At 35.2% G+C, this 69,590-nt stretch overlaps 7 protein-coding genes across 12 annotated transcripts; 5 read left to right on the forward strand and 2 right to left on the reverse strand.

The window, feature by feature from the left end:
• The first annotated feature begins 3,648 nt into the window (after positions 1 to 3,648).
• On the forward strand, positions 3,649 to 8,824 carry LOC122610067 (glutamate--cysteine ligase, chloroplastic). 2 transcript variants are annotated; one of them, XM_043783047.1, is made up of 17 exons: positions 3,649 to 3,751; positions 4,111 to 4,453; positions 4,560 to 4,710; positions 5,328 to 5,435; positions 5,511 to 5,603; positions 5,927 to 6,010; positions 6,122 to 6,190; positions 6,592 to 6,662; positions 6,742 to 6,810; positions 6,932 to 7,025; positions 7,104 to 7,193; positions 7,278 to 7,358; positions 7,525 to 7,617; positions 7,718 to 7,798; positions 7,874 to 7,943; positions 8,343 to 8,458; positions 8,540 to 8,824. In XM_043783047.1, the coding sequence occupies exons 2-16, from the start codon at positions 4,143 to 4,145 to the stop codon at positions 8,429 to 8,431; spliced, it is 1,554 nt and encodes a 517-aa protein (XP_043638982.1). In that variant the 5' UTR covers positions 3,649 to 3,751; positions 4,111 to 4,142; the 3' UTR covers positions 8,432 to 8,458; positions 8,540 to 8,824. The 2 variants fall into 2 exon arrangements, with proteins under 2 accessions (XP_043638982.1, XP_043638983.1); XM_043783048.1 differs by having other exon boundaries at positions 3,662 to 3,751; positions 4,132 to 4,453.
• Positions 8,825 to 11,620: 2,796 nt separating this feature from the next.
• On the forward strand, positions 11,621 to 13,377 carry LOC122579873 (tubulin beta chain-like). Its single transcript, XM_043752135.1, has 3 exons — positions 11,621 to 12,093; positions 12,174 to 12,443; positions 12,542 to 13,377. The coding sequence occupies exons 1-3, from the start codon at positions 11,700 to 11,702 to the stop codon at positions 13,216 to 13,218; spliced, it is 1,341 nt and encodes a 446-aa protein (XP_043608070.1). The 5' UTR covers positions 11,621 to 11,699; the 3' UTR covers positions 13,219 to 13,377.
• Positions 13,378 to 13,487: 110 nt separating this feature from the next.
• Positions 13,488 to 19,136, reverse strand: LOC122579872 (serine/threonine-protein kinase BSK7-like). Its single transcript, XM_043752133.1, has 12 exons — positions 18,865 to 19,136; positions 18,636 to 18,780; positions 17,840 to 17,950; positions 17,543 to 17,754; positions 16,309 to 16,444; positions 16,084 to 16,217; positions 15,905 to 16,010; positions 15,698 to 15,783; positions 15,401 to 15,589; positions 15,057 to 15,209; positions 14,866 to 14,979; positions 13,488 to 14,120 (listed from the first exon to the last, which is right to left on the reverse strand). Exons 3-12 carry the CDS (start codon positions 17,937 to 17,939, stop codon positions 13,878 to 13,880), a joined length of 1,473 nt encoding a protein of 490 aa, XP_043608068.1. The 5' UTR covers positions 17,940 to 17,950; positions 18,636 to 18,780; positions 18,865 to 19,136; the 3' UTR covers positions 13,488 to 13,877.
• Positions 19,137 to 28,212: 9,076 nt separating this feature from the next.
• On the forward strand, positions 28,213 to 43,469 carry LOC122611289 (lysine-specific demethylase 5A). Of its 3 annotated transcripts, XM_043784292.1 has the most exons (35): positions 28,214 to 28,340; positions 28,482 to 29,853; positions 29,975 to 30,032; positions 31,624 to 31,746; positions 32,452 to 32,509; positions 32,584 to 32,720; positions 32,912 to 33,070; positions 33,176 to 33,262; positions 33,450 to 33,629; positions 34,408 to 34,560; positions 34,641 to 34,832; positions 34,910 to 34,975; positions 35,076 to 35,171; positions 35,256 to 35,342; positions 35,437 to 35,553; positions 35,661 to 35,868; positions 35,980 to 36,044; positions 36,507 to 36,565; positions 36,654 to 36,785; positions 37,169 to 37,325; positions 37,427 to 37,456; positions 37,616 to 37,759; positions 37,844 to 38,023; positions 38,192 to 38,253; positions 39,373 to 39,451; positions 39,797 to 39,946; positions 40,046 to 40,179; positions 40,300 to 40,405; positions 40,485 to 40,558; positions 41,090 to 41,234; positions 41,368 to 41,517; positions 41,667 to 41,762; positions 41,863 to 41,958; positions 42,048 to 42,253; positions 42,965 to 43,469. In XM_043784292.1, the coding sequence occupies exons 2-35, from the start codon at positions 28,526 to 28,528 to the stop codon at positions 43,200 to 43,202; spliced, it is 5,352 nt and encodes a 1,783-aa protein (XP_043640227.1). In that variant the 5' UTR covers positions 28,214 to 28,340; positions 28,482 to 28,525; the 3' UTR covers positions 43,203 to 43,469. The 3 variants fall into 3 exon arrangements, with proteins under 3 accessions (XP_043640225.1, XP_043640226.1, XP_043640227.1); XM_043784290.1 differs by having other exon boundaries at positions 28,213 to 28,340; positions 37,427 to 37,759; XM_043784291.1 differs by having other exon boundaries at positions 28,213 to 28,340; positions 28,510 to 29,853; positions 37,427 to 37,759.
• Positions 43,470 to 44,994: 1,525 nt separating this feature from the next.
• On the forward strand, positions 44,995 to 47,233 carry LOC122579416 (putative pre-16S rRNA nuclease). Its single transcript, XM_043751589.1, has 7 exons — positions 44,995 to 45,147; positions 45,368 to 45,516; positions 45,815 to 45,872; positions 46,083 to 46,151; positions 46,235 to 46,330; positions 46,601 to 46,693; positions 46,919 to 47,233. Exons 1-7 carry the CDS (start codon positions 45,145 to 45,147, stop codon positions 46,967 to 46,969), a joined length of 519 nt encoding a protein of 172 aa, XP_043607524.1. The 5' UTR covers positions 44,995 to 45,144; the 3' UTR covers positions 46,970 to 47,233.
• A 3,207-nt stretch (positions 47,234 to 50,440) lies between these two features.
• On the forward strand, positions 50,441 to 54,033 carry LOC122579916 (putative pre-16S rRNA nuclease). Of its 3 annotated transcripts, none has more exons than XM_043752177.1 (7): positions 50,441 to 50,523; positions 52,138 to 52,286; positions 52,594 to 52,651; positions 52,874 to 52,942; positions 53,021 to 53,116; positions 53,408 to 53,497; positions 53,712 to 54,033. In XM_043752177.1, the coding sequence occupies exons 2-7, from the start codon at positions 52,138 to 52,140 to the stop codon at positions 53,760 to 53,762; spliced, it is 513 nt and encodes a 170-aa protein (XP_043608112.1). In that variant the 5' UTR covers positions 50,441 to 50,523; the 3' UTR covers positions 53,763 to 54,033. The 3 variants fall into 3 exon arrangements, with proteins under 3 accessions (XP_043608112.1, XP_043608111.1, XP_043608110.1); XM_043752176.1 differs by lacking the exon at positions 50,441 to 50,523 and adding an exon at positions 51,775 to 52,000; XM_043752175.1 differs by lacking the exon at positions 50,441 to 50,523 and having other exon boundaries at positions 51,775 to 52,286.
• Positions 54,034 to 60,104: 6,071 nt separating this feature from the next.
• On the reverse strand, positions 60,105 to 68,233 carry LOC122578489 (DExH-box ATP-dependent RNA helicase DExH12-like). The gene is made up of 6 exons (XM_043750463.1): positions 68,059 to 68,233; positions 64,541 to 67,522; positions 63,909 to 64,298; positions 60,577 to 63,793; positions 60,421 to 60,478; positions 60,105 to 60,333 (listed from the first exon to the last, which is right to left on the reverse strand). Exons 2-4 carry the CDS (start codon positions 67,508 to 67,510, stop codon positions 60,581 to 60,583), a joined length of 6,573 nt encoding a protein of 2,190 aa, XP_043606398.1. The 5' UTR covers positions 67,511 to 67,522; positions 68,059 to 68,233; the 3' UTR covers positions 60,105 to 60,333; positions 60,421 to 60,478; positions 60,577 to 60,580.
• Between the last annotated feature and the right edge of the window lie 1,357 nt (positions 68,234 to 69,590).

Raw genomic sequence — 69,590 nt, forward strand, 5'->3', positions numbered from 1 at the left:
ATTCCTAAGACCACGTCGGCACCTTTGATTGGAATCACATAAAATGGAATGAAGAATTGTTGCTTGTTAAGCCATATTGGCACTTGTGGAATGAAACCAGAGCACACCAGAGGTTCTCCATTACCGACCATAATTGAAAACGGCTTGATTGTTGTTGGTGACATAGGTAACAATGCTGCCACCCGTGGTTGTAATATGTTATGTGTGCTACCCGAATCAACTAGTACATTAACCGGTATTCCCTGCAGGTACCCTGTGATGCGTAGTGTTCGAGGGCTTGAAAGGCCGACGCATGCTGCATCTGACAGAGCGAAATATTCTGGTCCATGTTGGCTATAACCTTTATCTTCCTCAACATTCGTGTTTTCAGGTAATGGATCATATGTTGCTGTCTCGTTATCCATTAAGATTAAAAACTGTGGTGGGTTACATTTATGTCTAGGAAAATAACGTTTCGGACAACGGAAGCACAAGCCTTCTGCTTTTCGCTTCTGTATGGCCTCCTGTGACAAACAAGTTAGAGGTAGTGGTTTATTAGTTGTCGTAACAGGCTGTTTTGCGAACGGGATAGCACCAGTAGTTGGTTTGGGTGGTAAGGGTAGTAATGGTGGTAATGTAGAAGTGGATGTGGAGGTGGTTTTTGTGGGTTGTAAAAAAATTGCGAGGGAAGTAAAGCGGTTTATTATGTTGTGATGTGGCATTGATTTTTTCTTCTACAAGTCTTGCTAAACCCATTGTCTGATGTAAGGAACTTGGTTTGTGCAGTGCTACCTCTGCTTGGATTTCCGGTTTTAAAGCCGAGATGAAACAGTTTTGTAAAGCCTCGTTGGGAAGCCCGACCACACGGTTGCTTAGCCGTTCGAAATCTGCTTGGAGGGTTTGCACATTGGATGTCTACTTCAGTTTGAACAAGGTGGGCTTGGTGATTCTCATACTCGGAAGGCCCGAAACGAATTTCCAGTCTAGTAAAAGTCTGCCATGTGCCGAGTAAGCGGTTATTTGCCAAGTGTTTGTACCAGCTTAGCACTTCGCCGGTGAGATAGAATCCTGCCTGGATGATCCTTTGGTCCATAGGTACCGAGTAATATGTAAAGTAATTATCGGCTTGAAAAATCCAATCTAGTGGGTTGGAACCATCAAAAATTGGTAAGTGTATTTTTGGGGTTCGAGCATGAGTTTCTGGAGGTGACGGGTTTTTGTTACCTGGTGGTGGTGGTGTACCAGATCCAGATCCTGGTGGTGGTGGTAGGGAGCCAAAAATGGGTTGGGGTTTGGGTGTTGTATTAATCGATTCGGCCTGTTTAGTTAGTGTAGAAACGAGGTTGGTGATTGATGTTTGTAACGTGTTAACTTGAGTAGATGACTGTTCATAATTGTTCAACAACTTGTCCATTTTTTCTAGCATTGCTTGCATTGGATCTTCTGGGTTGGTTTGATCTTTGCGGGGTGGCATGGCTTGAGAATGTGAATGAAAGCACCAAATGTTGGGACTCGTAAGTGGGTTAGACTCAAGAAGAAAGTTTAAGGAGAATTGAATTTGCTAAATGTTCACTCCCATCATTTTCATTCACACTTGCATTAAATAGAAACTACAAAAGGAAGTTATCACCCACTGACCTCTACGTGTGGTCAGTTACCAGGAATAAAGATAAACATGGTTAATTGAAGTACTAAAATAAAGGGAAACACAAATGGCAGTTGTAGACTTCGTCAAGGTTGACTCATTCATATCTGATGGGCTTCTTGATTTGTCTATTGGGCTTCACATACTCCATAACTTCATTTGAAGAATTAGCCTGTTTGTCTTTATAGTCCATACTTTGACCCGTATTCACATCAGTATATGTGCAGGTAATTCTGGGCACCCTACAAATATATAAAATATGTATAATATACTCATGTCATCAACAATGACCTTAATTAATTGAACATGTATAATTTGTTCTATAGGAACGTACCGTACATACCTCGGTATTATTCGATCTGCTTGATGAAACGTATATATATTCCCTTGATGCATAGCTAGGAGGACTGAAATTAACACTTTGCATTACATATATAATGTTACATATATAGCCTGGATGGATGTCTCTATATTCGCATAATTAACACATGTTACTGATACTCATACGTACATTCTTTGATATATTTCATCAAATAATTTATATGCACACAAAAGAATGAATAAATTATACAACTCTATGGTTAGAAAATGTTACTCCTTATCTCTAAACATCCTATAATAAATTATAACGTTAATTCGTGTGTAAAAACTAAATTGTATGCAAGTCGATCACATGTAATCATAACAATATTCGTGCACATGTGATCAAGAATCCAAATCTTCACATAATTGTATAACGGATGATAATCTATGCCTCCACACAATTATAAACTTCAAAATCACACATAAGTTATTCAGAAACAATCAAAAAATAATTTTCATGTAAAGAATAATCATCAGTTAGGCTTAATTTGAAAAGTTCTCAAAAGTTTTCGCAAAAAAAATCTCAAAATAACTTTTGACTTTATATATATATATGCATGCATATCTGACTATTTATTACTTGGCACTTATGGCTAGTTGAAAAAATATAGAAACAACTCACATCACGCGTTTGGTTGAAGATGGTCATGTTTTGGGTTATAATCAAATGGAATTGAATGAACACTGACGCAACTTTGTTTTTCCATTACAAAGACATGTATTTTACTAACATATTAATCAAACATATATCGTCTCTAACCAAATTAAGCTGAGCCAAACCATTATAAATGACGAATCTAAAAATTAATGAAAATTTATGTGTGTACGATTTAATTGAGGCAAAAAAAATTTCACGTAATCTACTTAAGTTTGAGTTTTACTTCTCATTTTTATAATCCTAGAAGGAGGTGTTTAGTACGATGGAATGGAAAGAGAATTGACAATTTAAATATTCTATTTTTATTCTCTATTACATTTGTATATGTTATGATTTTCTCACCTACCAAACATCCTCTTGCTAGATTGATGATTTAAATACTCTATTAGCAATTTAAAAGGAAAAAGTTGAATCAAAATGGATAGCATCTTTTGAGTGCTGGTAGAAGGAGCGTGTGGTTAACAAATACAAGAGTTCTTACAATACAAGAATGAAAAGAATAAAGATGACATAGACACATGCGTCTCCAATTTACTATTATTTAGGTTTTTTTTTAATATTAATTAACTGAATATATAAACATTAGAAATATGTGGTTGACGATTATTTTTATTTATTTATGAGCTTTTATAAAACAAACTGACCTTCGTATTTTAGAAAATTTAGTTCCCAAAATACCCTAAATAATATATCTCATGTTGTTTACATGTACCCTCTCTTTCTCTCTCTCACACACCTAAAGAGCTTGTATTTTAGTAAAAAAAAAAAAAGAAATATAAAATTTGACTGAATATATTAAAGTTATTAATAATTATCAAGTGTATTAAGTAAAAGAAAAAAATTATTAAGAATTTTTTATTATATACATTTGATTTGGTGTTTAAAAAAAGTACTATCCTATGGATTAATTATAAATTTCAATATTAATTTGGGGTACAATAAACAACCCTAAATTAACTAATTAATTTCTTCTGTCCCTCCCTCCCACTAACACACGCTGTCCGCACTCGGCACTCAGCCTGGAAAAAAAAAATCTTTTTATCTTATTTATAGAGTGAAAGAAAAAAGAATCCACACCGCCGGCTGTCGCCGCCGCCTCTGCCACCGTAAGTCACCGCCTTCTGCTCTTATTTATTTCCTCTTTTCTTACTCTCTTATATTATTTCCTATACAATTTATTTATTCAGCTGTGTTTATAGTATCAGTATTGATATTTCGTCTATTTTCTTGGGAGAATTGTTTTGAAAAGTGAACTTTTTTTAGGAAATTTTGTTATGGATATACATATATAATAATCAAATCATAGTTCTAGGTCTTCTTTAGAGTAATATTAGTGTATCTTAGATAGAAAAACGTTTTTGTAGATTGTAATCTTGATGCATGCTAAAAGATGCAACTTTGTTTATATGCAGTGACTTTTTTTTTTGTTTATCAAATTAAAAGATACAACTTTGTTTATATGCAGTGACTTTTTTTTATCAAGTAGGGATAAAAAAAATGGCATTAATGTCCCAGACAAGTCCGTCACAAAGCATTCGTAACGAGCTTTTACAGTGTAAATCTGGACTATTTACTGGAGCAAATAACGCCAATGCGTTTAGACATAGGACATCAATGGTTGCCTTCCCGTCTAAGAATGTCCAAAGTATACATGTAGATGCCATTGCTGTAAAATCCAAAAGGGGCACTCAAGTCATTGTTGCCGCAAGTCCTCCCACAGAGGACGCGGTGGTTTCTACAGAACCACTTACGAGGGAAGACCTTATTAGTTACCTTGCGTCGGGGTGCAAGCCTAAGGAAAACTGGAGGTTCACTTTTTAACATTCATGGTGTCTTTGCTCTTACCCTCATATATGCCTGCAGTCTGATTAATCTTTATCATCAATGATTGGTCCTGCTGTATTAATTTAACAGGATAGGGACTGAACATGAAAAGTTTGGTTTTGATCTTAAAACATTGCGTCCTATGACGTATGAGCAAATTGCCCATCTTCTCAATGCCATTTCTGAGAGGTTCGACTGGGAGAAAGTCATGGAAGGTGACAACATAATTGGTCTCAAACAGGTGATTTGCATATGTTAATCTAGTTTATTTCAAATGGAATACTTCTTGATTTTGGAAGTCTACGCTTAGTCTGACACAAAATGATTTGATGTTTTCATGGTTTACAAAAAAGTATATCGTAAATGTTTATGTTGATTTTCGTTTAATGTTTTCTGAATAAGGAAACCGTATTGTCACACAGTCACCAACAAATTCATTTTCACAGTCAAAATGCTAAAGTTACAATGCTATTCACATCGCATAAAATGTAAAAAAAGTAAGTAAGTAACTGCTCAGTGCCGCCTTCCGCGGGTTTTGAGCCCCAATACCTCGACGGTGTATGGGGGAGGTTAAGATGTAGGCAGACCTTACCTCTACCTAAGTAGAGAGGCTGCTTCCAGTTTCTACCTAAATGGTAGAAAAGGCCCTCCAACCTTTGCTTATTTTTTAAAATGTAAGCAGACATTAAAACCGTAAGTGCTTATTTTTTATAAGTTGTTTGGTTTTTTGATGTACCGCTAGTACTGTATTTCGAACTAACAAGAGAGGAACTACGAGCAGTATAAAGCTGTGCACCTTTTGTATTTTTTCTTACTTTTTCCCTTCATGTTTTTAAAATTTGTTGTACTTCTTTATAGGGAAAACAAAGTATATCTCTGGAACCTGGGGGCCAGTTTGAGCTTAGCGGTGCTCCTCTTGAAACTCTTCATCAAACCTGTGCAGAAGTTAATTCACACCTTTACCAGGTCCGTATCATTATATGTAATGGAAGATATACTTGCACTTGATACACAGTCATTGTATATCTTGAAACTTTGTAGGTTAAAGCTGTTGCTGAAGAGATGGGTATTGGGTTCATAGGAATTGGATTCCAGCCAAAGTGGGAACGTAAAGAGATACCAATAATGCCTAAGGTAAACACATTTGTTCTGATTCTAAGTTATGGTGATTGGTTGCTCTGATCAGGGGTGATATGCAATATCGTAGTGTATAATTGGATATTAAGGAAAGTGTTGAGGTAGACCACCCCTGCTTATCCTATGTCTATAATTCAGCCGGATGTTATGATGGAATGGAAGTTGAAGTCTACCTTGACGTTTTAGCCTCTTATTATGGTTCTGTAGCCTGTAGGTGTAGTTGACTGTTGGTTCATCCAAAATGTATCATAAATTTAGTTATAATGTATAATATCTCACTTAGTAAAGGTGAAATATGCTAACATTATATGTTGGCTCAGGGAAGATATGAGATTATGAGGAATTACATGCCTAAAGTTGGTTCTCTTGGACTTGACATGATGTTCCGGACTTGTACTGTTCAGGTGAGCTCATTTAAACCGCATGCAACTTTTTCTGGTCAAAAGCTGCTTTATATGGAAGTAATTTGTATTTTCATGTTTAATATTAAAGGTATTTATGTATATGATTGACAGGTTAATCTGGATTTCTCTTCTGAAGCTGACATGATAAGAAAGTTCCGTGCTGGTCTTGCTTTGCAACCTGTGAGTATGCTTAATCATGTTTTACGTGTCACTGTGAGTTTAATGGAGGTGGCAGTTTTGACCCATTTACTTATGAATTGGTCAGTTCAGTCTATCTTTTTTTATAACAAACGGATCAAATGGTTAATATTTGAATATTAACTTATAAGGAAATGAGTCAAGAGTAGCTGAAAGTGTACTTATAATGAAGAAAGTTTCATCATTTTGTGTAATAAGTTATGTTATTTTTCTGAACCATTTTCGGCATACTAATTGTTTATAGAATATGGGAAAAATGGGTTTCATGTCAAAAAAACTCATACATATATATCCGTTTTATACAATTACCTGATTCACTGACCCACCCGTTTGTCACCTCTACTATAGTGATGTGTTGATCTCACCAGCTTAACATGAATCAGATTGCTACCGCACTGTTCGCTAATTCACCATTTACAGAAGGAAAGCCAAATGGTTATCTCAGCATGAGGAGGTTGTTTTCTGCCGCCTGCTAGTAGGTGTATATTGCATATGAGAAGTTATAGTGACAGTTTATTTTTTTGCTGTATCAGCCAAATTTGGACGGACACTGATAATAATCGTTCTGGGATGCTTCCGTTTGTCTTTGATGATTCTTTTGGGTAAGTTTGCTCTGATTATCTTTAATTATTCAAAAGACATGATTTATTTCAGTTATATTCCAAGACTTTTTTTCATCTGTATTTACTTTATAATGATATCCTCTTGATTTCATGAGCTCAGATTCGAGCAATATGTTGAATATGCTCTTGATGTCCCGATGTATTTTGTTTATCGGAACAAGAACTACGTTGACTGTTCTGGGTTGTCCTTCAGGGTTTGACTCTTTCCCTAAAAGTTAATTTTAAAGATGTAGTTGAATTGTCTGTGAGAATAACTTTGTCATAATTCACAGGACTTCCTCGCAGGAAAACTTTCTCCAATTCCAGGAGAATATCCCACTCTGAATGATTGGGAGAATCACCTCACAACAATATTTCCTGAGGTATGTTTCTTGCAAACATTGTAAAAAGATGGCTTCTTTTCATTTGTTTAAAACCTAATGATAACGCTTTTCTTACTGATTCAGGTGAGACTCAAAAGATACTTGGAAATGAGGGGTGCTGATGGAGGGCCATGGAGGAGGTTATGTGCATTGCCCGCATTTTGGGTATGTCCTTTTCATTATCATCGAATCAAAGTTAATGTGACCGATATGTATTTTAGTGGATAAGATGCGTTCAAGCTTTTAATGTGTCTTTTCTTGAAATAACATCATTAATTTGTCATTTTAGCTTTTCCTTGGTTGATCTAACTGTAGTGCAACTGAACTACAGGTAGGCATATTATATGATGATATAGCTCTGCAAAATGTTCTGGATATGACAGCCGATTGGACTCAAGCAGAAAGAGAAATGTTGAGAAACAAGGTAGTATGACAGACCGTATAGGAAGTCATTTCCTTGTAGGTTCAGGTTTTAAAATATACTATAAAATCTTTTCTTAATTCTGTATGAATTGATATTTTAGGTGCCTGTAAGTGGTCTGAAAACTCCGTTTCGTGATGGATTGTTGAAACATGTTGCTGAAGAAATTCTGACATTCGCAAAGGTTATATGAAACTCTAATGCATAGCTGTATTAATACATCCATTCTCAGTACCCTTAACAGTCTCCTTTTGATCAGGACGGACTGGAGAGAAGAGGATATAAGGAAACTGGTTTCTTAAATGAAGTAGCAGAGGTTGTTAGAACAGGTAATAGAAGGATAGTATTTTATAGTTTGGCACCAAGCGTAGTAAACAGTGTAATCTATTTTTCAATATTGACCCGTTTACTTATTAACGCCAACAGGATCATTTGGATTATGTATTCTCTAACAGGTCAAAGGGGTAAAAAAATAAAAATGGAATGGGTCAAAACAGTTGAACCAGTTGAAAGTATCCCAAAGTTTATTCTTAATGTATTAGACCTCCTAAATCAATTTATTATAAAAAGCTAGAATGTTATCAAGACTATATACTGTAGTTTTTTTAGAAGAAATTTATGATGTTGGACTTGGACATGAAATTTCTTAGACCAACCTGATGTCTCTGTAACAGTTGGTTACCACATCCAGAAAATCTTACAGGCATGTGTATATATCTATGGTGCAGGTTTAACACCAGCAGAGAAGCTCCTTGACTTGTATCATGGTAAATGGGGACAAAATGTGGATCCTGTATTTGAGGAGCTACTTTACTAAGCTGCCCGACTTCTTGTCCATATTTCTGTATGTATCTCTTCTCGATATCTGTAGGTCTGCTTTCATTTCCCTTTTACACTTTATGAGTTGTGCACGTTATTTATGTAGGAATAAGCTGTATGTCATATATGCATGAAGCGATCATGGAATGCGTCCCTGGTGTGACCATAAATACAGCAAGTAGTAGAGTTATACCATTTAAGATCTCTGAGGTTTACTTTGTTCCAACCATCATAGGCTCCTATGTACACCTGTAGAATAAATTAAAATGATCTGTGTATTTTTATTGCTTTCTTTCAAGACAATCATTCTTCTGTTTAATCATCAACCCGAATCAGACTGATCACTTGTATTCAAAGCAATAATATAGAGTTAGATCAAGGTTCCTCTTAATAACTAGATCAATCTTTTATCTATGTAATTGTTTATGGGAGGCATTCTGCATCTATTTCATATCCATGTGTAAACTGACATACCCATGTGCCCTTCCTGTTATCTAGCGACCTACCATGTTATTAGTTCATCAATTTACTCTGTTTTGTCACATTTATCCTTGGATGTGTTTGTTTGTAATTATGTGCACCCAATAGCTCCCTGGTAAGACTGGTAGTGCAGAATATTACAGTATCTTTTATCCACCCGACAGTGAATGGTCATGAGTGACTTTTATTTGGAAGTTACTTCTGTTATAACCCCCAACTAACCAGATCAAACTTGTAGTTTTAGAATAACTAATAAATACCAAACGGTTCAGCCATAAGCACTTGGATTATACTTTCTATCACCCTCGACCCATTTGAATCATTTTCTGTTAATGATTTTAGGTTACTGTCTTCGTATGTAAAAACCAAATTTAGGTCAGATTTCAATGTTGAGATCTTACTTTTAACCATGTTGTCTTTGCAATATGGATTGGGATCATAACATCATATCTAATGTACCGATTCCGTTTATATGTGATGCAGTTCATATCGAAGGCTAAATTTGAGAAAATAATGATATATATATACACATAGGGTAAGGTTTATGTAATAACCATTCACATATGAATATAGGTAACATTAAGTATAACTTGTTATGTTCATATGTGAACGAATATGTGCACATGTACCATTCACATATTAACATCAAATTATAACTTAAAGGTTCTCATGGTTCTTCCAGTTTAAATGGTTCTCACAAGAACCTTTTTTCATATATATATATAATATATATATATCTTTAATATTTTAAGTATGCTATACTACAATATTCAGGGCATTTGTTATTCTGGATATAAAGTTAAGATGTTTGAATGACTAAAGTCTTGAATTGTGAGATAGGATTGAATCGATATCTTACAATATATGGTTGACATCGGGATTTTATGCAGACCTTTGAACGCAAAGATTGCATGATCTACTTAAGTTAAAGTTTAAGATTAACATTTGTACAAAAACAAACCTTTTTTGTTTAAATTGTGATGGCTTCTAATTTTACATTATGCCATACAATGTACGGTTATATGCAAGTATTTGGAATTCTTGTTTATGATGTAGAAAGTTTTAATGCTAACTATTTGTGGTTTCTAGCTTGTTTTAGATGTTTTAAGAACTTAGTGGAAAATTTGTTAGGAGTTGACATGTTGGAATTACAAGGTTGATTTGTTTGATATGGACTTCAAAACATATTAATTAAAGTGGTGGTATGAAATGAAGGATGACCTAAGAGATATTAACGGTATAATAGCCCGGAGGAAGACTACTTACCCTCTTAATTACTTTGCTTTAGATGTCGATAACCCAAATTAATCACTAGACAATGCCAACAGCACCAATTTGGAGATGCATAGTTATCAAATTATTGTACTTCAACATAGGATGGTAGTTGTTCATGATGTGACCCAATATGAGTTAAATTTCCTATGTATTGGGTTTATATTCTTAGTTAGGCTGCAAAAGTCCAAGAAACATTTATGCTTGCTAGAGATTTTTATTATAATCCATTGTCGGTTCATTGCAACAATGAAAGCTGCCTTACGATTGAAGGGTTTGTGGGACATCATTTCTTTTAGACTCGTAGTTTGCATTTAAAATATTGTAAACAGCCACTGTAACGTGAACAGATATATTAGATGGATCATTAAGTTGCTGAGTCTTTGATTAGTTCTTGTTTGTAGGTTGTTATCAACTTTGATCATCGTTTTGGTTGATACAGAAGTGATTGGCCCTTTTGTTCTTTTTTGGTGTTAGAAATGACATAAGAAAATGCAAACATAGTAAGCTGACAAAGACATCAGACATTTTAGTGATAGAATTGAGTGAGATGACACAGACTGCAAAATATAAGTGAGAATATTATTATTTTGTTAGCTATATATAGGACACTAACTTATGATCAAGAAGAAAGGCTGTTGCAATGGACTGACTACAGTGTGATTCTGTGTCAAGTAGTTTGTACGCTAATATGTAGGTTATATGCCAACTAGTCAATAGTATTCTGTTCTTAGCCTCACAAAACGTTCTAGTCATCTTGATTGATAAATAATAATCAAACACATTTACCATGATTTTTGAAAAATCAAAAAATACTATACTTAGTTACTTACTAGGTTGTGTAGTAAACAAGTGATCCAGACTCAGAAGTATTGGGTGACCCAACTCGAATAATTTGTCAATAAGATCATTATTAAATCACCGAAAAACTCAATATGTTGTTTATTTGTGGCTTGCAATTTACAGCATTGGATACCAAGAACGGTATGGAAGTGACAGTCGAACTATATAGCAATTGCATTGATCTCAATTATTTCTTCTTTGCTCCATAATGTTAGTATATATATATATTATATATACTCTACATAAGCACCACCTATCGTCTTCAAATGTCATTTATGCCCTTGTGTTTTAATCTTTTTTTCAACTAAACACATCAAGATATTTATCCGTTGTATTTCTAAATGTATTATTTAAATGAATAATAGAAGGGTAGATTTGGGAATTCAAAATGATTAAGGCCACTCACCTTGCTGTCTCCTCTCATGTACAGCTCAACAAAAACACACCCACATGGAAATTATTATTTTTCATTTTCTTTCTTGTAATTATTTTCCATTATATATTAATTATAAAAATTAAAAAACTAAGGAAAACTCAAAAATATCAGAGTCTCGATCACAACCCAGTGTCACTCTTTTACTACAAAAGCCTACATTTCCTTCACAGTTCACACACTCATTTTCTCCAAGTTTAGTCGCTAGAATCATTTTCTAAGTTAAATTCTCTACGAAATGAGAGAAATTCTTCATGTTCAAGCTGGACAATGCGGTAACCAAATCGGTGGGAAATTTTGGGAGGTTGTTTGCGACGAGCATGGCATCGATGCCACGGGGAAATACGTTGGTGACAGTCATGTACAACTAGAAAGAGTCAATGTGTACTATAACGAGGCTAGTGGCGGTAGATATGTACCGAGGGCCGTGTTAGTGGACCTAGAGCCCGGTACTATGGACAGTCTACGTACAGGGCCTTGTGGTAACATTTTTAGGCCTGATAATTTTATTTTTGGCCAAAATGGTGCCGGAAACAATTGGGCTAAAGGTCATTACACCGAAGGTGCCGAGCTAATTGACTCGGTTCTTGATGTTGTTCGTAAAGAGGCTGAGAATTGTGATTGTTTGCAAGGTACACTTGTAGTAACTTACTTGAAAATATGATGATAAATATATTAACATACTAATATGTTGATGTTAAATATGTGTCAGGTTTTCAAATATGTCACTCGCTTGGAGGTGGAACCGGATCCGGTATGGGTACCTTGTTGATATCCAAGATCCGTGAAGAATATCCGGATCGAATGATGTTAACCTTTTCGGTTTTTCCTTCACCTAAAGTGTCGGATACGGTTGTTGAGCCTTACAATGCCACTCTTTCCGTCCACCAACTTGTGGAAAACGCTGATGAGTGCATGGTTCTTGATAACGAAGCATTGTACGATATATGCTTCCGTACACTGAAGCTCACAAACCCCAGTTGTAAGTCAACTAAGCCTGCCCAAGTATATATATCTATCTATATATATATAGTTAATAAAAGTAGTAGTTTAATGATGTTCTCAATTATGTCATTGAAGTTGGAGACTTGAACCACTTGATTTCAACAACTATGAGTGGTGTCACCTGCTGTCTCCGGTTTCCGGGGCAACTTAACTCTGACCTCCGAAAACTAGCCGTGAATCTCATCCCATTCCCCCGCCTGCATTTCTTCATGGTTGGGTTTGCGCCGTTAACCTCTAGAGGATCACAGCAATATCGTGCCTTAACAATCCCGGAACTTACTCAACAAATGTGGGATGCAAAAAACATGATGTGTGCTGCCGACCCTCGCCACGGGCGTTACCTCACCGCCTCGGCCATGTTCCGTGGCAAAATGTCAACCAAAGAAGTTGATGAACAAATGATTAATGTACAAAACAAGAACTCTTCTTACTTTGTTGAGTGGATCCCCAACAACGTGAAATCCAGTGTGTGTGATATCCCACCAACGGGGCTCTCAATGTCATCGACATTTATGGGTAATTCTACATCGATTCAAGAAATGTTTAGACGGGTTTCTGAGCAGTTTACAGTTATGTTTAGGAGGAAGGCTTTCTTGCATTGGTATACAGGGGAAGGAATGGATGAAATGGAGTTCACCGAGGCCGAAAGTAACATGAATGATTTGGTGTCTGAATATCAACAGTATCAAGATGCTGTGGCTGATGATGATGTTGAAGAAGATGAATATGATGAAGACGTTGAAGAAAACTAAAGTCAACCAAATGAAAGTCAAAAGTAAAAGTCAAAGGTGTTTAGTATTCTAAAGAGGGTTAATTTGTGAGTGTATTTTGGGTATTTCCAATGTTATTGTTGTATGATTCCATTGTTTATTGCCAAGAAAGTATTCCACTTTCATACCTTTTACCTTGAACAAGTTTCCAATTCTGGGAGATAAATTTCCTCAATAATTATATATCTTGCTTATGTTAAACCGTATACTTCAGTTTATAGTATATTATTTTGAGGCGGAAAGAACAGAAATTTACATTAAGATAGAATAACCTAGTAAGGATGTAATTGACATGAAGTTGAATGCCTAAACCATCCATTCCCAATAATTCTGAATGAACTTCAAAGATCACTCCAATGGTAAAAAAACGTCATTTGCCACCTTTGCAACGGTGGCGTCGCCATGAACCCGGCCAAGATCAATCAAATTTACTTCAAATAATGCTTCAAGAAAACAAACAAGAAGGAATACAACCAAATCAAAACTGAAACTCAAGCATTGAATTACACACTTTCTGTCATTAAGCTTGTACTGTTCATGTAGGATGGCACCTTTATCTGTTGAAAGCTGATTCGTCAATCAAGTGATGTTTTCTTGGATGTTGTACAAGAGAGATTTTGAATCTTGTTTCCTTTAAACTTTTAAGAGACGTTTTTTTTTTCTTCAAGAACCGAACCTTCTTTGAGTGCAACTTGTGCTTCTTTTTCCCTCCCCAACGTGAAAAGTGCAGCAGCTTGTAAGTAGGGAGCAATATGCCAAACCGGGGATATGACTTGCGTTTGTACAGCATCATCAAGTGCCTCTTGTGGCATATCTTTCATAAGATGTAACAGACTTCGACGTGCATAGACTGTTGGTGAGACCATGGTTCCTACATTGATAAACTGAAGAAGAAAACACCCTATGGATTAGCTTTGATATTTAAAGGTATCGATTTCAAACCATTGTTCTTTGAATACACACATTTTCTAACAATGAGGCTTCAGCTGCAAACTATACTGTTCAATTTTGTTTTTGTTTTTCACAGTATAGCAGAGTCATAGAAAGCAAAGAGCTCATCTGATTTATCATTTGTAACATATGTTGCAAGCTAACTAGCTAGTAGAGGTAGTAAGATAAGTAGGTCGGTCAGGTGAGTAATGGGTCAAGCGAGTCATTTTTGGTACTTGTTGAAACACTTGTGTATGGGTAGGCCTGAAAAATCTTCTTTCCCATTATAATACACTTGGGAAGACTTTGAACCCGTTCGACCCATTTGACCTTACCCTTATTTTAGTTATTCTTTTTATCTTGACTCGGTTGACATAATAATCCAAATCAACTCATTCATATGTATATGGGAAAAAAATGTCACATAACACTGCTATACTTCACAGAAATAAATGATTTTGGACATTTTTAAAAAAATATAATTATGCCAAAGGAAATTAATAGACTCGGTTCTCTGTTGACAACCATATACCATACTTAATGGGTATTTAAGACATTTATCCATGATCATTTTTGGAAAGTCTATTCTTTTTCGTTTATGCTTATTCAAGAACGATTATTTGATTTCTACATAGAGCTTAGCAGTAACATGGCTTTTATTTCGCATTGTTGAAAAGAAATGTAGACATTAGCATTAACCTGTGTATAGTAGTCTATGGCAGCTTTGAATTCTTTATGGCGAAATGCTACATCCCCTTTCTTCTTGGAGTTTAACGTTTCCTGCATCTGACTTGTCCACACATGGAAAGACAGCTACAAGACATGATCAAAGACCACGTAAATCCTAAGCCTGTTGACTTTGGTAATTAAATGTCAGAGGAGACACAAACCTCAGTAGCTGATCCGTCGTCATCTTTGTAGGCTAAATTCTCCAAAATTTCATGTATGGCTGTCAAATCCATTCTTAAGCAGGCATCACCAAGTGGAGTTAAAGGCATAGCAGAGCCAACTTTTGCTATACCCATTAATATATGTGAAGGCTCCTGCAATATTGACATGCACAAATACATATCAATGATGAATCGAAATTGCCACCTCTCATCATGAGCTCAGAAGGCAATCTTTATGGGATTTTGGAAAATGTGTCGAGTGTCTCCATTATAAGTTTGTATCCAATAATAAAATAGGTGACAATGAGATAACAAAGAAAACTAGAGTTCAATTAGAACATTACGTTTGTTTCCTTTTGTAAAGGAGTCAAAGCAGCAACCAGTGATCTTGGATTTGGGCGCTCACGTGGCTCATATTGTAAACATCTTGAAGCTAATCGTAACAATTCAGTTCCATCATCATTTGAAAATTGTCCTTCCAAGCAAGAATCTGTAAGCATCTGAAGGTTCCTGTCCCTTATCAGCTCAAGAGCCTGATAATTCAAGATGACATTGATTGTTAGATACTAACATCTTTAATATAGTGGACATACAATATTAAAAATTCCAATTGGCATATAGTTGATGGTAAGAACACGTACATGGCTAGGTGGAATGTGTTTTCCACTTAAAAGGTTGAGCAAGAGAGTGCCGAAACTATACATGACACTTTCCGGAGTTACCCTTCCTACAAGTTCAAGATAAGCAAGTGATCAAGATAACTATATAAATAAAGTCAACATTAAAACATACTATTTCTTGCTCTTAGATTGGATTGTGTATGTCTCAAAAAGTAAGAAAAACGATACCAGTCCTCAGATACTCAGGAGGAGTGAATGCCAAATTTGTACTGTAACTTTTTCCATCTCTACTATTCTTCATCAATCCGAAGCACGAGAGTCTAGGATTAGCATCCTACAACATATCACATTAGATTATGACCAATCGAAGGCTGATTAAAGATAACAAATAAACAGTGGATACGTACATCATCAAACACTATTCTATAGGCATTGAGATCATGGTAAAGAGCACGCCCTCTACTCGTACAATATTCTAGTGCTTCTGCAAGATATAGTGCCACCCTTAATCGCATTGCCCATTTCATAGGCTGTTTTTCCCCTAATTAAACATGCAAATATTTTTAAGTTTTAATCTAAAACCTGAAACATATAGATACATAAGTTCACTAATAGTATATAGGAGTACTTACAATGAAACAAGTGCCTTGCAAGTGTTTCATGTGGCATAAACTCAGCAACAAGTAGTCTTTCATCACCTTCACAGCAACATCCAATTAGATTGGCCAATCTAGGGTTTCGGAGCTGACCGACTGCCCTTGCTTCTTCCTGTGATAGCGATATCAATATATAGTCTCTCTTTTTTTTGTGACAAAAATACACATTTTGAACATGAGATCGATCATAAAACATTTGTGCAGAAGTGACAAAATGGGAGGGATGGATGGGATGGGTGACAACTAACAACTCAGTACTGGTGACTTTCAACCTGATTCCTTAAATACTATTTTCTTTTACATTTACCCTTTCAACACATCAGAGATAAAACATAACCTGAATCGATCTAATAAGAAGCAAATGGGTCCAAGTTACCACCTTCCCACCTCTTGGCTTGTAATTGCAAACAAATCATCTTTCTTGTGAAAATAAAAGGGGAAATAATGAAAGATATAGTAAATCACAAGAGCGGGTATCTGGACATCCATGCCAAGATGGGTTATTTAGTATTTATGTTTCCAGAAGTTTCACATTCTTGCATATGAAGTCTTCTTCTTAGCATTTTTGCAACAAAGATTGTTGCTTTGCACTAACAAATAAAATGAGTCCAAAATTCTAATGCAATGCTTTCCAAGAATCAATCAGTGTAGAGACAACTTTTTTTTACATTTATATTTCCACAACTTGTTCATGATCTCTTAGCTTTCAAACTGTCATGCTTTGCTTTTGCATCTCCTTCAAGAAGAATGGTTTATTAGTACCAGAAACAAAATGTATAGCATGGGAAGTTAAACACATTCAAGATAGTAGAGGTGGCAATTTCGACCGAGTGGTTTAGGATCGTGTTTTCTCATATGGGTTATAAAATCCTTAGGAGTTCCAGCAGGTGTCAGACCGGGAAAGAGGGACAGATTGATGTTGCATGCTAAAACTCATTAAAAGCATAACAGACTCTTTTATTCATCAAGATAATTGCATTTTGATTGAGTCAAGTATATATAGATAAAAGGGAAACATGTTGGTCATATGGGTCAAATCGTCAAAGGGTTAAAACTTAAAAGAACAACTAGCTTATTGTGGCAATAATATTATGTTTTCATAAAATTGATTATTGTGGTAATTATTAATAAAATAAATAAATGGTCAACATAATGCCTTGTTCCAAACCAGACCTATATTAAGTCTTGTGTGGAACAGAGATGTACATACCAAGAATTGCCTCGAATCAGGCCATGCAGATCTATCGAATCGTTTAACAGCGACCTGTCTCTGATTTTGCAACTTCCCTTTATATACCACATTAGGGGCTTTCTCCCCATGTTCAGAGACGATATTCTCCACAGCAAACCCAGATGTAGTCGTCTTAAGTTGGTCAAAAGAGAATTCACAAAACGAAGGCAAATCACTTGTCTCACCTTTGTCTTCGTTGTATGTAAAACGATCAAGATTTGATTAGAAAAAGTATCTCTGGCAACAAAAGGAGAAATGATAGACGGATTCACATACCAACATCATGGGCTTCAGCAGTCACCGCATTCTGTTCAATAACACAGCAACAAGAGCAAAACGAACAAAAAGAGCAGAGTCTAGAAAACTCACATCCCATTACCAAATAAGCTACAAAAGCACAATACAAGAAGTTAATAAATATATTTTTTTTTGGTAAATGGTCAATTCGAGAAGTTACTAAATATTTGGACCATCATACTAGTTTTTTCATTGCAAACTAGTTGCAAATTTAAATTCGCTAGTCTTTACAATTTTCAAATGTTCTATACCTTCATCTATGTGCTACAGGAAATAAAAACAAGTGTGGTGCTTAACACATATTTATGTGCACCAAATCTTAAACCTATATATCTATACTCCTTTATAAAAGAAACTCACCCTCCTTAATTTTAAGAACCTAAAATGATACATTTACCCTTCATCTTATTACATCCTTATTTCCATTTTTATAGACTGTGACTAAAATGCCCTTAAAATCTTTCCCTCACGCGGAAACACATAGCAAAAACCCTAACTCAAAATTCATCCCCCTCCTCCCCCCTTTCATATCCCACCGCAACAATTCATCACATCTCCGAACGCAATGAAATTACTTTTACGTTAATAACCACACCATCACCGCCGCTGCATTGCGCGAGCACCAATCTAGTTATCAATAACACATACAAGACTACAGGTTGATCTTAATTTTCATAAATCAAAGCATTTCAAGAAACACCACTAATATTTATCACAAAGTATCAAGCACCTTTAACAGCAATCAAGAAACAAAATGCCAAAAAAGTAGAAATACCTTGATGAGTATACAGAGGAAATTATCCCTGTTTAATTTATCCAAAAAAGCAAGTTTCTGACTCAAATGTACTTGATTTTCTGTGTGGAATGAAAAATCTTCTTTGGGCTTAAAAGTCCAAAACCTAAATCAAGAAAGCTTCATCCTGAATTAAACAGTCAAAAAGGAATTTCTTTTAGCTGAATCACAATCAAACTCACGTTCAATAAAATGAAAATTAAATACAAACCTTTCCGAATATAGTTGCTAGCTTGAACTTAAAAGACCACATGCAGTTCAAAGTTGGTGTCTTCTTTGAAAAGTATATATGTGTTGAATACTTGATGAATCAGAGTTGATGATTAGGAATTTTGGACTTTTTTTTCTACAGAATAATAATTTGATACAGTATAAATTTGATCGACATGCAAACAAGTATAATTAGATATGCAAGATCTTTTGCCACTTTATTTGAAAGTGAGAAAATGCAATCAAATACTATCTCTAATTGTCCCTCATTTTCCACCCATAATTATATATCTTCTCATCTTTACTTTTGTTATCTTTTCAGTTGTATGGGCATTAGCTTTATGAAAACAACCACCATGATCATGAAGTAGCTTGTCGAAAGTCAAAACTTTTAATAAAAAATATGGAAGTAAAATTTTAATATTTGTTTGTTAGTTTGAAACTTTCTGCTTATGTATGCATGTAAAACACTCCAAAATAATAGTCGTCTAATTTTATCTAATAAAGTAATACAAATAAAAGTCCCTTTACCTAATAGTCTAAGACTAGTAACGTTTGAAAATTTTCTATACGAATACGTGGTTGTTAAACACCTTAAATTCCCTACATATTAATTTTTTATTATTTATTTATTATACAATATATATAATTGACCCTCCATATTTTTTATAAATTAAAAAATTAATATGTGAGAAGTTTTACGTCCAAACTTAATGTCTAACATCGGTATATGTATATAGTTACTAAACAAAATCAAGTTGAGAACCGACCATAAAAGTACAAAACGAAAATATTCCAAATCTAACATACACTAATACGACACTAGCACAAACAACAACATGCTGGATAATGTGGGATTGTGGGAACATTATCACATTTAGAGAAACTTGTTATATGTTGTGATTTAGAAATAAACATTTATAAATCTTTTATTATATTAAAACATAAATGATCTAATAATTAATCGACCAATAACAACTTTCGATTTTCTAAAGTTGACTTTTGTTTTCAATTTTGACTTTAATTTACACCTTTTATTTTTCATCACAAATTTATACTTTTAACCCAATAATTTTAATATAATAAATAAAAAATAATAGCTAATATACATCTGATAGAATAATAGCTGATATTTGTCCAATAGAATAATAATTGATATATATCCAATAAAATCTTAATATATATTTTAAGACAGTTGAACTAATTATCTATTAACCAATTAAATCGCTTAATTTTATCAAATTGACACCAGCTTATGTCATCACTGGTAGAAAAAGTCTCATTAATTTATAACTTTTTATTTTTCATCAATAATTTATACTTTTTAGCCATGAATACTTAATTTATATTTATTTAACCATCAACTTGAAAAAAAAATTTAAAAATTCTTAATCATGTAATTAATTATAAAAATTTTAACATATGAAATATTGTCTACAAAAAATTATTTTAAAAGATAAAAACAATTGCCCTTTTTATATATTAGTTTTGTGTATTAATGTTTAAAGTTACAATTGTCATTCAAATCAAGAGTCTCAATTGTTATCAAAGTATGAAAATAATCCTAATTTTTATCTTATTATCATATGACATGTGATTGAAAATAAACCTATTCGTGTTATGAGCCCAGATTATGATCAAAGACATATACTTGAATGTCAAGTACAGAATCACAAGTATGTTTATATTTTAATTCCTAATTTCTTTCATAATAATATCACATTATGAGTACAACGGGTTTTAAAAAAATCTACAATAGAGGAATTATTGTAGCATGTGTTTTGTGAAACGGATACGACAAACAATTCCATTAATATGTCTCAGCTAATAATGACAGTAACACATCTGTGATTATTGTACTACAACTTGCAAAGTATAACACTTCGAACCGTATATCTTTAAAATTATAAATTTTTATGACTTAAATGTATGAAGATCTAATATTGATAATATCGTAAGCCTCGTGTCCAGTGTTGGACACGGGTCTATAATCTAGTAACGACTATATTATGCATATATGCAATTTTCAATAACCCATTACAATTTAATTATGACAAGGCATGCTAGATTATTAAAGTAAACATGTAAGCATTTAGAATAAGGACTTATAAGTTTACTAATAATGTTGCAAAAAACTTTAAAATATCTCAATCCATATTATATTATTTACGGTGACCATGAAATTAATGGAAAAGAGGTTATGATTGGGCAATGATTAACTTGAATTTTAATTATCAAACTCAAATTTTATTTTTAATTATATTGTTATAGTTTTGGAGATCCTGTGCCATTATACACCTTTATTAACGACAAAAAACTAACTGGTTTGATCACCTATTTATCTATACTTCCTTATAAAGAGTATTGAATTTCTTAAATTCAACATTTTTTTCTTCCCAAAATACCCTACTTAAACATAATACCCTTATATATCATCCTTTCCCCATTCTCTCTAATCATTACACACTCTCATCGACTTTCTATCACTCTCTTCCGCCGCTGCTCTCCTTCTCAACCGCCTACCTCGCTCTCCACCACCGCCTCCCTTTTATATTGTCATCACTTTCTAGCCGCTGTAATTCGCGGGCACTATGCTCGTTTTTGAAAAAATACGTCAGTTAAATCTACAGCTAAAATTACTCACAATATATATTCACAATATATCCATGATATACAAAATGATATAATATGGCCATCCTTGTATCGTATTTGTTTGAAACTATAGTTCATTATGTTAAACTAAAAATGTATCCATGCAATTTGTGAAAACTCAATATGTTTCAAGTTGTGTAACAAAAACATAAAACTAAAAGGTTGTGATGACGGATCGACATATAAGATATTTGTTTAAAGAGAAGCTACAATAATGTTATATTAAAAAATTGTTTTATTACAATAATATTATATTTTAAAACTCAATATGTTTCAAGTCGATACACCTATTTAATAGTTAAAAATTTAAGGAGAACAAACAAATAATTTATATTTGTTTTATGGGTTAATTACTTGAAAAGTTCCTCAACTTGTCACTGTAACTTTTTCTGGCTTCAACCAAAAAAATTCTATTTGCGAGTATAAAAACGGCTAAAATTACTATAGTAGGACCGTGACCACTTTTTGTTGACGTTTACAGTGGCTAGCCGGTTTTATCCTTATCTTTAAGGGCTAATTACTTGAAAAGTTCCTCAACTTGTCAATGAAACCTTTTATCAAGAAAAAAAAGGTTCAATTTAACCACTTCTTTATATTCCCTTGTACCATATCAGCATATAACCACTTCCATTTCAAAAACACCGTTGCCGACGTCGGAAACTTCATTGGATACAAAGTTACCAAAATTTGAACAATGGTTTCATTCCAAATCACTGGATCTGCAAAATCCATTTACCAATTTCACAAACAAACACAACTATCAATAACTACCACCACACACCTTCAAAATATCTGCCATCCCAATTGTCCCTTGTTCCGCCTCTCCAACAGCCACCACCGGTAGCTTCGCTACCCTTTGATTCCAAATCTAATTTTGGCTTCCCCACAACCGATTAGGTCTCCCGTGAAGAACTTTTTTGGGTGAAAAACAAATAAGATTGGCTAATTTAAAAGTGTCAGATTTGGGTATGAAGATTCATTGTCGGAATAGTAGCGGTGTTTAGGTGGCGGCTATGGAGACTTCACGGTGGTGTTAAGCAAAAACTTCACGTTTTTAACTTGGGTTGTTTAATAAGAGTTGAACATGAGAATGGTTAGATGGGGACAAAGATACATGTAATCCATAAATTATATATGGTGTTTTGTACAGAAATATGACTTGCAATTTCCATGTAATCCATAAATGAAATAAAATAAAAGAGAAATTACATTCAAAAATTTTTTTGACCGGCTACTTACACGAGACTCAAAAAAAGTAGTTTTAACCGTTTTCATACCCTCAAATAGAACTTTTTTTTGTTGGAGCCCGAGAAAAGGTTTGAGTAAGATGTTGAGGGATTTTTCAAGTAATTAACCATTGTTTTATCGTATAGATAAACGAGGTCTTAAATCGCACGGGCGGGATGAAATCTATTTGTTTTCTTGGAGTAGTTGTATTTTTAAATTATTATTTTGATTGTTTGCGGGTTGTTTGAAAATGATTTATTCTAAGTATGTGATTTTTCATTGGTATGTTTGTCTCAACAATGGTGATACTTGGGTTGTTGTTTGCCATGGTTAGTTAACTGGTAACTAAAAAATCAATTCACCCCATTAGTCCATTAATAATACATAAAATAAATGATAAATAACATCATAAGAATACAAAGATATTTTAAAAATCATTTCTATATAAGGATATATGACTTCCAAAATAATATGTAGATCCAACAAATAAGTAAGTAACTTTGATGTATCACATATATATAATGGAAAACATTTCACTAGCCACTTCATGTTACAATCATTAGAACTATAATAAGCGAAAAGGACAGTTGATGTTAACTCACAAACATTTTTTTATACATAATAATATCATTGTGTTAGACTTAAGGATATAATTTCAACTCATAAATGTCTTAAATATGAATTTTAATATGGAGAATTCGAAGGGTATGAGATTGATTAGTTACCGAAAGGTTATTTTAATGTGTCTTAAATATGAATTGTAATATGGGGAATTTGAAGGGTAGGAGATGGATTTGTTACCGAAAAGGTTCTTTTAATTAATTTAAATGGTGTGCATGCACCTTGGTCTTCTATATCAGTAGATACAATTATTTGGATCGTTTATGTCAACGTAAAGTATTAAAGGTATAAGTAACGATCACGTCAGTGATGGCTGAGTTGTCGTCATGGGATTTCATTTACCTTCGGCAGTGCTATGTGTTCAATATGAGTGATAGGAGCAGAGCGGTTGTGACGACACTGGCTGGAGTTTTAGAACTGGACGAAGCTATTTTGAGAGAGGTTTTAAGGGTTGGTGTTCCAGTTGGGAATGCATGTCGCGAAACGAACAGATTGATCACGATTTTGAAGGGCAGGTTTCAGGATGCGGATGACGGTATTGTTGACTATAACGATATGGATGAGGTTTTGGAGGATCCGAGCAATGTTATGATTGGGTGGATATTGATTGAGGTCTTGTGTTTGATTGAAGTAATTCAGGGTGATGGGTTGTCTTCTTATCATGCCATTGTTGATATCTTGAATTCCCAGGATACTGGTTGGCTTCGTAAGTTTTTACTTGTAAGGCCTACCTATCCAATCTCAAGTCCGTTGGTTACCCGATTTCAGCAGGATGTTAGGGGTCGTGTGGAAATGTTAAGGTATTGGTCTGATGTTGCTGATCGTGGTTTTGCTGAATTGGAGGATGAAGGAGGTGTCGTGATAAATGGTGTGTTGGTGACGGGAATGATGAATGATATAAATTGATAAACTTATGGGTTCCATTTATTTTTGTTTCTATCAGGCAAACTAAAACTTTGCATGGATGATTTTAGATGAAGTGAATGAATCTATCTTAATGATCAATGAAGTGTTATAATGTGGTATTGAATTTGGTTTTATTTATAATTGTTTTTAAGGTTGGAAATGGTTTTTTGATTTAATTTTTGCCGTGATTATAACAAACCATCCATGTTTGACACTTTTGAGAAGTAGATTGCCATAGATATAGATATTTATGTTAAGGGTATTAATTGGGATTGGATTATAATCTTGTTGTTTAAAAATGCTTCTCGTAATGTGAATGTGGACATTGGTTACTAATGACGTTATACTATATATGATGTATAAAGCATACATGGTTCACATGAGTTCATGTATAGTGCAGAACATAAATTGCATTGAGAGGTGTAATCTTACCTTGCTCTGAAGAATCTGAAGTGTGAGTTTCCACTGTTTCATCTTCTGAGGAATTGATCTGTGGTGCTTCATCGTTGTTCGGTTCATTTCCCTCATGAGTTGGTTGTTGGTTGTCATTGATATTGACATTCATGTGTTCGTCTATTTGATTTTCTGTTGTTTCTTTCATGTCAGTTTCTGATTCAAGCCATGTATGTTGGTTAATGTGATTGGAAATTATAAGCATAGTTGTAAGTTATAAGCACGTATGTGTCATAATATATTTCCCAATTCCATATATCAATTTATCCTTCTAAAATTAATTCGATATTTACATATAGCTTAGGTTGTTTTGCAACAATAGCCTTACCCTTCCCCATTTTTTAGCTTTAGATACACTTATGAATACTAACTTTTTATGAGAGAAGAATGCAAAGTTGTAATTGAAGAATGAATTCCACACATATATATAGACCCTCATTAGAAACCAATGAAATTATATAACCCCCAACCCAATAAACTCTCATTAACCACCTACATATTTATAACAAAAACTTTTCATAATTTTTTGGGCTTTTCATTCTCTCATAAACTCTCTTTGTTGTATGATCAGGTTTTATGCATACTGGAATATGTAGGGTGATTGCGTATGATCAGATTTTATGCATACTGGTATATGTAGGGTGATTGCGTATGATATGCATTATAATATTTTCATCCTTTGAATATAGGTTACTTATGATACATTCTAGTATAATATAAGTTACTTATGATATGTATATATATAGGTTAAATAAAGAACTAATTGCATTTTTGGTCCCTAAGTTATCACACTTTTTGCATGTTTGGTCCAAACTTTTCAAAACTCGCATTTTTGGTCCAATAAGTGTGCTTTCTTCGCAGAAATGGTCCAAATAGATGGTTCCGTTTATTTTCCTCTGTTAAGGACATCAGGTAAGGGGCACATGAAGGGCAATATCGTCTATTTATTCATACAAGGACCATTTTGGCACTTTATTTCTAAGATTTAATTTTTCTTTAATTTTTTCTTATCTTTTTCTCCTCTTCTTCTTCTATACTACCATGCACATATTCATTACAAAGAAAAACCCCAAATCAATAAATTTCTCCCACCTCAATCTCTCTTTCGTTTCAAACATTTTATCAAAATCTAACACTAAACCAATTTCAAATCTACTACAAAAAAAAAATAAAAATTGATCTATAACAAAACCACCTATTTTCTCAACTCTTCACATACAAAACAAAATCAAAAACTCTCCGAAGTTTAGTTTTATTTTTCTGTATATATCCAAAGTTTTTAACTATATCGATATATATCGTTTACACATACATATATGCATAAAGGGATCTGTGGTGATGATACGACGGTGTTGTCGATGACGGGAGTTGTGGGTGAACAGTAAGCGATTGTGTCTTGGATGTTCATTTTTTGTGGGGTCATTTCTTCTTCTTGTTGGTCATGAACAAACTTGTTCTATTATATACACTCGTTACACACAGTAATGTGTATGTGTGTGTGAGAACATAAAAGTAAGGAAAGAAAACAAGAGAGTTTTGGATCTTTGTTAATGTGATTGGAGATCAAAATATGAACACCTTTTTTGTTTCTCTCACTTGATTGCTACTGCTACTTTCTTTCTTTCCATTGCTACTTTTACTTACAATTCTATGTGTATATTTGTATGAGTTTAGGTGGTTGAAAATACCAAGTTTTGGTGTTTGTTATTTTTCCATATAAGAATAAGAAGTATATATATATATATATAATCTTTGCTATTTAGGGTTTGATGTTGCTTTTCTTTACCTAGTTGTTATCTTTGCTTCTTTTTTTTACGGCAATAATTTTTTTTTAACGGCAATATTTTTGGGTTTTATAGCTCCGTAAAAAGTATATACTAAAACTCTGTTTGTAATATGGTTAAGAGAACAAAGGTAGAGGATAATGGTAAATATAGATGTATTGCTATTTGGATATACAAAATGGTGTTTGATTTTGTATATAGAGTATAGAGATATGGTTATAGATGGAGTATATGGAGATTTTGTGTGTAGATCCGGAAAATAAAAGCAAGAAAAAGAAGAAGTGAATGGGTGTACTTTAAATGACAAATCTACCCCTCACGTGACATGCACATGAGTGCCCTAACGGAATAAAATAGATGGAACCATCTATTTGGACCATTTCTGCAAAGAAAGCACACTTATTGGACCAAAAATGCGAGTTTTGAAAAGTTTGGACCAAACCTGCAAAAAGTGTGATGTCACAGGGACCAAAAATGCAATCAGTTCTTAAATAAACATGGTCGTATGATATATAAATGTGTTACTTATGATACAAACTAACCACCAATAAGGTTACTTCAACTTCCCAATGTCATTAATACGATAAATTATCTATTTTTCATCTTCCTAATGCTCATTACTACTCTTCTTTGCACATAATCCTACTAACAAGTAATAAAACTCACATAATAACTATCAACAATTAAATACTCATGCTTCATACAATTGTAAAGTATGCTTTTAGACTTATACCAATAATTATGAGGAGAGATTATTTAAGGTTTAAAGTTGTTTCAAAACTCAATTGTTATATTATATAAGGATTAGAAAATCTATATCTACATATACACTAGCTTATCAACCCGGGTGTTACCCGGGCATTGTTATGATATTTTTTTTAATTAATTTTAAAGCATATAATTGTTATTAATGTTAATTAACATAAAAATGATAAACTTGATGTAAAAACTCGTAAAAGTTACAACTTATTTTATAAATAATAAAATATAAGAGTCTAGTGAACCATTCATGAAAATAAGTTTGAGACAATAGCTTGGATTTGAAATATACAATAGAAACATTAAGATAAAAATTTAAAAATTTGCAAAGATAACAAATTTAAAAACTTGTTTGCTAATTTTAAACAACTTGCAATTACCCATTAGAAATGATAATATTTATCTAAAAAATAAAATTTGATAATGTAAATATGACATCACAAAATAGTTTTTTTTAAGATTGATTTTAAAAATTGATTGTGATAATCTATATAATTTTTTCTTATATAAAAAATAGATAATATGATTGAAGTATTTTTCTTATTTAGCAAAAAGATAAAGATTAGAATTGTTAAACTTAAAATAGAGCCTTTTTTTAACCATCATGTTATGACATTATTTATGAAAATTTAAAACACTTATTTTAAATAGTTATAAAATATTAAACATTAAAAGAAAATAAATAAGTGATGTCATAATATTATTCTTGTATGGAAAATATGAATTATAGAAAGCCTTTGTGGTGTCACATATGTAAAAAAATTTAAATGATTATCTCATAACAATCTTATTTTATTTATATATTGGAAAGATTCATTAACTTTTAGAAAGTATTGGGTATATGATGTACTTTTATTAATATTTTTAATTTTAATTTTATGAAAGAAAACAAAACAAAAGCAAAGTACGGATACACTAGATATGATAGCCCCCCGTATGCAACAGAAAACCAATGGCTGTTCCGTAAATATTTGTCAAAGTCCTTGTAAAGTCAAAATCTCGTGTTTTACCGCAAAACCTAAAACCACCATAACCGCCCATACTCAACTCTGAATCTCACACACACACGCACTAGGTAAGTACTCATTATTTATTCATCGCAATAATTATCATTACTTACTGTTATGTTATTACTTTATATATATTCCAATTAAAATTTTGTTATAATTGTCATTATAATCTATATAAATTTCGCATATGTATGTTGTTGATTTAGGGTTTTAAGTATTGATGTATCTATTTAGATAAAAGAAAAAAAAAATGGGGAAAAGTAGACCTAGGGCTGCCGAAAAGAGAGTGTTAGGGCAAGGATCAATAGCATTAGCATCCTCTTCCGTGTCCACTATACCGTCTGCACCCGTTTATTACCCTACCGAAGACGAATTCAAGGATCCCTTAGCCTACATTTATAAGATCCGTCCCGAGGCTGAACAGTTTGGCATTTGTAAAATCGTACCGCCGGGGAATTGGAAGCCCCCCTTTGCCCTAGATTTGGACAAGTTCACGTTTCCCACTAAAACGCAGGCGATACACCAGTTGCAGGCCCGGCCGCCTGCGTGTAACTCGAAAACGTTTGAGTTGGAGTATAATAGGTTTCTGGAGGAACATTGTGGGAAAAAAGCTGTCAAGAAGAAGGTGGTTTTTGAAGGGAAGGAGTTGGATTTGTGTCGGTTGTTTAATGGGGTGAAACGGTATGGAGGGTATGATAATGTCGAGAAGGAGAAGAAGTGGGAAGAGGTTTTTCGGTTTGTGAGGTCGGGTGGGAAGGTTACTAAGTGTTCTAAGTATGTGTTGAGTCAGCTGTATAAAGAGCATTTGTATGATTACGAAGTTTACTATAGTAAGTTGGATAGGATTAAGGAGAAGAGTTGCAAGAGAGGTATGGATGTTGAGAAGAAAGGTGGGCAGAAAAGCTGTAAGAGAAGTCGGGTTAGTGAAGCGGGTCAGAAAGTTGAAACAAGTAAAGTGCTAGAGGAACAAGTGTATGATCAGATATGCGAACAATGTAGAAGTGGGTTGCATGCCGAAGTAATGCTGTTGTGTGATAGGTGTAATAAGGGATGGCATATATATTGTTTGTCGCCACCGTTGAAACGGGTTCCACCTGGTAATTGGTATTGTTCGGAGTGCTTTAACTCCGAGAAGGATAGCTTTGGTTTCGTGCCTGGTAAACAGTTGTCGTTAGAAGCTTTTAGGCGTGTGGCTGATCGGGCTAAGAAGAAATGGTTGGGTTCAACATCTGTCTCAAGGGCACAATTGGAGAAGAAGTTTTGGGAAATAGTTGAAGGATCGGTTGGTGAAGTTGAAGTTATTTATGGCAGTGATCTGGATACGTCTGTCTATGGTAGTGGCTTCCCCCGTGTAGGTGATCAAAGACCATCGTCTATAGAGATCGATGGATGGGATGAATACTGTGCTAGCCCATGGAATCTTAACAATTTGCCCAAGTTACAAGGGTCGATGCTTCGTGCTGTTCATCATAATATTGCTGGTGTTATGGTTCCTTGGCTTTACATTGGGATGCTATTTTCATCTTTTTGCTGGCACTTTGAAGACCATTGTTTCTACTCCATGAATTATCACCACTGGTATGTTATTTAAAATCTATGTGAATTTAATATAGCTTGCTTTTCTATTTTCCCAATTTCAATTAAAATTTTCCCATTTTGTATTATCTTGAAATATAATTTTTTTTGTTCATACTTCCAGGGGAGAGCCTAAATGTTGGTACAGCGTCCCTGGCAACGAAGCTAGTGCTTTTGAGAAGGTAGGTCATTATTGTTAAATGTGATCTGCCTTTTCATTTCTTCGATAGACCTATTATATTTGATACTGACATTTAAAGCTTGCTTTTTGACCTCGAGACGCACTCCCCCCCCCCCCCCCCCCCCCCCCTCTTTAATGCTGTAGAATCTATATGGAGTTATATACAATTGTCTATGACTGCTTTTAGGTTTAGACCACCCAAATAATTGAATGGGCTGCAATTTAGGTGGATTAGTATATGCAATCGTCTATGACTGCTTTAGGTTTAAACCACTTGAATATTTGAATGAGCTGCAAATTAGGTGGATTAGTATATGAAATCTAGCTGCTATATAAGTATTTCTGTTGTATGAATGCTACAAGGCAGTAGTCAGATCTCTGGTCTATAGGATTATTGAACAGATAAGTTTCTTAGTGTATGTATTTTGAGCATCAGGTTTGGCATACGTGATATACATTGCCTATAGGTCACTGCCAACAACTTGGCAGTTTTGGGCTCTTGGCATATACTTTTGGAGCATCAGGTTCGGCGTACTTAAAATACATTGCTGTTACCGAACTAAAATTGTCTTTTTAATATGGTGAAACTAATTAAAATACAAATAATAGATAGTAGTATTGCTCTATAAACTAAGACTTGGTTCAGAAAGGCGATAGGAGCTCCGAGGCGTTTAGGGTCAAAAAGCCTAGGTGCTAGGTGAGCGCCTCTTATTAAGAGACTCGATATCCCGCTAAATACTTGTAACAATAATACATTCCATTTTCTACAAAACAAATGCTTTAAACATGCTCAAGACACTTTTACATAACAAAAATACACAAGATACTTTACTTCTTCATTTTCATATCAAAAGTTTTCACTATAATGTAGTGACTAGAGCACCAATGTCAGGATAGTTTTATATATATAGGGTGGCAATCAAATGAGAACCAAATTAAAATGAGAACACTTAAAAACTACATTTTGATGCATTAAAAGTCCATAAAACTGACATAGTGCACAACTAATTATCATTATTTAAGTCTTTAACAACACATTGATCTGTCAAAATTGAAAAAATCACGTTTTTTGTTGGATGCATCATTTTGATGAATATGCATCCAAGATGGATGCACAAAACAAAAAACGTGATTTTTTCGATTTTGACAGATCAATGTGTTGTTAAACACTTAAATAATGATAATTAGTTAAGCACTATGTTAGTTTTATGGACTTTTAATGCATTAAAATGATGTTTTTAAGTGTTCTCACCGTTCTTATTTTAAAAGTGTTCTCACTGGAGTGTTACCCTATATATATATATATATCGTCTAGTCACATCCTAGCAGCGCCTCAAGTAACACCGGTGCCCGAGTAGCGCCTTTTAAGCCATATCAAATGACATTTTTGACTATATTGTGTCCCTTTTTAGTGCTATATGCCTATATCGTCAATGTAAGTAGTCTATATACTATTGCTGTGAAAGTTGTTATCTTCTGTTTATTACTATATTATATTTAATTGTAGCTTGACCAGGAATCTCTACTTGTCATGAAAGTTTTAATCAAGTCAAAGGACATTTTTGACTTTGAGGTCCATTGCGATTCTGCAGGTCATGCGGAGCAGCCTTCCTGATTTGTTTGACGCACAACCTGACCTGCTTTTTCAGCTGGTCACTATGCTGAATCCATCAGTCCTGCAAGAAAATAATGTTCCAGTTTACAGTGTGTTACAGGTTTGATTACGAAATCAATAGCTTATTTTTCCATTCTGGCGATTCATTATTAATGGCTCTTTTACATATTATTTTGATATACTTTGCAACTGCATGTTCTAAACTGCCTAGTTTCTCCCCTATTTTTGGTTTTCTATTTCCACAATGATTGAAATTTCTAGTATGATTGTTAGGATCCTATCTATTTGGTTAACTTAAGTTGAGTTAGTGGCTTGAACAAATAATATAAATGACACAAATGATGTTGATATTGAGTCCAGTTATATAACATTCCTGGTTGACTAACATATTCTGCAAATATTCGATAATTCAATTTAATGTGTTTGTGGAAGGTAGTTGACTTTTAGTACATCACTACTTTACAATAGGTTAACTTGAGAGGATGAGCTAAAATTTATTTTGTGTTTTTTTTTTTTTGGTCTACCCAACATAACAAGTAAGAAATTGCTTAGGATGAGTAGTGTAGTTCTTCAAGTGGGTATCTTTCTTTGCATTTTTTTTGTTTGTCTGATGTACACTGTCTGGTGATGGTGATTTTATCTATAGTATTGATTTACATGTCCACCGACTGAAAGTTGATGTCGAAATTTGGGCTCTTCATTGCGAATGCGCTTATTTATTTCGGGGCGCTTGTTTGACAAGTCATAAATCCCAGTGGTCTGTATTATCCTGATGATTCTAACTTCTCCTCCATGCTTCTTCTAGGAACCTGGAAATTTTGTCATTACCTTCCCTAGATCTTATCATGGAGGTTTCAACTTTGGTGAGCCTAATTTTTTGTCATATGCAGAGCTTTTTTTATTTCTTGCTTGCTCAATTACCTTTTGGTTTTGGCAGGCTTAAATTGTGCTGAAGCCGTGAATTTTGCACCAGCTGATTGGCTACCTTATGGTGGTTTTGGAGCAGAGCTTTATCAGCATTATCGTAAACCTGCTGTCTTGTCTCATGAAGAACTGCTTTGTGTAGTAGCCAAGGTCAACAGTTTGTACTGGCATTCATTCCTTATATCTTTTGTGATTGGTTATCTTTTTCATACCTGGTGTAACTGCTGATGTCGAAGATGTGATTAATTTAAGTACAATCAGAATGTCGTATTTGTGTTTCTTTTTAAGGTCATGTGACTTTTTTTTCCTGGATATACTTAGACACTGCCTTCAATTTACAGAATGATTTTGATGGCAATGCGTTACCTTACCTGAAGAACGAGTTGCTTCGGGTATATAATAAAGAAAAGAGTTGGAGAGAACGACTTTGGAAAAATGGCATTATTAGATCTTCACCCATGGCACCTCGGAAGCAGCCAAATTATGTTGGTGTTGAAGAGGTAACTTGGAGATTTTTAATTTTAGTTAATCTTTTATAATGAAACATCATCTAAATGGTAGTAATTGTAGATTTGATGAAATTTGTGTGACAATTTTTTTTGTAGGATGCAGCATGCATCATATGTCAGCAGTTCTTGTATCTTTCAGCTGTTGGTTGCAGCTGCAGGCCTTCTGCGTTTGTTTGTCTGGAGGTATGGATATTAAATTTCCCAGAGACAGCTTATTTATTTATTTTTTTATTTTTATGTAATGATAACTGACACTTGTATACAAATAATCCTCCAATCAATTTGATGATATGCTACATACATAATCAGCTGTGGGACAATTGTCTTTTAATACTACATTTTTGGCTAACTACTTGTATTGCACATGCAGCACTGGGAAAATCTGTGTGAATGCAAGTTTCGCAAACGCCATTTTCTTTACCGCCACACACTTGCAGAATTGAATGATTTGGTCATTATGAAGGAGGATCCCGACTCTGAGGAAATGACCCAAAGAAACAAGCGAACCCATTTGACTTGTCCTAATGAGTCATCCCCTCTATCAAAAAAGGTTTGAATCTAATCAAAGCTCTCTTTTTTCAAGTCATGATGATAATAATCTATATATATTTGTTTGTGTGTGTGTTTGTGTGTTCAATATGTTTGTTTACATGAACTCGTTGGCTAACCTGATTTCTTTGACACTTTGATGTAACTCTGTTTCAGCCCGCAGTATAGTCGGTGATGGTATATAAAATGATCCGACTTATCTTGATTCTCATACTATAAGTATAAACTAGTATGTATTTATATTTTACCTTGAGAGGGTTTTATTTGTGAAATTTCGCTCAATAAATGATGCTTTAGGTGACTCGATTGCACACTTGTGTGACTTACAATTCCTTATGTTGGGAGCTTGGGATAAGACTTGCATAGACGTTACTCATTGCATGTCATATAGAAAATGCTAATGAATACAGATGGGATGGAAATCTGATGGGCTTAACACCTAACACTTCGAATGTCAACAGCGAAGAGGGTTTAAAGGGAAGATAGGTGTAGGGTAGAATGGTAGATAAGAGAGCATCTTAGGAGAGGAACAGTTTACACACACACACACATATCCAATCAGATTATTCTTATTTTAAAAATGGTAAAAAGAAATAAGGACTTCACAATGCATCATGCATCTAACCACAATGTTAATGAAATTGTAATGCATCTAATTAAGCTTGTGGCTCAAATGCATGATTATCATACATCTAACCACAATATTAATCAAATTGCAATTATGATTACTTCAGTATTCATGTGATTTGCATTGATGGTGCTCTTATGCCGATATTTAGGTTAAAGATGGCCATGTAACAATTACGCAACTTGCTGAAGAGTGGACCCTGAGGTCTTGTAAAATTCTTCAGATGCCATATTCAAATGTTGCTTATGCCACTGCCTTGAAGGAAGCTGAACAGTTTCTTTGGGCTGGTTCTGAAATGGATCCAGTAAGATTGTAGGACCGATTAAGTTTTTCTTTATCAGTTTTTGTCAAATACCATATTTATATTAAATGGGAATCAAATAGGTCCGAGAACTGGCAAAAAACTTGGTTAAAGCTCAGAAATGGGCAGAAGGTGTAAGAGACTGTCTTTCAAAAGTCGAGTTGTGGTCATCTCAACAAAATTGTAAGATGAAGAGAGTTAATATGGAAGATCTGGCCACTTTGCTTAATGTCAGTCCTGTGCCATGTAATGAACCTGGACATCTGAAGTTAAAGGTGAATTAAATCTCAATCCTTTTCAATGAAGAGTCTGTCGACTGATCCAATTATTGAACACTTGTATTCCTTCGCAGAGTCATGAAGAAGAAGCGAGAGTGCTGATTCAAGAAATTTGTTTAGCCCTAACAACATCCTCCAATGTTTGTGAATAAAGCCTCTGATACTGCTTTACTCCAGCTATCCTTAATAATTATACTTTGGTGATCCCGTGTCTTTATAACATTTCATTTGTTAACTCAGATTGCTGATCTGGAAACCTTGTACTCCAAAGCTTGCAAGTTCGCTATCTATGTAAAAGAAAGCGATGAATTATCGACTAAACTGTCAGCTGTGAAGGTTAGTTTTGTCATATGTCTTATCTGCTGCCAGCCTAGATGTTATATCCGTTTTGATTACGTTTTTTATAATTTGTCGTTGTAGCTCTGGCTACACACGGTAAGAAAATGCATCTCAGAGAAAGCTCCTGGTTTGATCGAGGTTGATGTTGTCAATGACTTGAAATCAAAGGTGACTAGGATAATGTGTTTCCACTTTCCACTCGTTATATAGTCTATTTTTTGAGTGTGGACGTTCATGGTTTATAATTGTTTTTCCTGGACAGATAGCAGAACTTCAACTCCAAGTTTCCGAAATACCTACGTTTTTGGATCTTGTATCTCAAGTTGAATTATGTCAATCTCGATGTACTGAGATGTTGAAAGGTCCAATAGCACTAAAGGTTGGTATAACTCAGTTATTTATGTAATTAGAGGGGTTTGAGTGGTACCTTCTATTATATATTATATTATATATATTATACATAAGAAACCTAAATGTGATGTGCAGAACCTTGAACTGCTAGTCCAAGAGTATGATGGTTTTACTGTCAATGTTCTGGAGTTAAAACTTTTAAGGCAATATCAGAGTGATGCCTTTGATTGGATATCTCGTTTTCATAATGTTGTGAAGAACATTAATGAGAGGGAGGATCAAGAAAATGTTGTTAATGAGTTGAAATGCCTTCAAAAAGATGGATCATTGTTGAAAGTTCAAGGTCTGCATCTTTTCTGTTAACATACTTTTAGTTTCCATCATATTACATATAAATATACCGTTACTAATATTTCCGAGTATATGGTCCGTTTTTGGCTTCATCATGTGTTAGTTGACGAGATACCTCTTGTTGATGTGGAGTTGAAGAAGGCTTTCTGCAGGGTCGAAGCGTGGAAGGTAAATTTTGCGTATGCCATTGTATTATATTCTTGTGATGCCGTACCTCAAAACTAGAGGTGGCAAACTGCAGGGGCCAGTTGAATTGGGTAATTGGTCAAAACATAATATTTGTTCGTGCCGGGTAAAACATGGTTGTTTTGTTGACACATAACTCATTTACTTTAGGCAACCGTTACCTGTTTCCTATTAAGTTCGTTTTTTCTACTTACCCGTTTAAACACCTAGAGATAAAATATAAAATTGCCATTTGTAGTCAAAACCTACATTTTGTTCTGCATACTACAGCTGTCATTTTGTATCATTATTTATCTTCTATTGCGCCATCATATGTTGAATTTTATGCATGCTATATACGGGGCATGTTGTATTGTGCCAATTTTTTCACCAATATGCATACGTTTTTTTTTTTAAGTTTTAATTAATCTATTTTATGTTAACTTTGACTTTACACTTCTACAGATCCTTCGTAGTAAAATGCCTTTCGAATCTATTCAGAAAGTAGTTGCTGTGGCCAACGAGTAAGTTCTTGGCTTGATGCTGATAGAATATCTTATTTCTTGTTATATCCCCACGAGTATTTGGTTAATTTATGCTTATTTCCTTCAGACTACATATTGAGAATGAGATGGTTTTCAAGAAAATTTCTGATGTACTTGCTCAAGCTGTGTGCTTGGAAGAAAAAGCAAAACATATTCTTGCCACCGAGGTTCAGCTGTCTGATTTTGAGGATGTCGTAAGGTATGTTACAATCACACCCGAATACGTTGCGGCTCCTCTGTAGATTATATAGGTGGCAATTTCAACTTATGTACCTATGTGTGGGTAGATTTTGGCTGTGTAGAATCTTAAACGGGTCAATTAGAAACGAATAATTAGCTAAAGGGGCAGTGATTCAATCGATTGTTTATTATAAGATTTACATTATTATTGACATAATGTTGTCATGTAATCACAATTAAAAGATGGACAAAAGAGTTTGTGGTGTCAACCTATCTCATTTTGAACCGTACTGAAATAGGACCAGTTCTAACTCGAATGCTTTATTCAACTCACCTATATTGCCATCTCTATCAGATAGTTGTACATTTATGGTTCTAAGCCTCTAACCAAAAATATTTCAGGATGTCGGAGGATCTTTGTGCACTTCTACCTTCATTTGATGGTGTTAAAACAGCTTTATCAATGGCAAAGTCGTGGTTAACTAAGTGTAAACCCTATTTGGAATCTGATTTTTCGATGTCGGTTGCAAATCCGTTGCTCAATGTTGACATGCTGAAGGTCTTTCTTCTGCCTGGTTATAATAATTGCTTGAATGGTTGAGGTGTTATGCATGAGTGGTTGCTAACTCTATTCTTTGAAATCATGATATATTCTTGCAGGAGCTGGTTTCAGAATCAAAGCTACTGAAGGTATATTTGGACGAGCGGTCTCTGCTCGAAGATGTTTTACAAAATTATATGCAGTGGGAGGCTAATGCCTGTACTGCATTGCATGATGCTGAGTCACTGTTGAACATTCTTAATGTTGGGGATGAGAGTTCTTATTTCATCCCCAAAATTTCGGTTCAGGCTGCTAAAATGGAGTCCATAATGAAGAATGAGTTATCACATCGTTTTGACTCCCTTGTGATTGCAAAACTACAAGAAACTTGTGCGATTTTTCATTGGTGCTTCAAGGCGCTTGCTTTCCGTGCTGTTGCTCCCTCACTCAAAGTGTGTTTCTATACTATTTTTATATCAAGTTTCTTCCTCTGGCTATTCTTAAAGGCTTCTTTAAAATAGTTTATTATGCTATAGGAAATTGAAATGTTGTTGGAGGATGCTGAACGTCATAATGTTAAATATGCATCGCGTTCTTTCTGGAAGTCATTGGTTGATGGGCTTACTTGGCTTAAGCGAGCTGTTGAGATTCTTGGTCCATGCAAAGTTCAAAGATTTAATTTGAATGATGTTGAAGAAGCTCTTAGACAATCGAAGGTATTAATTATCCAGTATTCTTCCTGCTGAGTTTAATTATCCAATTTAGTAGCTGAAATATTACCTATTATCTTTCATGACTACAAAATTGAAAAGAATATAGTGGAAAATGCAGGCTGGTCTTTATATTTTGTGTACGTATTTATGTATGACATTTCTTGATGGCAGATATTAGAAGTATCCTTCCCATTGATCGTTGGCCAATTACATGATGCTATCAACAGACACAAGTGAGTTTCTTTAAGATGTGTCATCTAAATTGTCTTTATTAATCATTTGGATCTCTGTGTGGTTCTGTTCAAGATGTGTCATCCAAATCCTCTTTAGCAAAAGTTCTCATTGCTAGCTCTTTAATGCTTGTGTTAAACTACTTCACCAATGTGTCAATCTGATTTAATAATTCTGACTATGGGTCATGTTGGCATGTTGCATACAGCCTTGATATGTCAACTATATGTGATATAATGACTTGCGAACATTAAATAGCTACTTTAAATGCTGAGATAGTCAACATTAAATAGACCGAGATGAGTTTTGGCCAATTTAAGTTTACTCTAGGTTTAACTAATAAGGATGGCAAGGGATTAACCTAACAAGCAGGCCAGGTAGATATTTTTTGACTGAGATCATATTAGTTATTTCTAGGTTTTGCATGAAACAGCTAAGCTGAGCTGAACAATCTTTGCAATCACTGTTAGTTAATTTGTTTCATCAACTTTCTTGGCCCTTCTGAAGTAAATACTTGTATTTCGCGGAAACGGTTTAATTAGTTCTTTCATTTTTGAAAAACAAATCAAATGAGGCACTGTGTGAAAAAGCATTGCTGTCTTCAATACAAAGGAGATCTATGACAAATCAAACTCTTATCTTCATAATAAGAGTTTTTTTGCTAGTAAAAAGTATACCTATATGGATAGGCTGATGCCCAGATTAGAACCAGTGAGCACTGAGTTATTACTGCTTAGAGAGCGGGTGGCTTCCGTTCTAACTACAAACGTGATGGTAACATTAGTTGACATTGACATACTATGTAAATAGAAATTTATGATTCTGATAAGCTAATGTGAGTATCTGAATTATATTTTTCACGAACTTTTTTATCAAAAGCAAACTCCTTTTACCATTGGAGATAGTACCAAACAAGGTGAGGTCCACTTGTTCTTGTAACGAACTGGTAACTATATATGTGTGTTATAGCATTCTTTTTTTAAGGTTTGACACTAGATGAACGGGGTTTAATTATTTGGCTTTATATATTGCTTTGTACATGGCTATGAAGGTATAGCATTTATAGATTAAAATAATTTAGTGATGTACCTTTTTTCTCAAACGGCTTTTTGATTATGCAGTGTATGGGTCGATGTAGTGAAAGAATTTTTCAGCCGCAGCCCTAGAAATCGATCATGGTTTTCGTTAATGCAGCTCGAGGTGATTTTCTTCCCATCTAATACTACGACCGTCTTTCTTAATGAGTCAACTTAGTACGATAACCTTATCAGTGTGCTTGTATCAAAAAGTTAAGAATCGGTTCCTTTGTTGATATTTTGACTTGAAATTAAAATCAACATGTTTGTAATTTTTACGAGTTGTACTTTAGTACATCTTGAGAACCCAATCTATCACATGTATATATGGGACAAGTCAAAGATTTGTTAATATTATTTGGAAAATAACAAAGCATTATACTTTTACTTCAAATGATTTAGGAGTATTAGGGTCTCTTGATATTTTTTGTGTTCATATGTATACAACATTAATACTGGATGAATGCAGGGGCTTGGCAGCACTGATGCTTTGAATTGCATGGAAATGGATTTGGTCACATCTGAAATGCAAAAAGTCAAAGAGTGGAAGCAGAGATGCGGAGACATTGTTGGGGTTAAGGTTCCTGATGATGACCTGCTGCTGAATGCTCTATCTAAGGTGCATATATGGCAACTGTTCCAATAGTCTACCTGTAATATATCAACCTTCATAATGCATTCTTCATCAATATTTAGATTTCTTCTCCCTTGTCTGCAGATTTTAGATAGTCTAGACAGATCTTTGTATGTGTATAAGAATGTTGGTGGTTGCACCCAAAGAAGTGTTTGCATAATCTGCTCAAACGACTATCAAGATCAGGAGCTCTCAACTTGTTCTGTGTGCATGGATTGGTAAAAGCCATTATGTTACTGGATCATTGGTTATTAAATTGTCTATTTGTTTCTTTTACAACGTTAAATTGTGTTTTCTGCATATATATTGATTTTTCGTTATTTATTTTGTAAATACAGCTACCATACGCAGTGTATAAAACCAATTTTTGGCGGTACAAGTTATGCAGCAACTCATATATGTCCTTATTGCCATATCGTTGAGAGTGGCAAAGTCTCTCGATTGGTAGGAATGTATAATAATACCTCATTGAGGACCCTGAGTTTTTCTTTTTTTCAGTTGCTTGACTTTCATTTCATTGCAGAAATTTGACACAAAACGTACTGAGTTGAGTATGCTTGTAGAGCTTCTATCTGATGCTAAAAACTTATGTGTAGAGTGAGTGCCTTACAACCTTTTTCTAATCCACACCTTAAATATATGGTTTATGTTTGCTTAAGGTTAACTCTCCAAGATTGACTCCCGTGCCCCTAGTTTCTTTGCTAGGTTACTTAGTTTGGAGTGTGTATGGTATTTCCACATGCTATATGTAGATGTGGCAAGATGGGTGGGTTGGGTAACTGGTCAATCAGGTGACTTTCTGGTATAGTTTGCAAGGGTCATGTATGCTCTTTCATAATTTTAACTTATCTTTAATAATAAGTGTGTCAAATATGATTATTGATTACACAAGTATTGAAATAATATACGAGGTTTTGTGCATTAGAAATGCACTTCGGGCGACTTTTGACTTCTTTGGCCCATCTGACTTGTTTTATTTTAAGGGATGCTTTTTTATTTTCTTCATTTGACTTGTTAGAGATAAAGAAATAACATAATCTGAATTGACTGGATTACAAGTAAATGGGTAAAAATTGCCATCTCTACTATTGCAAGGTTGGTTCATACTGATAGATTAAATCTTTGCAGGATCAAGGAAAAAGCTATAATACATCGAATACTTGAGAAATTTTTGGCATACAAAGATTGCTTGGTCAAAACTTCAGAATTTTCTTTGGGTTCTCTAGGCAAAGACCCGAGCGTGGTATTTTGTAAACTATCCACTGCTTTAAAGGTGATTAATGTTTGGTTTTTGCTGCTGAGTTATTACTATATTTCTTATTTGTTTTAGCTAATATCTAAGCAATATAAACTAGCAAAAATTTGGTTACTCTTGTGTGATAGAGTATATGATGTTTCTTGTATAGGCAATAGAGGTGGCTGGAGTTTATGAGCGGGAAACTAATTGCAAGTTTGAGCTTGCATTGGCAAGAAATTCTTGGAGAGTCCGGGCATATAAGTTATTAGACGGTTCACAAAAGCCTTCAATGCAACAGATCCAACGCCTTTTAAAAGAGGTACTTGCTTGTAAATTGTAGAGTGCAGGATGTATAATCCTGACAACTGCACCACTAACCGCCTACCTTATATTTTTGAGAAATGAATACATTAAATATCATTCTTATTTCGTTCGATTGTGTTGATCTAAGCATAATAACATTTTCAGGGTCTTGCTATAAATGTTCCCTTGGAAGATTATTTCTGCAATAGACTCGAGACAGTACGGCACTTTGGTTTGCAATGGGCAGCGAAGGCCAAAAAGGTCCATATTTTCTCTCTTCATAAACAAACAGTCATTTGTACTTTTTGTCAAAACATAAATAAATTAACATGTAATATTAATTCTGCCGACTATCGAATAGGTTTCGGGGGATTCTGGTGCACTTGAATTGTATAAAGTATTTGAACTTATAGCAGAAGGGGAAAATTTTCCGGTGCACTTTGACAAGGAACTCAAGGTAATAAGAGAATATGATTTCTATGTAGCCTGAATACTTTATTTGTATTTTTATCTTTCCTTTAATTATATGATTCTTATTGATTGCAGTTATTAAGAGAGCGCAGTATGCTTTACTGCATTTGTAGGAAGCCCTACGATCAGAGAGCAATGATTGCTTGTGATAAATGTGACGAATGGTATCACTTTGATTGTATTAACTTAGCTTCAGCGCCAAAGAATTACATTTGCCCTGCATGCAAGGTTGATGTAGCCGATGAAGCTAAATGCACGTCGTCATCAGTGTGGCAAGAAAGGCAAGTAAACTCTTATGGAACTCTGTTAATATTGATGAAATATTTAAACAAACAGCTTAAAAGTGTTAGCCAAATACTAGTGGTAGCCATTTCGACCCATTTAATTTGCAAGTGAAGAGGTCGGTTTGGCTTATTTTTTTATATCTTCTGGTTTGAACGGTCAGACGTTGATAGCTCATAGGAAATATATCAAATGGGTTGAAAGTCATCGAGTGTTTTCTTATGCCTGAAATCTTCTATTTCTTTTTGATATTGATGGCTAAAAGGAGTACCCTTTTTGATCTGTTGCAATTTCATCCACTTAGCCTGCTATAACACTCGACTTTAAAGGTGAAGAATCGCACTCCAATAGTGCACCTAGTAATATACATGTGTCAACTGAGACCTGAACCCATCAATACCTCTTGGTTGATGGGCCACTCAATAGTCCTGGTCGTGACCTCTGATGTAGTTCAGATTAATTGTGCAATCATTAATAATTAGACTTTTAATTATGAAGCGGGCATAAAACAATCTACCATCATTGACTTTTGAGATCAACGGTAATAATTTTCTGAAATTGACTTTTGGCAGACCTAAATTGTACATAACCAACTATGTTTATTTCCATAAGTTATAAGCATATAACTTCATATCAATTTAGAGCTCAAAGGTGGTGTTTGTTACCTTGAAATTCAAAATGTATCTAATAAACATTAGATGGTTTGACAGGTCTTATGGTGAATGCGAAGAGCCTCAAACACCATCTCCGAGACCAGTGGAGTTGAGGAGGGAATTGGAGAAATTCAATTCAAATGCAACTAGAAAGGTAGCTGATAGTGATGACATTAGTACCCGGAGACGTAGTGGCATTGAACGCCTTTTATGGAGAAACCGGAAGCCTTTTAGAAGAACATCTAAAAGGCGTGTAGAGCTTGAAGTTTTTTCTCCATTTTTTCATGTACAGTAATGGTGGATTGAATGGAAGTTTGATCATTTAATTCATTAATTGATTCTAGGGCTTACATATCATTATAGCAACGTTGCCTTTTTGTTTTGTTTGTTTAGTCGTAGCTCAGGTAGGCATACTAGATTTGTCATCTTTTGATGTTTAGTTTTCTTGTAACCATTTTGTTTACCACTAACTGCTAATATATGCGTATAAGAGCATCAACAATGCATATAAGTTGATAAGTTCAATAACATTGGGTCCGTTTTGTTTTCCTTTTGCTTTTAATCTTCTATCTCAGAGGTTAGGGGGCATGAACCGTTGTAACTTGTAAGGGAACTGGTCTCTCACCTAAGAAGCACTACCGATGCTGTAAGCAAGTTCCATAAACCAAACAATCTGATGGTTTGGAATGTCATGAGAATACTTTACGTTTACTTTTTAAATGTGTGAATAATGAAGGACTTTGGGCGCTTCGCTCGTGCTATTAAGATACAAAATGTATTTATGTTACTTTTAAGAATTTTTCAGATGATACTAGATTTACACTCGTGTCTAACACAGTAGTATAATCTATATCTTTATGTTTAAGAGTTATTTAAGATGATACTAAATGTATTATTCTCTTTAATGATTAACGTAGTTTTCTACGATCAATCTATATCTTTATCATTATGTATACCAAAAAAAAGCCGTTTTGTCTTTAATGTTTAAATTTGGATTGGAACATCCAAATGAATCTACAAGAAACATTATTTTTGCCATTTAGATATATTGATTCAAATTAAAACATTTACACTGTATTGTTAAGTTTTTTTAAGAAGAGGAGAAAAAGATTGAGAAAGAAAAAAATAATAAAGGCATTGTTAAGTTTTAAAATAATATGGAAATGAAATGAGAGGAGAAGTGAGGGAAGTTGTAGTTATTTTTGCTTTAAAAGTTTTCTTCTTAATTTTGAGGTGATTAGGAAGAAAAACTTCTTTTTACTCTCCTTTCCTTTCCATTCTTTAGCTAACTAAAGAATACAGTGTTAGTAAAACAACAATTAGCTGATTACAATGACAATTGTAAATTAATATGTAATGTAATAAACTTTATAAATAAGATATAATTTTATTAAAGGCTAGACTTATACTTGTGCAATGCGGCGGCGATGGGGGTAGTGATGGAGGAGGTGCTGGTGGTGAAGGTGGTGGGGGGCTTACTGGGGGCGGCAGTGGGGACGGTGATGGGGGCGATGATGGTGGTGAACGTAAAAGTAATTGATGTTACAGGTGGTATTGTGGTTATTTTAATTGTTGGAAGATTTATACTGTAAATTATTTCATTAAAGATATTATAGATATATTAGATGAAGATGTTTAAATTAATGAATAAAAGATAATGATATTTTTGGTTTTTCAAAAGCTAAACATTTAAAAGGAAAAAATGGAAGATTTGTATTAGATACTATAGATATAGATACTTGTACTATCAACAACATTGAAATTGATAATGATAATAATTCTAGTTGAAGAAATTCTTTAACAACTAAGATTAAAATCCCCATCTAAAAAAATAAATGGTAAAAGTTTGATTGAAAAGAAGCAAATTTAAAATTTAAAGTCTTGAGTTCGATCCTTATAGATGACAAAACATTGGGGTTTTTCCGTCTGAATATTTGTAATAGCTCATGGTCAACATTTTGTTGTCTAGGATACATGCAAGGCTTCACCATTATACAGTGAGGTTTCGATATCGTATGCAGAAGGAAAAAAAAAAAAAGAAGATTTTATTGATTTTTAAAAGATATAAAATATGACAGGGAATAAGAAGAAAACAGGGAACCCTAACTACTCGTAAATATAATTTTAGACGAATAAAACAGGGAGCCCTAAACCTCTGGCACACAGAGGAACCCAAAAATTTATTACCGAGGCTAACTTTAACAGCTCACAAACCTTCCATTTGGACATCGTTGTAAATGGTAAGCTTCTTTCTATGACTTCATTTTCATTTTCAGATATCAATTCGAAAATGTGATATTATTGTGTGTGTGTGTACTGAAGTATGGATCTTGATGTGGGTATGGCTTAGAAATATCCAACCTAATGTATGTATAGAAAAAGTTTGTATCTTGACTTGTATTAAGTACTAGAGTAGTATTGATTTTATAGCTAATTTGTGAATAAATTGTGAATTGATAGATGAAGTACTTGAAGCCCCTAAACTTGTACCAGAAGTTGTTAAAGGTTCGTGATGTTGAACGAGGCCGATTTCTTGGTCTTGATGTTGGTAATAAGTATGTCGGTTTGGCGGTTTCAGATTTTAACAACAAAGTGGCTTCACCTCTAAGGTATCCGCCAGTTAATCGTGTCTAGTCGTTGATTGATTTTTCAATGGTTTTTACGTAACTCAGTATTTTTAGTTAGTTAGTTATACTTTTCCTTGTTATCAATGTTCTAACAAGAAATGGTTACCCATGAAGTTAAAGTTCCTGGTGATGGAAAAGAAATTTAATCGCCACTATTGAGTTGTGAAATATATATAATTTCTATCTTGGAACTTTTTATCTGTATGATTATAGTGCTTCTTATTTCATTCTTATTTTGTTGTATGCGTAAGATAATGTATGTTGTTTTGCTATGTTGCAGTGTTCTGGTTAGGAAAAAATCGAACATTGGTCTTATGGCTATTGATTTTCAACACCTGGTTCGTTTGCCTACTCTGTTTTTTTTTTTCTAATGCAGACTTATGTACTTTTTTTTTATTCTAAGTATTAGCTCCTGGGCCACACATGCTTTCTTAATTTTCAATCTAATTTAAGTAGCACTATGATGCTTGATTGGGAATCATGTACTGTAAGGTTCGTTTGCAAAATATGACTGAATTTGACGTTCTTTCCGTTCCTATTGGTTGCAGATGTCAGAACTCTCTATATCGGCCTTCGTTGTTGGATATCCCTATGTCAGAAGAAGTTACTGTCCAGATGTAAAGTTGTATTTCGAACTGTAACTTCATTTTATTAGTTATTCAATTGGAAACCGTTGATTTTATTTCTTAAATTATGTTAGGCTGCCCAAGTGAAAGCGTTTGTTGATGAACTTTCTGAAACTGGGAAACTTGAAGACGTGCAATATACCTATTGGGAGGAATGCTTCACCTCAAAAGTGTGCACCGTACAAATATATATTATATATAGTTTTCAGTAATCATCTCATTGTTACGTTTTTAATAGCTTGGAGATTTGAAATGTATCATAAGTGAACGATCAAAATATAGAATCTCTTTGATGTAGTTTCGTTCCTTACAGTTATATAGTTCTAGTACTCATCCTTTTAGCTTCAGATGTTATTTGCATAGTTTGCCATAGTACTAATTTCTCTTTTACATTTTAACCATGGAAAAATGGTGGTTAATGTGCTTATTTTTGGCTACAGAATACGGAGCTACTGTTGAAGCCATTGAATATCTACCCATTATCAGAAGCAAAAACAATTAGTGACAAATTTGCGGCAGTTGGAATATTGCAGGTACTACTCTTGTTCTGCCTCTTAACTTCTAATGATCTCACTTTGAAATTAGAGGCAGCAAAATGGGTAAAGGGGATTGCATAACGGGTCTAAACAAGTTCCTTCTATGTATGTTTAGAAAAGGGTAGTTGGATCCACAAATACTTCATTCTCCATGGTATCTATTTTTTGAAGGCATTAATGTCATAAATAAGAGTTCATCAGTCATTTATTGGTCTTTTTCAGGGATATTTGGATTACGTGAACAGGAATGTTGCAACAGAGCAAAGCCAATGAGCACCTCTATCGTGGACTATAATTTGTCTCTAACGAAATTGGTATTGCTGAAGTATAGGTTGCATATGAAGTAATCTGACACCAATAACTAAGTCTTGCATTCTTAACATGATGTGGGTTGCCTTTGAATTGTAATCTCATTATAATATTTATCGATCAGTAACACCAGTTGCTTTGAGTGGTGTAAGGTCCATCATATCTGATAAGTTTGTAATAACAATATAAATAGTATTAGGTTATGTAAGGTCGTCTTGTTTTGAACTATCTTGATCTTTGGCAGTGGTTCCTATTTGTACTAGATAAATGAGACCTTTTGTGTGACCATTTGCTTATCGTGACGGAAAGAATACGTAGAAAATTAATATTCTAGTAAAAGCAAGTAGTTTTTGGGTGTGAAAAAGTGTGTAGATTGGGCCAAGAAAATGGAAGGGTGTGTCATGTGAAATTGTGAATACTCCAGTGGAAGCTTCAGGAAAGGTAACATGAGATTTCATATATAGGCCACGACAAAGAGGAAAGAATATATGCTCAGATGTAGAACTGTACTGCTTTTGTACAGAATAGGCATCAAGTATCTTGGATATGGCAACTATAACAGCTCAACCCCAAGTTCTTGTAAGTTGAGAGTGGAAGTCTTTTAGGATGAAATTTTCATACTCGAATGTTTCTTCTGTCGAATCAAATATAGTCAGTGAATTTGGTTTTGGTGGTAGAGTCATGAAGGGTTGTGGCTGTTGGATATTTTAGTGTAATTGAGTTAATTAGTAATTTAATCATAATAATAAATCATGAGTTTGGTGGTGCGGATTGCACATTTATATGAATTTATTATGATGTTAGGGACGAAACCCCTAAGGAACGGGGTCCGGCGGCAGCGCCCCCGGGAGCGGGGTCCAAGGGGCAGCCCTTGCTGGGGTCGAGCTAGAATTCTCTCCCTGTTTTTCACATACTTTCTCTCAAACACAAAATCATACAGAACGTTCTTAATCACTGATTGTATCCGGTTGAATAATTTGGGGTGAACCACCGAATTGATTCAATCTGAAAGCGTATCGCGCCTTCAGTGATTGTATTATATCCGGTTTTTATTTGTTGTTTACTGCACATCCCCAACAGGGGCTACTAAAGGTAAAAGTGATAGGATTTCAGAGGCATAACGTGGTTCATATTTGGAGTCATCGTGATATTTATATGTGCCTTATATTGGGTGTTAACAGAATGTCCTGAATTACTCGTCATATGAAATAACTCGATGTTACAGATCATTTGCAGTTAATAATTATGGTTTATTTGAGTTGGATCAATGTGGATTGTAAATGGGGATCGCATTATTTCATTTTCTGACTCGTTTGATATTGCATCAAGCTGCTTTTGTAGTCTGGTTGAAGCATTTAAGATTGGTCGTTTGATGGTGTCTGCTACTGCAATAGATACCGAGAAGAAAAATCATATTGAGAATTCTTGTAATTACAAGTATTCCATCGTTTTTAATATAAGTAATGAAAGTGTATACATCGTTTTTAATATAATTACAAGCATTTAAGATTGGTCATGATCATTTGTTAATTTTAATTTAGTGTTAATCAGAATTGAAATGAAAGTGTATACTTCGTATAGAGGTATTATGATGGTATATGTATATGATACAACTTTTGAACTCTGTTTACAACCTTCATTTATTTATAATCATAAATTTAACAAAAAAAAAAAAAATAATATTATTTTTAATTTTTATAACATTATTTCATTTTGTTTAAAAAGGTATTGTAGTAGTTATCTATATTTTAATGAAGTTAGTTATTTGAATTTGTGTACTTCCTCTTATAGCTTAATGGTTGAGTACCAGTTTTTCATGCAGGAGGTTTCGAGTTCGAGATATAGGAAGGACATTCCAAGGTATTTCACAAATAAAGTTCTCCATCGAAGTAGGTTTGAATCCTGCAAAGGGGGCAGGGTTTTATCCCAATTAAATGTAACGCCTTCAGGCGGTTTAGTTGGGGGTTTCTCATCCTACTAGGTATTGAGGGTGAGGGGGCTCTCTAATGCGGGCCTGATTAAGATAACGTAAGCTAAATCCCCAGTTACAAGCAAATGATCCATATTTTAAAAAAAAAAAGTTATTTGAATTTGTTATTCTTTATTAATAAGTTATTTATCATGTTTTTTTAGATATAAAAAGATGTGTTGATTGTTACGGAGGGGGGGGGGGGGTTCAAAATCGGATTTGAAAATCCGAATTTCGGATAGTGAATTTGGATATCTGAAATCCGAACCCGAATTTTCATATATTCGATGTATCTGATTTTTGAACATCCGAATGTATAATTTAACTTAAAGATCAAACATAAGCAACAAGCATAACTATTTTTTTTTTAAAACATCGTGTTAGTTGGTTAGTGGTTCAAACCCTATCAGTGACATCCAAACGGACAGTATGTTAACAGTTGGAACCTAAAGGGAAGACCAAGTGTGTGATAACACAACCCGCATGCGTCTAAAAAAGTAAATGTTTGAAAACATAGAATATTAGATATCTGGTCTCTAACACTGCATTCTTGAGGTTTTTTTTTTGAAAGAAAGGAAAGGAAAAGATAAGGAATTTTACCTTTTTGCATTCTTGAGATTTTTTTCTAATGGAAAAGAAAGTGTAAGGAAGGAAAAGTTAGCTGGCCATTTTTAGCCTGATTTGAATGGAAAAACTTCTATGATTGTCTTCTCACCCTTTGAACCAACAATTTCTCCATAATATTCACTACTCCTTCGATCTTAATCATCACTCATCAGGTATCAATTCTTTTCGATAATTAATTATTGATTGAAAGGGTTTATTAACACTTTAGCACTTTAACTCTGGACTCCTTCGATCTGCGATCATCAGGTATGATCTTGCCATCGTGATATTATTCAATACTAATGAATGAATTGAAGTTGGTAATATTACCATCGTGAAAGCAGACTTCTTGTTGTGGTGATGATGATGATTCCATTTTATTAATTTTTAATTTATTATAATTAGTATTGAATAATAGGAAAGAATGAAAGAAACCCTAGAAAGAAAGAAACATGATAGATGATGATGATTACAGTCGGTGGTGGTGTGTGGATGGTTCTAAAGTATCAAAATTATATAATTTTCTTTTAGTTTCTTTTGAACTCTAAAATGTCTTTTTTTTATATAATTTTCTATCCTTTATTTCCTTATCTAATATTTCTTTTTCTTTTCTTTCAATAAAAACTCAAGTATAAGTGTCAGTAAACATCTCCTCCAAGACTCCCATAGGCCATAACTCAAAAGGGCCCCAAATCACAACAAGTTTTTTTTCCCCTACAAGCCAACAAGTTTTTTTTTTTTTTTCTACAGCAAAAAAATGAAAAAAAAAATTTTTTATTGAGATCGATGGAGATAAAATAAGATTAAAAAGAGAATAATAATACTTTTCGTTCTACCAAAATAAATACAGAGTAAATCGCTCGCTCGCTCACTCACTAACTGTCGTCTTCTTCTTCCTACTCAGTCAACCCAAATTTGTTGTTCTTTCTGAGATACATTAAAGGTAAAACAATGTATATATACATCTCTCTTTGGCAGTGTTGTACCTGACGACAATCATTTTTAAGTAGAATATATTACCACTTACTTGTTAACCGTATTCTATGTTTAACAAACCTTCTTATTATTACTGTATTATTTACTGGGTTTCCCAACTTGCCATTTATTTTAAAACTCATTTATTTATTTCTTTAATTGCATACTTCTAAGTGTTGTCTCATTATTATTATTATCGGCTTGTGTTTACTATACGGGATAGATAGATTTTTCACATAATTTTGTCTCGTTTTGTCATTAAAAGTTAAAACCTTTATTTGTATGAATGTATCAAGATTTTCATTCATATCTGTTGTACATGATAGAAAGGGACCTCCGGCCTTTGCATCGGGTGAGGATCGAATCCTTGACCTCTATCTCCAGAGGCAAGTGCGTTAACCACTTGATCCAGCCATGCTACTTCAACGAATAGAAAGTTTGATACATATAATTGAACTTTTGAGAGTTTGATTAACAGACAACCGCAAAACAAGACACTTTTATTACCATTTTTATGCACTTGTCCTTAATTATAAAGGTGTCACTATTTAAGATTAAACGAAAACGTAGATTGATATTATAGATAGATAATCGTCATTTTAATACATATTAGCATTGTATTGGCGGTGGTCAACGACAGATAATTATATAAGAGAAAGGGAGATGTGTTATATTGTTATTGGAGGGAGAATAGAGGGTAATGTGTCACATCATGATCAGTAGTGTTAGAATCTTAAATTTTTAGTCGAGTAAATGTTTTATATTATAAATAAAGAGTACCCGTGCAATGCAACGGCGGTGGTGGTGGTGGTGGTGGTGGTGGTAGCTATTATATGTAATTGATGTAAAATGGGGTAGTGTAGTTTTTTTAAGGATTCAAAGGATAGATGATGTAAATATATAAAGGCAAAATAGGTATATCCAGTAAAGATATTTAAAATAGTGAATAAGAATGAGTGCCAATTTAGGCCGATCATTTATGTAATTTGAGAAATAGGGGGAGGGAAATGTTTTAATAGGGAATATGGATAATATTATAGATATGCAAAACTAGTGCTTTTTGTGATTGTTTACTTTAAAGTTTGAAGTGCTTATCTGTTTTGAAAAATGCTTATTTCCTATTAAAATAAGTGAATAATGATTTTTTTTAAGAGTCTTTGTTATTGCTTATCTCCTAAGAATCATATTATTCTTGTAGTTTTCAAATTAATTAACTTGTTCTAGTTTTAGGCTAATTCATGCATTGGTAATAAAAGAACCATCTACAGAGTTTTCTAGGGAAAATGTTTTTTATGACTCGCAATGAAGTCGAGGTTCTTGGTAATAAAAGGATGCTGCTGACAAATGGTAATCTCACCTCAAGATAAGTGGCATCAAAAGCATCCATCACACAAGTCTTTAGGTTTGGTCTGATGGGATCACTTCCCCTTGGTTTAGAAATGCAAGTAAGAAATATGAATATAAAGCACTAATATTAAAGTTCCTTTGGGGACATCTGATAAAGTTGGAACGATAGAAAAGATTACCATGGCTCATGGTCCAAATAAAGCACAATATTAATTATCAAAATGTGGATCAACAGATGAAGTACATGAAGCCGCTCAGCTTGTACCAGGACTTTTTAAAGCCGCGCGCTGCACAACAGGTAAGGCTTCTTGGATTAGATGTTGGCAATAAACTTGTTGGGCTAGCAATTTCAGATTCTGACAACAAAATTGCTGAGCCTCTACGGTATGAGTATGTTGCATGTTCACATTTATGAATTATGATTTGTGTAATTAGGGTATTTGTGGTTTTCAGTACCTACTTCGGGTTTTCCATGCTACTTCTAGTCTAACAGTTATAGACTTGATGTTTGGTGGCATTTTCCCTTCTCTGATGTTACAATACTTGCATTAATTCCCTCTGTATTTGTCTGCTGTGAAGTGCTAAACCCTTTCTTTTTGTATAGTTAAAATGTCAATCTAGTTTCTGTCCTATGTTTCATACTTATATGCAGTATGCATGAGATAATCTTGGTTATTTCTGTATGTTGCAGCGTTCTTGCTAGGGATAAAACAGATCTTGGTCCAATGGCTGTCGATTTGCAGCATTTGGTTAGTTAACCATCTTCTACTTTCTCCTTACAGAACTCAAATGCTCTATTTTTTGTGTTATTTTAAATCTCGGATTCCCGCTAACTTATGTGTTTAACGGTTTAGTTACCCTGCTTCTGCTTTCTACCTAAATTAAGTAGCACCATTTTTCTTTAATTGGATAGTTAAAGCGCTACTTCTGAAGTTTGAGTAAATGAGTGTATTGTCTATTTTTGCTTGCAGATATCAAAATATTCTGTGTCAGCTTTTGTTATTGGGCACCCGTTTTACTCGCGAGGAAACACACGACGTGTATGCTTTCGTTTCATAACTTCGCCTTCTCATTTATCCACTTTGGAATTAATGGTTCTATCTTTTTCATTTTGTTAGGTAACCCAACTGCAGCAATTTGTTAATGACCTATCTAAAACAGGGAAACTTGAAGATGTACCCTATACCTTTTATGACGATACCTACTCAACACAGGTGTGCGCTTGAAACTTCGGTTTTTAGATTTTTTTTATGGGATAGTAGGTTTTATTTGGTGATGGTTTGACCTGTACGATAAATATTGGAATGTAGGCTATGATGTAGTTATTTTCCTTGATTCATACAGTAATATAACTTGAACCTTGAAGTACTTGATTTTCTGTTTCTGGCTGAACCAGTGCCTGCAGTTCTGCATAGTTTGCCTGACCACTTATTCGTAAAACACGTCTTTTCTTGTAGTTGCAATTATGGCTAGATGGTCATTAAATTTGCTTACTTTGGTGACAGATTGCTGAGTCTTTGGTGAAGCCATTTATTATTGACCCAACAAAAGCTAAACAAGTTATTAGCCCATTTGCTGCTGTCTCAGTGCTGCAGGTATTACTTTTGTTAATTCGACTGCTTTCGCATCAAAAACAAGAGGTGGCGGGGCAACACGTCAAACTCTAAATATGGGTCAAAATAGTTGGGGGGTTGATTTTTTCCACCTACAATCAAATTCTTGTTACTTTCTTTTGTAGTTCATTTCAATATGATTGATATCTATCATATATAGATGGGAATCCGTAGGTCATGTGTTGTTTATTTGCAGGAATACCTGGATTACATTACCTATGATGTTAAAACAGAGCAAGACAAATGACCCCCCCTTTCTTGGACCAAATCAACAAGGAGAGTATTGTTATTATTGTAGTGGAAATTATATGAGGGAGGTTGCTTATGCGTATGAAGGATATGTCACTGAGAACTTAAGATGATGTGGGTTGCTTTTGAAATGTAATGTCTGTGAGATAGCTTAAAATCTTAAATTGGAGTGATCAAAAGTATTATATAGTTTAGGTTTCGCAAGTTTGTAATGACTATAAATAGTTATCCAAATGCTAGGTAATTTTGTTTCCTATTCCAAAATTTAATATGGAACTTTTATCCATGATCGTCTGTTTTCCCTCGTCTTAATATATATACTAAAAGAATTTTGTCCTAACTACTAATTAATATGCGTGTAATGCATCTTGTTTATTGGACATTGTTAACTTTTGTCCTCATAGTACCTGTTAATTTGCGTCTAATGCATCTTGTTTATTAAAAAACTAGAAGCATGCATTACTAAATCATATTTAAATTAAAACTATTAACATAAAATTTGTTCATTATAATAAACCATATTTTATATCGTGTTATTGAAATTAAGATAAGTTTGTTGAAAGTCAAAGTCATATCCACGTGATAATTTCAGTTGATTTATTTTACCGTTTGTTTTCTTATAGAAGTAGTCAAGAGAATAAGTCTAGTCTTTCATTATATTTCGGTTTGTTACCTATTTTCTAGGAGTAGTGGCAGTAGCCAGTTAGTTTTTTTTTTTATTAGTATTTAAGTGGTGTTATGTTTCTCATTATGAATGTAACTTGGAAAATAAAAGTGAGTTCGTTTTCTTATTTTTGAGTGCACCTTAAATAGCAGTAAACTCAAATTGTGTGTTCTTCAATTATCTGATCTATAAGTTCTTCAATTGGTATCAGAGCCTATACGGTTCACAATCCAATCATGTCGGAGATCCAATTAGTTGGTGGCGTGAAGAAATTGAACAACAACAACTACAACTCCTGGTCCACTTGCTTGATGTCGTATTTGCAAGGCCAAGACTTGTGGGAAGTTGTGAACGGGACGGATACCACGTCACCCCTGCGAGAAGATCAGAATGGAGTGTTGAAGAAATGGAAGATTAAGGCCAGCAGAGCCATGTTTGTTCTGAAGACCACAGTGGAAGATGAAGTATTGGAACACATAAGTGACTCGGTGACACCGAAAGAAGCTTGGGACACCCTGGTTACTTTGTTTTCTAAGAAGAACGACTCGAAGTTGCAACTCTTGGAAAACGAACTGTTATCGGTGTCTCAAAAGGATCTGACGATTCCACAATACTTTCACAAAATTAAAACGCTGTGCAGGGAGATAGGCGAGCTGGACCCACAATCAAAAATCGGTGACGCACGAATGAAACGAATAGTCATTCATGGGTTGAATCAAGAGTATAGAAGTTATGTAACAGCAATACAGGGATGGCCTACACAGCCAACCCTCAGCGAATTCGAAAACCTTTTAGCATCACAAGAGGCGTTGACGAAGCAGTTACCTCACTCAATTCAACAATGAAGTCTGAAGCTGAAGCCCTATATGTGAACAATAGAGCTAAAGGAAAGGAACAATACAAAGGGTTTAATAATAAGCCCTACAGGCCAAATAAATCAGAAAGCCATCCCAAGAAAGGAGGAGAATCTGATAAGTATCGTGGGGAATCAAGCGGTGAACGAAGATCAAAATGGCAAGGAAAAAGGTTTCCGTTCAATTGCCATTCCTGTGGCCGCAAAGGTCACATGGCAAGGGATTGTCGTACTAAGCAATCAGATCAAGGGAATGCTGCTGTTACAGAGGAAGAAGCTTGGGATGTACAAGCTAACGTCGCTCAAGTCGAAGAGTCACCGACCTCTGCCCTAACCGTCACCACTGCTGGTAAGCCTACAAACCAATTAAGTGAATGGATTGTAGATTCAGGTTGTTCAAATCATCTAACTGGTGATAAGGAAAAACTAAGCAATCCGGTTAAGTACAAAGGCAGTAGGGTCATTGTTATTGCTGATAATTCGCGTCACCAGATTGCGCATATAGGAAATGTCATTTTCCCATCTGAGGATCAGAAATGTGAATTGAAGCTCTCAGATGTCTACCATGTCCCGGGAATGAAGAAGAACCTTCTGTCGGTTCCTCAATTGACCGATGAGGGAAAATATGTATTGTTCGGGCCTAAAGAGGTGTATGTGTTTAAGGAATTTAAGACCACCTCTGTTCCAATTTTGACGGGTCACAAGAAAGAGGCAGTGTATGTTTTATCTGCACAAAGTGCTTTTGTTGAGAAGACGAAGGATACCCAAAATGCTGATTTATGGCATCATAGGCTAGGGCACGTGGGGTATGATAAGCTGGATTTGATGATGAAAAGGGAGCTGGTTACCGGGCTTCCTAAGCTTGAAGTCAACAAGAATATTGTTTGTGGAGGATGTCAGTATGGTAAAGCACACCAAGAAACCTTCCACAGCTCAAATTATCGAGCTAAAGCACCTTTGGTGCTGGTACATTCAGATGTATGGGGCCCCGCTAAACATGCTTCCATTAAAGGTATGTTGTATGCTGTAACATTTATTGACGACTATTCCCGCTATACATGGGTTTATTTTATGAAAGAAAAAGCTGAGGTGCCTCAAAAGTTCAAAGAATTTGAAGCTAAAGCCGAAAGAGAAACTGGATGCAAAGTAAGGTGTTTGCGGTCAGACAACGGAGGAGAGTATTTGTCAAATACTTTCAGTCAATACCTGAAACAACAAAGAATCAGACGCCAGCTTACTTGTCCAAACACACCCCAACAAAATGGTGTGTCCGAGCGTAAAAACAGGCATTTGGCTGAAGTTATGAGAAGTATGTTGCATGACAAAAACCTTCCAAGTCGTTTTTGGGAAGAAGCTATGCGCACAGCATGCTACCTGATCAACCGCACCCCATCTCAAAACTTACAGTATGCATCACCGATTGAAAGGTTAATACGTGTTAAACCCAATGTTCATTATTTTCGGGTTTTGGGTGTGTGTGTTATGTGTTTGTACCTAACCAGTTTCGTGATAAGTTGGAGAAAAAGGCGACTAGATGTATCTTTATAGGTTATGATCCGGAAAGAAAAGGGTGGCGATGTATTGAACCAAACTCGGGAAAAGTTCATGTCTCACGAAGTGTGGTATTCGATGAGATGTCCTCGTGGTGGGGGCCTGAAAATCAGTTGGTTGAAGACTCAAAGAAGCTGGTTGAGGATGTAAATTCCTCTATGGTTAAGCTGAATATTGTTGATGAAGAAAAAGAAGTTTCTAATGCACCCGAGGAAGAACCGGTTGTGCTTATACAACCCAGTCAAGAAATAGTAAGTCCACAAGCACAGCTAAGAAGGTCAGAAAGGCGGAAGAAACCTAACGCAAAGTATGCAATCATGTATGCTAAGGTGGCTATTGCTGAAAACAGTTTAAGTGAGCCAGAAACGTTTCAAGAAGCTGCACAAAATGAAGAATGGTTAAGTGCTATGAAAGCTGAAATGAGTGCTCTTGTTTCAAACCAAACATGGGAGCTAGTTCCAAAACCTCATGATGTTAACCTAGTGACGTGTAAGTGGGTTTACAAGGTGAAGCAGAAATCTGATGGATCAGTGGATAGATTCAAAGCTCGTTTGGTAGCACATGGTTTTTCTCAACAACTGGGGTTAGATTATGAAGATACCTTCAGCCCCGTTGCAAAAATTACAACTGTCCGTGTTCTTTTAGCCTTGGCAGCTTGTAAAGGTTGGAAGTTGTGGCAGATGGATGTTCATAATGCATTCCTATACGGAGAACTTGATCATGTTATTTACATGATGCAACCGATGGGTTTTGAAGATCAAGAGCATCCAGAATATGTATGCAAGTTGAAGAAGGCAATCTATGGTTTGAAGCAATCACCAAGAGCGTGGTTCGGTAAGATGGCAGAATTTTGGAGCAGAATGAATATCAACTTACTTCAGCTGATTCGAGTTTGTTTGTCAAGAAAATTGGTGAGAAAGTCGTGTTTATCCTTGTTTATGTAGATGATTTAATTATTTCAGGTGATGTGGAAGAGGAAATTGAACTTTTGAAGTCAAACTTGTCTATAAGGTTCAAAATGAAGGACCTTGGAAGGCTCCAACACTTCCTTGGTCTGGAATTGAACTATACAGAAAAAGGAATGGTATTACATCAAACAAAATATACCATTGACTTGTTGCATAAGTTCCAAGTGGCTTCATGCAAACCAGCAACGGTTCCTATGGACCGGAATGTTAAGCTATATGCAACAGAAGGTAGAAAACTAGATGACCCAACATGGTACAGAAAGATGGTTGGAAGTTTGATCTACTTGACATTGACACGGCCTGATATTGCATTTGTCATTGGAGTTCTTAGTCGGTTCATGCAAGACCCAAGGAAGCCACATATGGTAGCCATGAAAGAAGTTCTTAAGTACATCAAGGCCACCGCAGGAAGAGGTATACAGTTTAGAAGAGAAATCGAGCCTAAGTTGTTTGGTTATTGTGATGCTGATTATGCTGGTGATGTGAATGAACGAAGGTCAACAACTGGATATGTTTTTATGTTTGGCTCGAGCCCTGTTTCTTGGTGCAGCAAACGTCAACCGACAGTCTCTCTATCCTCGACAGAAGCCGAGTATCGGGCTGCTGCTATGGCAGCCCAAGAGTGTGTGTGGTTAGTCGAGTTGTTAAGGAACCTAAACCAGAAAGTGGAGTATCCAGTGAAGTTGTGGTGTGACAATATCTCAGCAATCAAGTTGGCTCAGAATCCAGTGTTTCATGCTAGAACCAAACACATTGAAGTTCACTATCATTTTATTAGAGAAAAGGTATTAAGTGGTGAGATCAGTTTGGAAGTTATTGCTTCAGAAGAGCAAGTTGCAGATGCTTTTACAAAAAGTCTAGTTGGTACAAAGCTGAGGGAGCATAGTAAAAGCATGAGCATGGTGGAGTATGACATTGAGAGGAGGTGTTGAAAGTCAAAGTCATATCCACGTGATAATTTCAGTTGATTTATTTTACCGTTTGTTTTCTTATAGAAGTAGTCAAGTGAATAAGTCTAGTCTTTCATTATATTTCGGTTTGTTACCTATTTTCTAGGAGTAGTGGCAGTAGCCAGTTAGTTTTTTTTTATTAGTATTTAAGTGGTGTTATGTTTCTCATTATGAATGTAACTTGGAAAATAAAAGTGAGTTCGTTTTCTTATTTTTGAGTGCACCTTAAATAGCAGTAAACTCAAATTGTGTGTTCTTCAATTATCTGATCTATAAGTTCTTCAAAGTTTTCTTCATTAGAAAGATTGAAATAAGAGCCTTGTAGGTTTCGTTTGAGGAGATCAATCCTCAACTTTTAGCAAGCACACGGGTTTACCATTAACTCGTCGTTGTACCTACGGGTGAGGCGGTTGATAGGTTTTTCCTAGATTGTGGAACTAACCTGCCTTGGTTGCATCAGACTGGAGTGAGTCAGCTAACGGTAGATTTTTAGCCATTCAGTTACTTTAAATGGAGTTCGGGCTATAAAGTGTTTAATTGATCCTATAAAAATATAAAATAATTGGTGTTTACAAGTTTCCGTCTAAACCCCAACAAATCAACAATCTACAAATATATATATTATTTATAAAACTAAAATAAACTATTTATATTTTCCTACTTATATTTTTTCTGGCCAGGAAGCAGTCGAAGGTAGAGATAAAATTGTTTACAGCTTACTCCCCAATACCCCGCTCAAAGATTGGGTCGTATTGTTGTTATTATAAAATTTAAATAAAATAGGAAGTGTCGCTCCCAATAGTCCTATTTGTTGTTTTTACATATGGGTAATTTGTCGTTTTTATTACGGGTAAATAAAAAAATAAATCGTTTCACCTCGTCACTCACTCACTCACTGTCTTCTTCTTCTTCCACCTGAACCCAGATTTTTTGTTAGGGATAAAACAGATCTCGTTCCAATGGCTGTCAATTTGTGGCATTTGGTTAGTTAACAATCTTCTACTATCCTCTTACGGAACTCAAATGCTCTATAATTTTGTTATAATACTTGCTTTCTACCCAAACTAAGTAGCACCGTTTTTCTTTAATTGCAGAGCTAAGCGCTACTTTTGAAGTTTGAGTAAATGAGTGTATTGTCTATTGGCTCAATATTTCTAACCCAATAAGTTACCCTTGCAGGGTAGCATCATAACTTTGGCAGGATAGTTAAATATAAAGGAAACACATGATAGCACCAATCAACGCTTCAAACATATTAGCCAACCAGAATGGAGATCTGATTGAAAGAAAATCCATTTTATGTGAGCAGCATGATTAATCAACGCTTAAAATACTATCTAGTCAAGATACGAACTATGACTAAGATATTTAAACACAACTAATGTTCCATAACATTCATACACCCAAAAACTGTGTTTGATGCTTCAGATCAAGAAGAATATGACAGGTACAAAAGCTAGTCTCAACTGCCATTACAACCACATTATTCAAGCCTGGATCAAGTCCAGTAGCTAGCACCATCTACATCCAGTGATCAGAACTCCAATACCAAATGTGTACATAGAAATCCTTGTGCCTGAAAGCTAATATAGATTCATGGATTATTACATCATTTTGTTAGACCAGGAACCACATTAAACTGTCACACTACTAGAAACAGGGTGAAATACCTTCATTCAAAATAGCATTACGTCTAACTCCCAATGCAACAAGTGCCTGAACCAAAAGCTGAAAATTTCAAAAAGGAATAAATTTCAGCAAGTCCACATTACAAATCCTAAACAAAATAAATTAACACTAAACTGGAAATCACAAACTGTACTTACAAAATCATTCTCGTCCACTGTCATCATCAGCGGCTGCTTTAACATCAACAGTAAAGCTATATTCCTGATCGCATCCCATGTAAGAATCACACATAAAATATAAAGTAAAGCTTTTCTTCCCAGGTTCACTTGGAGCAGTTATATTATCAAGTTTGACCTTTGACTTCCTATGTAACGAAATCCTCTTGATGGCAAGCAGCTGGTTACTTTTGCTATCGCCAACAACAAGCCACCACCCCTCTTCTTTAACTTTTGGGTACCTTGGTGCATCCACCGGCCCCACCTCAGTCCTACCCTCAAGATCCCTTTCAAGAGTCACCACCAAAGTAATATCCTCCCCAGCCCTCACATTATCACTATCCACCACCTCATAAGACAAATCAATATTAGGAAAACGGTTGCAAAACTTTGCAATATCCATCAGCTGTGAGTCTGACATTTGTAGCAACTCGCGTCTCTCATCATCCTCCATTTCCACCAAATCAAACACTGTCTCAATGCTCCTTCCAGGATTTTCTTGGCAACGCTTGGCTAAATCTTTATTAAAATGAGGCAGCTGTAAAAGAACTGAATCCCGTTCCCACATTCCTTGTGCAACCATCTGGCTAACTTCCATTGCTAAAAGAGCTAAACTTAGCCACCCGTTGCTTGAAATAACATCAACCATGGCTTGAAGCAGTCTACTAGCATTTAAAAGCACTTCCTGCTGGTCAGAACCAAGATTTCCACCAATTGAATACCGGGAAAAGTGGGCTTGTAGTAGTGCATTGGCCTTCACATGTGGGTCTGCATATTTAGGATTCTCAAAGGAAAACCTTTGATGATTAATCAACTTCCTAATCAGATCTTCTTCGCCGGGGCGTACCGGAAGCAGCTCATACTCTGAAGCTGAAGCTAAAATCTCCAAAAGACCCTTCAACTTTGTCTTGCTAGTTATAGAAGAACTAAATCGTTCAATTGTTGTATAGCTTATGTAATAATACGAAGCAATCATACCAAGATTGAGAGGCGAAAGATCAAAATCTTCCTCAATTGTAACACATTTACTTGCTTCCAAATCACTTAATGTGTTCTCCACAAGCTCAGAGAGATGATCTGATAGATGCCTTTGGCTAACACCTTGAAGATTGTAGTAATTGGGGTTCTGGGTAAGTCTCCTGTACATAAATGTCCAGGTGAGATAATCCACAGCTTCCTGTTTAGTGGTGATAAGTTCAACCACCACCTCAGAATTCAAATTATCATGCAAGTGATGATGTAAATGGCTTTCAACAGGAAATGCTTCAAACAAGAACTTTTTGTAGTACTCCTTACGCGGGGCATGGCAAAAGATGACACACTTCCCGGAATTATCAACAAGAGGCCGACTTGCATGGCCCATCATTTGAAGAAGATCGGTAACAGGATAATCAGTGTGCATATTTTCTCGACCGTCATAATACTGTGTTCCCATAACCACCACCAAGTGTGCACGAAGAGAGATGCCCCAACACATTGTACCACTCATTACACATACTTGAATGCAACCTGTTTCATAGAGTGTCTTGACTATATCTTGGTCAGTGGTAGTCAAGCCCTCGTGGAGATACCCCACCCCGTACCTCAGAGTCTCCTTCAACATGGGTTCCCGTATTCTGTCAATAAACGGGCCCAGCTCATTTTCAGATTGAAGCAAGAACAAAGGCTGCTTATCTCCACCCTCTGCACCTGGATATGTACTCTCGGCACTTGAATATGTCATAAGATCGACCGCTGTCAGGCGGGCGTGTTTCCTCGTAGGAACAAACACAATGGCAGGCTTTTTATTCTTAGCATGCTGCACAATAGCAGTGTAAGTTGGTTTGCTCATTGCTTGCATTCTGGCTTCAAAATTAGCTATGTCTATGCCTTGAATATGAATTTCAAGCGGCACGGGCCGAACACCAGGTGGGAAATTGAAAAGGCCATGTGATGAAGCGCCAATCCATTCCCCTAAATCTTTAGCATTTGCAAGAGAAGTAGATAACGCCACTATTCGAATACTAGTATCATCCTGGTTAGCAATGCGTCTCATCCTAGAGACAATAGCCTCCAAAACCGGTCCCCCTTGACCACCGATCAGATGCAACTCATCAACAATAAAAAGACTTACTTGTTGAACATGCTTCCGCTGCTTCCAGCGACGAGATAATGAGTCCCACCTGTCGGGGGTACTAATTATCACCTGCCCTTTCTCAAGTAACTTCAAATCAGTTGCTGTTTCTCCCGTCAACTCACAAACTTTTAATCCAAGCCCATCCCCGAATTTCTTTTTCCACTCGTTATATCTCTCCTTGGCAAGTGCTTCAACAGGAGCAATATACACAGCTCGCATGACAGTATCAGAACTTTTCTGGTGGTTCCTCAAAATTGCAAATTCTGCACATATCGTCTTCCCACTTCCCGTTGGTGCAGCAACCAGCACGTTGTCATCAGTGTTATATAACACTGTGAAAACTTGAGTTTGGACAGGATTAAAGTGCTTGAATTCATGATAAAGCGCTTCGTATAACGGGTTTCTCAGAGCAGTCACAGGAAGTGGCTGCAGGTCCAGCAACTCAGTTGGTGGAGGATATTTTTCTGGCAAGATCAAGTGACGGAATGAAACAGGCATAACAGACAAGGAACCAAGCCATCTATCTGACACAACCTTAATAAAGTACTGAGGAGGTAAAGGTTCATAAATGGGGACAGTGAAACTTAAAGTGTGGTCCTCGTCAATGTACTGCTTTTTCAACAAAAAATACTCGTTATGAAGTATGTATTCCCCATCATTATCTTCTACGATCACCCAAAACGGTTCAACATAACCATGAATTCTATCTTCCCACTGAAAATCTGGAGTAATAGTGAGTTCAACCCTCAGAATAGTGCGAGTGATTGGTTGAACATGTGCAGCTAGATTAAGTTTTGGAAACTGGTGAATGCATTTGTGGAGGTTCCTCCCTAATTTTGGGGCACGAACAAGCTCCCCTAGCTCTTGTGATGAGAGATCATAATACCTTTCCCATGCTAGATCCTTTTTCTCCAGTTTCATTAATATATCATTTTTTATCCCGTGAAATTGGCGTAGAGGAGTTTGGACACTCCAAATCCTCTTGTTCACCATTTTGCATAAATTCAAAGCTTTTTCAGCCAACTGTGCCCACCCTCTTTTCAACACAATCTCAAAAAGGGCACGCATTAGACGTCCAGCACTCTGCAAAACCAAAAAACAATAATCAATTGACAAATTATATAATGTGACTAATAAATACAAACATCAGGAATTATGGAAAAAAGGGAAGTTAGATTATGAGAAACATGAAACAAACCTGAGTTATAAACACCATGTCAGATGTCAAAGAAAGTCCTTCAAGCTTTAGCTGAGAAATATATGCTTGGAGTAAAACATTGATCTTTGCGCTGGGCTCTTCCAAATTTTCCTTAATGGGAATCGGAACACGGTCCAAAAGCTTTGCAAGTTCCATCTTCTCATCTTGTCTTACTGTTACATACTTGAACTCCTCACTGAGTGAGAACAACCGACATAACTCGATATCACTCATAGTGGGCTTCAAATGCTCATTGTAAGTGGCAATTGTTCCATGAGTTATATAATAGTAACTTGCAATTCGACCCAAATCAGTGACCTGAAAATAACCACTTTTTCTGTCATACTTCACCAGATTGTTTTTGTCAAGTATTGTTGCGGCGGAATGGACCTGCAAAGAATAGTAATGAATATCAGCTGCTGGAACTGCACTAGAGCTAGACTTTCTTAACAATAACATTATAAAGGCCTAAACATATCCAGAGACAAGAGGGAGAAAAAAAAGTAACATTTCTTTTCAAAAAGATCATGGCAAAAATACATCACAAATATTAATGTACATCCAAAAGGAAAATACTATGTGATTAATTTAACTACTTAACCAATAATAACGGAAAGAGTTGTAAAACATACCAGATCAGCTCTCCTTTCTAAGAGTAATTTATCTGTTTTCAAAGCATCAGAAGATAAACCATAGAGTGTGGGGTTCCGAACCATACGAACGTAAAGGTACGTGTAACTAAGCCAATGGAGAGCTTCTTTTGCATTTTGAACAGTTCCAAGTACTATTTCAGCATTCAATTGATCAGCTAATTTGGACACAAATTGACTTTCAATTGGAAGCTGTTGATTCATCAATGAGAGATAGTATTGCAGTTCGCTGTGTCCAGTTATAATGATCCCTTCACCATAAGTATCAAACTGTGGTCTTCCAGCACGACCCAACATCTGCATAACATCCAGAGGACTAAGCTCTGTCCATGCTCCTTTTTCTGGATTATAAATCTGGGTTCCTTTGATAATCACAGTGTGGGCAGGTAAATTCACTCCCCAAGCAAGAGTAGCAGTCGATACCAGTACTTGAATGTGCCCATCAGCAAATAACTCCTCAACAAGTTGACGGTCAGCCCTTGTCATCCCTGCATTATGAATTGCAAGCCCATAGGGCAAAAGATCCTTAAGATCATTGCTTTTCACAAGCTCGGTATGCTCATGAAGAATCTCACGGCTTGCACTATCTTCTTTTAAGAAAATCCCCAAAGTGTCATTTGCAAGAGCAGTGTCTCTGATTGCACGGGCAGTCTTTGTTGTTTCTTTCCTCGAATGCACAAATATAAGCACCTGATGCTTTCCAGCTGCACCTAACACCTTTTCATAACAGATATCATTCATCAATTGAAATCTCTGTAATGGCTTTTTTACTGTAATTCCAATATACTGCTGAGCAAGAGGGCAGGGTCTGTAACTATTGTCAAAATGGAAGAGACCTTTATCCACGTTAACTCGCATGAATAGTGCCACATCCTCAAAGTTTGGAAGCGTGGCAGATAAACCAACCAACCGAATATGTTCCTTTGTCGTCTCGATTTGTCTAACAGTTCTTGCCACGATACTTTCAAGAACAGGCCCTCTGTTATCATGCAGAAGATGGATTTCATCAATAATTAAAAGCTTCACAAGTTGGGTATAAGTGCGATCTCCTGATTTTCTAGTTATGATATCCCACTTCTCTGGAGTGGTGACAATTATTTGCGTTTCCTCGATCTGTTGCCGGGTCAAAGACTGATCTCCACTCAGCTCCATCACCGTGACACCATAGGGCTTCAAACGATTAGACAGGTTACCCACAACTTCGGCAACAAGGGCTTTCATTGGAGCCACATAGACTATCTTGTAGTCGCTGTGGTTAAATGTACCATCCTCATTCATGTGCAAACCTAACTGTTGGAGTATGGTGAGCATAGCAACATTGGTCTTTCCTGCTCCAGTAGGAGCACACAGTAACAGATTGTCTGCTTTAAAAAGAGCAGTTTCATAGACTCTACTCTGAACCCTGTTCAATTGAGTCATTCCCACGAAAGCCGGCTGAGCCCAACTAGGCATGGCTGAAATCTTTACAAGCTTCTCATCTTCAGCAAACGGTTTAGCCTTCAAAGCAGGTACATGAACTTCTTCATACCCTTTACTGTGGTTCCTATAAGAGCCTAAAGGAAGCTCACACTTCTTATTCGCCATCAAAAGACCCCCTTGTTGAAATGCAATACTCTCAAGATCGAGCAACTGTCGTTGACCATTTAACCAACCGTTTTCAGCATCCGGGTCAACAATGTCTCTTCTATCTCTGTCTCCGGAAGCACCACCACTCTCATCCTTTAAACGTCTTGCTTCTTCTCGGATGCTTTTCTCCAAGTTCTTTTGCCTCTCTTTCGCTGTTGCCCTAGTGGCATGCAACTGTTCCAAAACAGCAACCAAATTGGGACCAAGTTCCGTCATTTTCTCTTCAATTTGTTTCTTTTGTTCTTGGTCTTCAGCTCTTGCCAAACGGGTACACCACACAATCTTCAGTCGATTCCTTAAAAGGTACTTCATGAGGCTAAACTTATCAAACTGAAGATGCATCAGTAGGTTATTTTCAACTGTTCGGTCATCATCACCTTCAAGAATCTTAAGTACCTCTTCAGCAAGAGTCTGACTTTGTTGTGGATCGATCTGCTGATCATAAGCCTGTGAGATCTTCCTCTGAAGCCAATACGCATCTATGTCTTGAACATTAAGCGTCATGCCCTCACTATCTTCTTGCAAATTATCATCATCCATATCCCCACCCATCTGCATACCATTATTGTCTCTTTCCATTACATCATCATCTTCCTCATCATCATCCTCCTGTACGATATCAAGATCACTCTCCTCGTCGTCCTCTTCATTCTCTTCAAACTCAACAGCAACACCAACATCGTCATCAAGAGCATCCTCACCATTAGCAGCATTAGCCCCGGTTCCATCAGCACCCACGTCTTGAAAATCCGTGATAAGTCTCCCTAAAGAAACCAACTGATCAAAAACCTGGTTCGGAATAGGATTCAACAGCTTCTCTATATCCTTCTTCTTCTCAGGATTCTTCAACGTATCATTCTTAAGCACAGCCAAAATCTCATCTGCAGCACCACTAACAATATTCAACGGCTGCCCACCTAACTGCTGCTGAATGACACTCAGCATCGCCTCATATGCGGCTCGAGTTTCCTTTGTTTTAGGCTGATAAACCCCTTCTTCAGTGGAAGTCAAAACACTCTCTTCTTGCAGCCTTCTTCTCTTACTCTGCCTACTGCTCCCAGCTTCAGGATTACCAGCGGCCGGATCACGCTCTTTCTTCTTTTTCGACTTTGTTAGCTTCTCATCCAGCTCTGGTGGTCTCCCTCTATAAGCACGGTCACCAAAATTTTTAGGGTCAATCCTCCCATACAAAGACTCAGGCTCTCCAGTCGGCTCATGAGTATCACGTGGCCGAGAGTCTGTCGTCAACACAAGACTGGAGTTAGCTCTGTATTCATACTGTTTAAATCTAGCATGTGCCTCAGCACCACCACCTAAATTTGCCATCTACGAACCACCCTGCAATCACCAAACATTATCAAATCAGTCAATACAACCATGTAACAACTGTATACACTAAACCCTATAAATCAATAATTATAATTACATAGAACTTGCTAATCATGCCTCCATGATCGAGACACAATAAAGTGTTGTAGATGATAATTGGAACTTATTTTTCGATGGCGAATATATACATGTTTAACATTTTACTGCGAACAAATAATGATATATAAACCCTAACGATAAAGATAAAATAAGAAACAGAAAATTAATAACAAAACCCCAGAAATCAGCAAACGTGTGTAGAGGCGAAAATAGCAAACAAATAATTATATTTATTATAATAATTATACACAATTATATATAAACCCTAACGATAAAAATAAAATAAGAAACGAAAATTTAATAATAAAGCCCAAAAAACCAGCAAAAGAACAAGCATGACGAAATATGACGGTGACTAAATAAAAAAACAAGCTTCTAGGGTTTTAGATTTGAATTTAATTGAGCTTTAAAAAGTAAAAAAATAAAAGAAAATGAGAATCACGTACCGGAAATTGAATGTCGGATGTTCTGCCGCGTGATTACGACCGAGATTTTAAGAGATAAAATAGATAGATATTTTGAGTGGATGTATGTATGTATAGATATAGTGTGGTGGTGAGAGGCGGTTATGAGCCTACGAGTTTCCAGGCACCGACTCACTCTAGGTTATTATGCTATCATTTGAGAGTCTTGCTAGAACGGGTCGGTTCGAAACCGTATGGGGTTTCAATAAATGAATTAAGAACCCATTTTTATCGGGTCAATTACTCTGGGCCGTCTGGCGTTTTTGTACGTTTTCGGTTTTGCTAATTGTTGGGCTCTTTTAAGTTTGCTAATTGTTGGGCTATTTAATTAGTCTCAAAAAAATATATCAAATGTTATATATCAAACTCCGTCTCATTTTTAATGTCCTAATTTAACATTTTAAGTCTTTTTGTTTAAACTTTGATCATAAATATCATTGTTTTTGTTATATTTAGTTGATGAAATTTATATCAATGAAAAGTAAGTTTTAAACTCAAACCGTTCATATATTATATATCAAGTTTATAAGATACAATCAAAAATATGTACGGTTAAAGTTAAAAGCGGAATATTTGACAAGTCAAATTTGGATAAATAACGAAACAGGTGATAAATAACAAAATATGAACAAAACAAATTTTAAAAAATTAACTTTTTTGAAGTAGAAAAATAAGTGATAGTCAAACTATAATTGACAACAGACTAAATTAAAAGATATTAAAAATAACAATAACATAACAACTTTATGTCAAATAATGAACAAACATGAACAAAATACCAAAAATAAAGTTAAAGTGATATAGAAAAAACGTATGTTTTTCTTTTTTGAGAAATTTAGTTAACTTTTTAGTTTGTTTATTAGATATAGAAAGAAGAGAAATAATATGAATGAGAATGATTAATAAAAATTTAGTTTGTATATATAATAATTTATCGGGAGGGTTTTAAAATATTATATATCTTTAAAATTTTAAAAAATTTGTTTTGATAGAAAATATCTATGATAGAGTTTTAAATCTAATATTTAGTTAATAATTAAGCAAATAAAAAACAAAAATTTCTAGAAAAAAAAAAAAGAGAGAGCTCTATAGTAATTATGAGATAGTTTTAGGTTTTAAAAGTGCTTTAAGGGGTGTCAAATATACCATTAACCTCTTCTTTTATTTATAATATAGATAGGATGCAGCTGTAGATGTTCTTATTTGGAGAGTTCATCGAATTATTACCTTTATCAGTTTTTGGGTTTGATCGGTTTAGATAAGTTATTCAAGATCGATTCAGAAATTTAGAAATCATTTTTTCCTTTAACTAATGGTTTGGCCAAATCGGTGAAACCCTGTCGTCCCCCCCCCCCCTCTCCAGCCATATAAAAACAGGTGTTGTCGGCTATTATTGGTCATATATATACGTGTTTTCAAAGTGACTATCTTATGTAATGAAAGTGATACATGTCGTAGGAACTGAGTTGACACGCGTACATGCATTTTAAGCAAACTTCAGTGAGTCGGTAACC

The sequence above is a fragment of the Erigeron canadensis genome, chromosome 8 (assembly GCF_010389155.1).
Source record: "Erigeron canadensis isolate Cc75 chromosome 8, C_canadensis_v1, whole genome shotgun sequence".
NCBI lineage: Eukaryota > Viridiplantae > Streptophyta > Magnoliopsida > Asterales > Asteraceae > Erigeron > Erigeron canadensis.

Excerpts from the sequence above, each read along its gene's own strand:
- LOC122579872 (XM_043752133.1), bottom strand. The coding sequence starts at position 17,939 with ATGGGATGTGAGTTTTCTAGACTCTGCTCTTTTTGTTCGTTTTGCTCT. Across the intron at positions 15,590-15,697 it reads AACACATTCCACCTAGCCAT|GCTCTTGAGCTGATAAGGGA; the intron begins GTACGTGTTCTT and ends TTGAATTATCAG. Across the intron at positions 14,121-14,865 it reads CCATAGACTACTATACACAG|TTTATCAATGTAGGAACCAT; the intron begins GTTAATGCTAAT and ends TTTCTTCTTCAG.
- LOC122579873 (XM_043752135.1), top strand. The coding sequence starts at position 11,700 with ATGAGAGAAATTCTTCATGTTCAAGCTGGACAATGCGGTAACCAAATC. Across the intron at positions 12,094-12,173 it reads GAATTGTGATTGTTTGCAAG|GTTTTCAAATATGTCACTCG; the intron begins GTACACTTGTAG and ends AATATGTGTCAG. Across the intron at positions 12,444-12,541 it reads GAAGCTCACAAACCCCAGTT|TTGGAGACTTGAACCACTTG; the intron begins GTAAGTCAACTA and ends ATGTCATTGAAG.
- LOC122611289 (XM_043784290.1), top strand. The coding sequence starts at position 28,526 with ATGGGGAAAAGTAGACCTAGGGCTGCCGAAAAGAGAGTGTTAGGGCAA. Across the intron at positions 34,976-35,075 it reads CCCTAACAACATCCTCCAAT|ATTGCTGATCTGGAAACCTT; the intron begins GTTTGTGAATAA and ends TTGTTAACTCAG. Across the intron at positions 35,343-35,436 it reads TCAATGACTTGAAATCAAAG|ATAGCAGAACTTCAACTCCA; the intron begins GTGACTAGGATA and ends TTTCCTGGACAG.
- LOC122610067 (XM_043783047.1), top strand. The coding sequence starts at position 4,143 with ATGGCATTAATGTCCCAGACAAGTCCGTCACAAAGCATTCGTAACGAG. Across the intron at positions 6,011-6,121 it reads TCCGGACTTGTACTGTTCAG|GTTAATCTGGATTTCTCTTC; the intron begins GTGAGCTCATTT and ends TATGATTGACAG. Across the intron at positions 7,944-8,342 it reads AGCAGAGGTTGTTAGAACAG|GTTTAACACCAGCAGAGAAG; the intron begins GTAATAGAAGGA and ends TCTATGGTGCAG.
- LOC122579416 (XM_043751589.1), top strand. Across the intron at positions 46,152-46,234 it reads GAAGAAGTTACTGTCCAGAT|GCTGCCCAAGTGAAAGCGTT; the intron begins GTAAAGTTGTAT and ends AAATTATGTTAG. Across the intron at positions 46,694-46,918 it reads CGGCAGTTGGAATATTGCAG|GGATATTTGGATTACGTGAA; the intron begins GTACTACTCTTG and ends GGTCTTTTTCAG.
- LOC122578489 (XM_043750463.1), bottom strand. The coding sequence starts at position 67,510 with ATGGCAAATTTAGGTGGTGGTGCTGAGGCACATGCTAGATTTAAACAG. Across the intron at positions 64,299-64,540 it reads TAGAAAGGAGAGCTGATCTG|GTCCATTCCGCCGCAACAAT; the intron begins GTATGTTTTACA and ends TATTCTTTGCAG. Across the intron at positions 63,794-63,908 it reads ACATGGTGTTTATAACTCAG|AGTGCTGGACGTCTAATGCG; the intron begins GTTTGTTTCATG and ends TTGGTTTTGCAG.
- LOC122579916 (XM_043752175.1), top strand. The coding sequence starts at position 52,090 with ATGGTCCAAATAAAGCACAATATTAATTATCAAAATGTGGATCAACAG. Across the intron at positions 52,943-53,020 it reads CGCGAGGAAACACACGACGT|GTAACCCAACTGCAGCAATT; the intron begins GTATGCTTTCGT and ends TCATTTTGTTAG. Across the intron at positions 53,117-53,407 it reads ACGATACCTACTCAACACAG|ATTGCTGAGTCTTTGGTGAA; the intron begins GTGTGCGCTTGA and ends CTTTGGTGACAG.